This window comes from Gossypium raimondii, chromosome 10 (genome assembly GCF_025698545.1).
Source record: "Gossypium raimondii isolate GPD5lz chromosome 10, ASM2569854v1, whole genome shotgun sequence".
Lineage (NCBI taxonomy): Eukaryota > Viridiplantae > Streptophyta > Magnoliopsida > Malvales > Malvaceae > Gossypium > Gossypium raimondii.
The window spans coordinates 29,417,791-29,489,879 of NC_068574.1; the positions used below are offsets into that span (position 1 = coordinate 29,417,791).

General features: G+C 32.5%; 1 protein-coding gene across 1 annotated transcript; it reads right to left on the reverse strand.

Annotated features, from left to right (window-relative positions):
- Window positions 1–26,380: 26,380 nt before the first annotated feature.
- On the reverse strand, window positions 26,381–34,561 carry LOC105777495 (glutathione reductase, chloroplastic). Its single transcript, XM_012600804.2, has 17 exons — window positions 34,449–34,561; window positions 34,095–34,286; window positions 33,143–33,207; window positions 32,981–33,050; window positions 32,282–32,353; window positions 31,977–32,180; window positions 31,144–31,217; window positions 30,972–31,055; window positions 30,532–30,619; window positions 30,354–30,435; window positions 29,477–29,550; window positions 28,778–28,885; window positions 28,568–28,632; window positions 28,266–28,379; window positions 27,431–27,530; window positions 26,774–26,827; window positions 26,381–26,687 (listed from the first exon to the last, which is right to left on the reverse strand). The coding sequence occupies exons 2-17, from the start codon at window positions 34,233–34,235 to the stop codon at window positions 26,592–26,594; spliced, it is 1,491 nt and encodes a 496-aa protein (XP_012456258.1). The 5' UTR covers window positions 34,236–34,286; window positions 34,449–34,561; the 3' UTR covers window positions 26,381–26,591.
- Between the last annotated feature and the right edge of the window lie 37,528 nt (window positions 34,562–72,089).

Here is a 72,089-nt window from a genome sequence, read left to right on the forward strand (position 1 = left end):
GATCGGTAACGGTAACAGTAATTGGTTTAATTAGGAGTGAATATAATTTCATCCGTGGCTAAAATAAAAGTTAACCATCTAATTATTGCGGTTTTCTTATTTAGGTTAGGTTTAATTCAACAGTTGATTTTCAAACTATTTCTTTTGTTTTTGTTTAAGTTAGGTATTTAAATTAATTTTGACTGAATTAAGTATCTATATCTTATTTTTGTAACTAATATTCTCAGCCTTTTAATATACCACATGGTGGATCTAAATTAAAAATAAAATATATATAAATTAAAAATATAATCTTTTTCACACTAAGAATAAACCTAAACAAATAATTATCTAGATACATTTCAAATTAATTTTATTAGTAAGTTTATATATTTTTCTTTTATAAAATATCAAGTTATTTATATTATTATTGTGAAATTAATAATATATAAATTAATAATATTATTAAAAAATTTACATCAAGAATGAATCTAGATAGATGTCCGATTCATTATAGAAGTGTTCTTTAGTTCTTTTATATATTTATATTTTTTATAAACTTATAAACTTATAATATTTATTTATTTTATATATTTATTTTTTATAAATTTTAATATTTAAATTTATTTTTTAATAATTTATATAAGATAAATTATAATTATTTATATGTTATTCAAAATATTATAGGCTTTTTATTTATTTATAATTGTATATATTTTTATAAATTTGTAATTTATATATTTAAAATAATAATAACTTAAAATTGATGTTTTAAAAAATAAAAAATATATAAACTTACAAAAAAAATACGTCAAGAATGAAAATGAACAATTCAATTGTCCAGATTTATATATATTTAAATAATCATTTCTTCAGGTTCATTCTTGATGTAAAAAAAAAATTATATTTTTTATATATTTTTAAATATTTAAAAAATTTTAATTATGTTTGTCATATAACACACTAGGAGGTTGTCATGTGTCACTACTAGGTTGGCTATCAAGACTATGTTAGTCAGCATAAACTAACAGTGGTATGCAGAAATACAAACCTGGTGAAAGAATCTAAGTTCAAGTACTAACTAAATCCAAAAAAAAAATTTTAAATACCAACTAGATACTTTTTTCTTTTTTTTTTGAGCTTAAATACCAACTAGATACTTGTACATAAATTCAAGGGACAAACAACTTTTAACTAATCTAAATGAAATCCTTTCATAAATGAAATCCAAACAGCTTCAAAACAAATGGGATGCTTTCACCACTATTTTAACTAATCTATAAAGTATGGGTTTTAAAAAACTTTTTAGCGAACGAAAAATTGTTTACTAAATAGACATAGGAATAATGTTTTATTCTTACTATTAAATAATGAATATCAAAATTAAAACTAAAACTATGCTCTGTATCTTATAAAGAATGATACGACACACGTGCGGAATAGGATCGTAGTTTGTCTAAGTTGTGGATTTAACCTAGATCTCTAGATGAACGTAAATTGAAACGAAAAACAACGAAAACAGATTAGTTGTCACAAATGAGAGATACACGAAATTAAAACAAAAGAAAAATAAATCGGTTGGTAAAGAGTCCAATAAAGAACGAATTAGGGTTTCTTGGATGGAAAGAAACCGTCATTGGACCTCAAGAAAATGCACCAACTAGATCTGAAGAAACAAAACACAAAACAGATTTGTAAGAAGTGATTTTATGGACAAAAGCAAATTGTTTTGTGCAAGAATGTTTGAAACAACAAAAAAAGATTAAAACTCTTAATTTTGATGTGTTTCTTGATGAAACAATATAGGAGAACGTCTCTCTTGAAGCAATTTTAACCTAGAACGAAAATCAATAAAATTAGTAAGCCAAAATAGCAAGAATTAAATTAAATAAACAAGAAACAATAAATTAAGGCTAGAAAAGAGAAGATGACGTCCTAAGAAGCCTTAGAAACATTAAGAATCCACAACTCCTTTCAATCACTCTAATTCCCCTTCCAAGAAAGAGATCTTGGCAATAAAAAGCTTGAAAATGATACCCACAAACTAAAAGATTGTTAAAACAACTTCTAAAAGAAACTTAAGAGCAATTCTTGAAGAAATACTCAAAGAGAATTATTATTAACTTAAAAAACAAAAATCAATTGTCCATCTATAAGGGTAGGCGTCCATGCTACTTATAGGCCCCCAAAATAAGTTTTCCTAACCCTAATAGAATAACTAACATGACAACTCATCAAATAAAAAAAAATCTAATTGTCGACTTTTAGTGAGAATTCAACTAAATGAATTAAATGGACTCCTTGGGCTGAATTCTTATATGATGATCCACCTATTAAAATAAAATTGGACCTATAGTTTAAATATTTTACAATTTAGGCCACTTTGATAATTTGGCTTGATATTCAATTAAATTACTTTCCAAACTTCAGGATGGGCTTGTAAACATCTTAATGGGTCATTTTTTCAAGAATTTAGTCTTGTGATCCGTTTGCTCTCGAAATTGGCTTGTGCAAGCTCGTACATGAAATCTAATGGGTCTTGGCTACAATATTCGGTTTCTTGGACCAAGATTTCCAAGATTTGAAATCTTGATTTTCTTGATTCTTGAAATTGTCTGAAACAACAAAATTGGACTAAGATTCGGTTTCTTGATTTTCTTGAAAACAAGAAAGTGAATCTTGATTTTCTTCCAATCGTGTGCACATCTAGGGCCTTGGTAATGTAGTCTTGGATGATCCCATTCAATCTTGCTTGAATTTGCTTGGTCTTTGACCTCGTTATTGGGCCTTGAGGAAATTTGAGTCCATCATGTTCATGAGCCTGATTTTGGGCCTTGCAACTCGTATCAATATCCATGTTAAATTATACTCGCTATAACTTTTGCTTTTTCGAAAACACTCTTGCTGTTATTTAAATTATTTATTTAAATTACATTTTTATTGGTACTCAATAAGGCTTATTATCCAAATTGGTATCTAAGCTATATAAAATATATTTATTTTGATACTTAAACTTTTTTTTTGTCATAAGTTATATCTAAACTATTTTTATTTTCTCGAATTGGTACCTCTATTAGTCCAATTGTTAGTCAAACCGTTAAATTGATTTTAAAAAGGGCTTACCTCATGACTTAGTACCTAAACTTTTTCTTGTCATAAATTGTTCCTAAACTATTCTTTTGTTACTCATTTTACACCAAAATGTTATATTCATTAAAAACAAATCCAACCAATATTAAACGCCACAACATGTAACCTTAATATATATATATATATTTAATTCTTTTATTTTTTTTTCTTTTACATTATTTCTCTCTTTATTTTGTTTTCTTCATTTATAATGTCTGACAATACCAACAATGCTCAAAATTTGCCTTCTTGAAGTCAAGATGCCAACTACCTACCTTACAGGATTGAAAAAGTTATTTTGACTATCAAAATCGGTGTTTACAAAACTAAACTAGTCAATCAAACAGGCTTGACCAATAATTGATTGGGGTACTAGTTCGGAGGTAAAGGTTGAACTAATTGACCAGCTAACCAATATAGACTGGTTGAACCAAGCTAAAAAATTAGTACAAAGAAAATCAGTTCTCTATTGTTTAAATATTTGATTTTTATGAATTTTTATATAATTTATTTGATCGAACAAAACAAACTGATCAAACCAGGAACTAGTAGCTTGATTGGTTCGAACATCGGTCTAGTTTTGAAGAAATAAAAAAATATAAAAAATTTGATAATATTTTTGCCACATGTCATGTAGACACCCATTTTGTTTGAGCTCAATTGGAAGCCCATTTAAATTTTTGTTCTCTCTTGGGTTGTTCGAATCCTACCCGATTTTGGTCAATTTGAGACATTTATTATTATTATTATTATTATTATTATTTTCTTCTTCTTTCCTTTTTAGGCCTGCCAATGGCCTAAATTATTATTATCATTACTACTATTATTATTATTAAATACCATTATTATCATTTTTTTACAAATATACAAGATTAAAAAACAATATATATACATGAAATGAAATGAGAAAAAAAAGGAGGCTTTTCATATTTTTGTTCTTAAAAAAAAGGTAAAAAAAAAAAACAAGAAGCATTTTCTTTTTTTTTTCTTTTCGCCTATATTTTTTTTACCATAGACATGTCAAGAGGGACCGGGTTTTGGGCTCCGATGAAGGGGGCATCACCGGGCTGTCGGTCCTCTGGCCCTAGGAGCCCTCAAATATCCTTTTTTTTTTCTTTTCCCTTTCTAAAATAAAAGTTTCTTTAAAAAGAAAAATGCTTGATCTTGAGAAAAGTTTTTATTTTTTATTTTTTTTAAAAAGAGAAAGTTTAGATTTTAAAATAAAAATATGTTTTCTTTAGTCATTTTAAAGGAAAGTTTAAATTTTTAAAACAAAGTTTTAATTTTTTTCAACTATTTCAAAATAAAAACTTTGATCTTTAAGAAAAATAGTATTTTTTTAAAAGAGAGTTTAGATTTTTAAAATAAAATCTATTTTTAGTCATTTTAAAGAAAATGTGTAGATTTTTTAAAACAAAGTTTTGATCTTTTTCAACTATTTTGAAATAAAGTTTTGATTTTTAAGAAAAGTTGTGATTTTTTTAAAGAAAACTTTTATTTTGCAAAAAAAAAAAAATTCAGCCACTGTACTCGACGGCTCCACCACCGGAGGCCGGAGAGCCGTTGGGCTCTCGGCTCTCCGGTGGTGGAGCCATTGCCAACATAGAAAGAGGAAGAGAAAGAGGAAGAGGAAGAGATTCTTTTTTTTTTTAAATGAGGTTAAAATAAAAGAATGAATAGCTTTTTTTTTCATTTATAAGTGCCAAAAATGGGTAATTTATTCACCCCCTTACTTTTTAAATTTACAAAAAATACCCAATTTTTTGCAGCACCGCCCTCACTCTCTGGCTTATTTACACCTGTAACCCTTTTGTTTATTCAAACATTCAATTTAATCCAAAATTTCAAAATTAAAAGCAGATTAATTGCTACATCAATCCTCTATCTTCCACATTTTTTATCTTTTAGTCCCAAAATCAAGCTATGTCATTTTGTTTTCATCTTTAATAAATTATTTACACTTGTATCTTCCCTTTCATTTGCATTTATACCTTATATATTTAATGTCAATTATGCACTTTATTTTAATGTTTTATATTTATTCACACTTGTATAATTTTTATTTATTCTTATTTTGTCTTTATTTATTTTCATGTCCATTTATATTTATGTTTTTTTAAACATTCCCTTACATACATTTTAATATTATTTATTTATGTCACTTTGATTCTTTTATTGTATTATGAATAAGGTGTATTGTTGTTATTATTATCATCATCATGTCAATGTCTTATTTATTTCATTTATTTAAGTTTTCTTTTTTATTATTGTCATTTTGAAAGAGTTTTAACTTTTCATTCATTTTAGCCAATTTAATTAATTTTCCTATTTTATTACTATCCGTTTTAAAAGAGGGAACCTTAGGTCATTTTTCTATCCTATAATTGTTGACATGAAATTAGTTAAGTAGGTGTTATATTTTAACGAAACTATAAGGTTTTTACATTTTAATGAAACCATAAGGTTTTTACATTGATTTAGGTTAGTCTTTAAGATCTTATCTACCATTTACCCTAAAAATTTATAAATAATATGTAATATTTTTTTAGGTTTTAAACTAATTTTAAATATCGTATAGGATTAGAATATTAAATTAATATGTAAATATTCTTTAGGACTTTATTCAAGATTAAAACTAAAGATTTTTTAGGTGAATTATAAATCATGAGTAGGTCTTTCTAAGTATTTTATTTTAGAAACCTTTTAAGAATGCTAATAAATGTTATTTAAGATATATTATTTTAGGATTTTGACAATTTAAACCTTAGATCAAGAATTTTAAAGTAAGATAAATCACAAACTCGGCATAGGATACTTTCGTAAGATCTTGATAGGTTCAACGTTATTAATTAAATATTTAAAAATAATAATATATCGAATAAGTTGTAGATGAATTTTAATATTTCTCTTAATTCATTGGTAATTTCTAGGTTTTTTTTAGAATTCTAAGATAAAATTAATTTTAAGAATTGAAGGTAAATTATTTAGGTATCCTTTAGGGTTCCGTTAAAGTAAAAAACTCTAATTTAAGTTTCAAATTAGATAAGTTTGGCGAATACACATTAATCGAGTTACAAGTAAACCGAAGACATTTTCTTTAGAGTTTTTATTTAAGATCTCCATAAGATTTTAGCCTAGATTAAAACATTAATATGCTTAAATAAAAAAAAAAACCTAGCTCGTAAGACCTCGTAGGACTATCCCCGTAGAGGCATTGTGGGGGTGCTATAACCTTCCTCACACGTAACCGTACTCTTGAACTCGAAATTTGGTGATGAGATCGAGTCTAGGCTTTTAGGATTTTTCGTAGTATTAATTCTAAACTTTTAGACAATAGGTGGCTAACCAACCTAGTCCTAATTGGTTAATGACGACTCTACATTAATTTAGGCCCTCCATATCTAGCTTTGCTTACTTGGCCCTCGTACCCTTATGTAGGCAATGTTATGACATGTCATTTTTTATTTGGTTATCTTTTTAAAAAAAATAAATTTAACAATTTAGTACAAATTTGACAAAAATAGTAATTTGATACCACTTGCAACAAAAAAAATATTGAAGTCCCAAAATGGAAAAAGAAGAAGACATAGTTTAAGTGTCAATTTATGGATTAAACTTGTTTTAAAATAGATATAACAATTTGACTAACAAAGGTACTAATTTGAGAAAATAATAATTTAAGTATCAATTGTGACAAAAAAATTAATATCTAACTTGAGATAAGTTAAGTACCAATTTCTGGATTCATCCTTTCAATAATATAAAAGAATACCTACCATTATAAAATAAATAATTAACATTCAGTTATTTTCATTCAAATTGTAGTTAATTTTTTAAAAGAAAAGAAATTTCATCACTATTTCGTTTTGAATTTAGTTATGGTTTGATATTTTAATTATCAAAATAATTAATATATTTTTATTAGGGTAAACAACACATATATAAATAATTTTCATATTAAGCACTCAAAATAAAAAATTACAATTTAAAAACTCATGTCATATAATTTGATCATTTTAATCGCTCCCGTTAAATCAAAAACAATAAACCGACGTGACAATTAAAAAGTCAAGATAATAATAAATTTGGTTCTTAACTTTTACATATTATATCAATTTAGCAATAATTTTAAAAAATTAACTCTCAAAATTTATATATGATTTCAATTTGATTCTAATTTTAAAAAGTTCAAAAATTAAAAATACATAAATATTTTCAAAAATATAATAATTTTTTAAATATATAAAATAAAAAAAATATTGTTGACAAGAAATAATAATATATAAAATTTTAAAATATATAAAAATAAATATTTTTTCATAAAATATAATAACAAATTTAAATTTTATATTAATATTCATATTAATATAAAATAAAATAAAATAAAATAAAAACCTCTCCACCCGATCCCTCTCTCCCCCTCCCCTCCCCTCCCCTCCCCTCCCCTCACCCCGTCCCTCCCTCTCCCTCTGTGACCTTCACCGCCTTTCGTTTGCCTTTGAAAGTATGTGACCTTCGGGCAATTTACCAAAAAAATCCTATTTTTTTAAAATTACCGAAATGGTCCCGGTATTTTATTATTTACCGGAATGGCCTTTTCCGGTAAATCGCGTCCACGTCAGAGCGATGTCAGGGGACGTGCCAGGAAATCGCAGCCACGTCAGCAAAGCGTGCTGACGTGGCCGCGATTTCCCCTAATACCCACAAACTAATCCTCTCTCAAATTTCCTCTCAATTTCCTCTAAATTTCCTCTCAATTTTGGTGTTGAGAGGAAGCATTGCAAATAATTAAATAAGATATTTTGAAAGAAGGTGGAAAGGAAAACTAAAGGGTTTTTTACAAAATTATTATAAAAAAAACCAAAATATTATAACTTTTTTTTATTTACCAAAATATTATAATTTTTTTTATTTACCAAAATATACCAAAAAAAAATAAAAAACAGAAAAAAAAAACCTGACACAGCCTGATCAGGCCAATCACATTGGCGGCACCAAAGGTGCCAATGTGATTGGCGACACCAATGGTGCCAATGTGTTTCGCGGCACCAATGGTGCCAAAGGACTAAAATGTTAGTTAAGGGTAGTTTCAAGGACCTGACATGAAATTTACCATTTTGAATTTTGAAAGTTAATTGCTGCTGCTGTGCGCACTAAAATTAAAATATGGCTAATTGCCTTCTAAGCCCTCCTTATTTATTATTTTCTTTTTATTCCCCTTCAACTCACTTTTTTATTTAATAACTCTATTTTAATTTATTAAGTTTAATAGTTTATGTTTATAGATAAAATAGTTTATGTTTCCATTATTTTTTCTTTTGATTTAATATTAGTTAAGGAATATATTAAATTTATAAAATTAAAATAGTTTAATTTAATAACTCTATTTTAATGTAATAAACTATTCTCATTTAATAACTCTATTTTAATTTAAAAAATTAAATTAAACTATTTTAATTTTAATCCTCTGAATTTAATATATTCCCTTAACTAATATTAAATCAAAAGGAAAAAATAACGGAAACATAAACTATTTTATCTATTTATAAATTTAATATATTATTAATAGACTTATAACATAAACATGTTAGACTAAATAATGGAAATATAAACTATTTTATCTATTTATAAATTTAATATATTCTTAATAGACTTATAACATAAACATGTTAGACTATTTTAATTAAAATAGTCTCTTAAGATATTATGAAGCAACAAATTTTATATTTCAAGAATTTTATATTTTAAATGAAAATAGAGTTATTAAATGAGAATAGTTTATTAAATTAAAATAGAGTTATTAAATGAGAATAGTTTATTAAATTAAAATAGAGTTATTACTTAATTAGAATTCTAAGTATCTTAATTATCACTTAACTAATATTAGATTTAATTAAAAATTAATAGAAATACAGACATGCCTTATTGAAAAACCGAAGTAATAATAAAACTGATCACCCATAAATGTAACCCAAATAGAAAAATAAATTATAATTATATTATATACTCTTAATAACTCTATTTAGTAAATTTTTAAATAAGCTATTCTCATCAAATTATCAAAATAATACATAAAATGTGAATTAGTTTATACTTTTTTAAATAGCTTTATTTTAGGTAAAATATATTTACTTTAATAATAAAATAAAGGGCTTTTATGAGTAAAAATCATAGATTAAGAGCTTATTTAACTACAAAAATAAGTTGAGGGCTTGTTTATTAAATAAAAAAGTGAGTTGAAGGGGAATAAAAAGAAAATAATAAATAAGGAGGGCTTAGAAGGCAATTAGCCACATTTCAATTTTAGTGCGCCCCACACGCACAGCAGCATCAATTCACTTTCAAAATTTAAAATGGTAAATTTGCATGTCAGGTCCTTGAAACTACCCTTAACTAACATTTTAGTCCTTTGGCACCATTGGTGCCGCCAATCACATTGGCACCTTTGGTGCCGCCAATGTGATTGGCCTGATCAGGCTATGTTAGGTTTTTTTTTCTGTTTTTTGTTTTTTTGGTATATTTTGGTAAATAAAAAATTTTATAATATTTTGGTAAACAAAAAAAAGTTATAATATTTTGGTTATTTTTTATTTTTTTTATAATAATTTTGTAAAAAAACCCAAAACTAAAGCATATTAACGATAAATTTAAAAAATAAATTGAGAGAAATTTAAAAAAATTAGAGTCAAAATTTTAAAGGGTCAAAAAGTTCTTTCACAATTATTCATAGTGATTTAAAAATAAGAATTACAAAATTAGCAATTAATAAAAATAATGAAATAAATTTTAATTATAATGACATTAATGATTAAAAACGGAAGATAAAAATTTTCTATTGGTGATGGTTAATAGCAAAAATGAATTCTTTTTAAGGAAAAGAAAAAATAAAGAAAAAGAAAAGCATTCAAACAATAGGTAAAAAGATCAACAAGAAAGTACAAATTGAACGAACTTCCGATTCCTGATCATGGCTCGGGTTGTCTAGCTTGGGTCGAAGGTCCGCCCAAAAAATAGTAGGAATTGAATAAAAATATAAATTCGAAAAATGTGTTTGAATAAAAAATGAGGCCCGTTTTCTAAATAGATCGAGCCTCGGGTAAAGTTTTTGGCTAGGGCCCGACCCAAATAAATTAATTATTTTTTAATAAAAATTATCTTGTTGTTCCTAGTGTTTTGGTGCTGTTATTTTTTTGCTGTTTTTGTTGTTATTTTTGCTATTATTTTTGTAATTTGTACTGACCAATTTACCAACAAAAGTTTAATTTTTTATAAAATGCGGCCATACATCAGTAAGATTTTGTCGACGTGGCAACAAATCGCCCTAGTGGACACGATTTGTTGCCACGCCAAGAAAGTGCACCGATGTGGTCATGCTGATTTCGCACGCCCCGACATCGCTACCGACGTGGGACGTGATTTACCGAAAAATGACCCATTCCGATAAATAATAAAATACCGAGCCTATTTCGATAAATTTAAAAAAATAAACTTTTATTGATAAATTGGCCTGTGACCTTCACCACCATCCGTCGAGTAAACAATTTTATGTCTTTATTTTCTTCATCTTCGGATGCGAAGATCAACCTACAAGGAAATATGAGAACAGCTGGTCAAGTACCGTTGTCAAATAAGCAAGTACATGTAGACGCTCAAAGCCCTCAATGATGGTAATTATTTGTGTCAAAATTTCATCAGTTCTCATAGTCAATGACAACACCGAGAAATGTGCCTTTTACCCGTCTCTTTCAGTTGAATTGCTAGAAGACAAAACAGAATTTGGATGTGAAATATTCTTTGCTTCAGCACCTAAAGGGGAAAAAATTGGTAGTCAAATAACCTTACACCTCTAAAACGTCTATACAGAGTTACTTAACTCCTCGATCTAAGTACCTCTTGGCTCATCAGGTGCCAATAAATAAATTTCTTCACATCTTTGGGCGGTGAGTCTTGAATCATCTGCGGCTGAAACTCTTCCATCATCACTTCATCTCCTTCACATTTAATGAAAACTCGATCCACTGACCCGATACGGTGGTGGGATGAGGGGAGGGGAGAGTAGGCTCTGTGGAAGAGGGAGAGGAATAAGGGTGCGCATTCGGTTAAACGACTCGAAATAGCTATAACCGAATTAACCGACCTTTCAAAATTTTTAACCGTTAATCGAACCAAAATTTTTCAAAAAAAATTAATCGAACCGAAATTTTTTCAGTTAATTAGGTCGGTTAACCGAAAATTGTATGGTTTTTATTTTTGGTTAAAAATTAACCGAATTAACTGAATTAACCAAATTAACCGAATTACCCGAATTACTCGAATTGAATCACTACATAATTAAAAATATTATATAAGTCTTTGAATCACTACATAATTAAAAACATTACATAATTCTTGAAATTAACACATAGCTGAAATGTAAATCTTTAATATTCTCCATTTATATTAATTTCTTCTCTCCAAAAAACTCCATTAGCATTAAACCTAAAAAAAAAATGTGTAATTGGGTAGATACTTAAGAGTTAGACTTTAGTTTTATTTTTATTGGGTTAGTAATTGGGTAGACTTTAGTTTTAGTTTTATTGGGTTGGGTAATTGGGTTGGGATGGTAATTGGGTTGGGTTGGATAATTTTATTTATTAATTTTTTCGGTTAACCGAAAAAATTCGGTTAACCGACCGGTTTCAAACTGAATTAACCGTTAACCGAAAAATCACAAAAAATTAACCGACCATCGATCGAAAAAATTCAGTTAACCGACCGATTAACTGATTTCGGTCGATTAACCGAATTTTTTCGGTTTTACCCGAATTATGCACACCCCTAGAGAGGAACGGAAGTGGAGGAATTTTTATTTTATTTTATATTCATATAAGTATTAATATAAAATCCAAATTTATTATCATATTTTAAAAAATATATATTTATTTCTTTTTATATTTTTTTAAAAATTTTATGTACTATAATTTGACTATTTTACTAAGAAAGGCCCATTTCCTACTTTATTTATAGAAATGTGCCACTTTATTTATTATTTATCAAAATGGGACAAAAATATAAAAATACGTTCACGTAAGAGCGTTTTAAGAGAAAATTTCAGAAAAGCGCGTCCTTGAGGGGGCACTTTTTCCATGTCAGCAAAAAATGTGTTGACGTGGACGCGCTTTGCTAACATGGCAAAAGCGCTACCTTAAGGATACGTTTTTTAGCCCATGTTTTTGACCCCCAATGATCATTTAAAATTTTGACCGTTGGGGATCCAACGATCAAAAAAAAAACTATAAACCCCCCACTATTTTTTCACACAAACATTTCTTCCAAAATTCTTAAAAAAACTCTCAAATTTCTCCCTAAATTTCTCAAAGCTCTCTTTAATTAACTATTTCCTTTATTTTTTTTCTAAATTAGTACTTTTTTTTATAATTTTTAAGATATTTGATCGTGTTAGCAATGGCTAGGGAATTAATTTGTCTCGATCATAAATTTATTTCTGTCGAACAAATGAAAATTGTAAAGGTTAATTTCAATTTTTGAATATTATTTAATTTTTTTCATTTATGTAATTTTAATTAATTTTTATTGTATAATTTTTTATAACAGTCAGTAGATCGGGTGTTATAATGTTATATTCGTAATATGTTTAGTCCTCCATCACCGTTGATAGGAAATTACTTGAGGGAAGCGGGTTTTTGGCACGTGGCCAATATAGGCCGGGGTGCAAGTTGGACCCGAAACTTATTAGCGCGTTCATAGAAAGGTGGAGACCCAAGACGCACACATTCCATCTTCTATGCGGGGAGTGTACCATCGCTTTGGAAGACGTGCAATTACAATTGAGATTGTCGATCGATGGGTCTGTACTCACTGGGTCCGTTTAATCTGTTGATTGGGGAGTCATATGCTACGATCTTTTGGGTGCGATTCTGGATAATATCTACGGAGGTCGAATTGAGATGGGCTGGTTAAGAGACACATTCTCGGAGTTGAGGGATGATTCGACTGAAGTAGAAAGAATACGATATGCTCGAGCATACATCTTTGAGATCATTGGAGGTTATCTGATGTCAAACTTGTCATGAAACCTCGTACATCTTAGGTGGCTATTGAAACTCGTTGATTTTAGAGCAGCTGACGAACTTAGTTGGGGTCTGCCGTGTTAGCAACATTGTACCAGGAGATGTGTGGGGCGACGAAACCAAATAAAGCCAAAATCAGAGATTGTCTATCACTACTGAAATCATGGGCTCAGTTTCGCTTTCCATTTTTATGTTCTCGAGTGAACTACCTATATATATTCTCACTCATAACAAGGTAAAATTTATATTAGATTTTACAATTATTATATAGATTTAAAATATAATTTTATACTAAAAATTTATTTAATTAGGTGGAACAATTCGGCGAGTTATGTTGGAATACCTACCGCTTTTGAAGATATACAACTTCTAATAGACCAACGGTCAGAAGTGTTGGATCGCCAGCACCCCTATGGCGCAGTGAAAAAATAAAAATCCGACGATCCTAACCAAGGATCCATGTGTGAGGAATGAATCGGGGTGATAAAGGTTACGAAATTAACTGAATGTTTATTCTAAGTAGACAGCAACGTCTCAACAGCGTGTAGTCAGATCTACAGTCGAACCAAGCCGCAATCTATCGAGACCCCGACCTCTACGTAATCCACCCAGTTGATTACGAATGGAAGAAATCAGAAATCCCCAAAATAGTTTTGAGAGTGATTTTTCTTTGACGGCTACTAGACACAAAACAAAGAAAAATGAGATTCTTATATATCTTTTTATTTTAGGGTTTTTAGGAATTAAATAAATATAATAATATTTTAAACCGAAAGTTGTAATTACATTAATTATAATATAATTTCGGTAAACCATATATTTATTTGAATTCATATGCTAACCAAATTCATGTCCTCATTGTGCGTACAACAACCTTGTACATAATGTGTTGGAAATTTGATTACCGAATTAAATTAGTTCTATAATTAATTTAATTCAAGTGACCCCCAAAAACAATACCAACTATGGTTTATTCCGTTCATTTCAACTATAGGGTGTGACCCTGTAGGTTCCTGTAACATTAGCAGTAATACTAGAACGATTCCAATGTTACAAACAATGAGTGGCATCTAGCAATGCATCATTGCTACCTAAGTCACAAGAGATCATGATTCGACATAACCTTTTTATGATTAACCTTTTATGCAATAATCCTTAAGTCCTTTATCTCTGGATTGGACACAAGTCATGGAATAGTCACACTTGCATAGTCCATTCCATGTTCCTTGATATCTTAAGCAGACTACGGTATACAAATAAGTATGACATCTCATATCAACTTATTTGAGCATGTACATGCATTTCTACTCTCACTTAATCAAGTGGCCTAAGATATTACTCCCATTATGTAGGAGGGACTTATTCTATATCGACCAACCATATCCCTTTACATCGATTGTGGTATATCCAACATCAGCCTTTATAGAGTTACGGTGTACGTTTGACTGTATCAAAATATACTACTCACGATGTTGGGATTATGATGATCTCAAGTCTGAGGATCATATACATATTAATCACTATGAGTAATGTCGTGACAATTATATAATAATCCAAGAACCATACTCATAATGGGTCAGTCCAATATGTTGTTCTCTAACACACATATTCATGCATCGATTCTGACATTCCATATTAATGACAACTCTTTATCATCAATCAACTACATGTTAGTCTTAATGCATTATCATTGTCCTATCCAACAATAATACTTGACTAAGGATCTTTTAAGAATAATCATATTATTCTTAGGACATTATTATAAAACAGTTTATTTATACACACAGAAAAGAAACTGAAATAATAATTGTAACATTTTATATTAATAAACATGATAAATCAAGTATGTTATTATAACTATCTCATGATTGATCTTTGGGCATACTCTAACAATCTCCCACTAACACTAAGACTAATCACTTATATATCTAATACCAAGTGACTTAGTATAACGATCATGCTTCTGCTGTGTCAGAGGCTTGGTCAAGGGATCAGCAATGTTATCATCTGTAGGTACTCTGCATATCTCTACATCCCCTCGATCGATAATCTCTCGAATAAGATGGTAGTGCCTAAGTATATGTTTGGATCGCTGGTGAGATCCAGGTTCTTTAGCTTGTGCAATGGCTCCATTGTTATCACATCAGAGTTCTATAGCATCTGATATGCTAGGCACAACCCCTATTTCAGTAATGAAATTTTTGATCCAAACCGCTTTTTTTTGTTGTCTCACCGGTCAGTAATATACTCGGCCCTGTTGTAGAATCACTCATCGTACTTTGCTTTGAACTCTTCCACTCACAGCACCACCATTAAGGCAAAACACAAAACCTGATTGTGATCGAGAATCGTCCTTATCAGTTTGGAAGCTGGCATCAGTGTAACCTTTTACACTTAACTCTTCCTCACCTCCATATATTAGGAAAGTATCCTTAGTTCTTCTTAAGTACTTAAGAATATTCTTGACTGTGGTCCAGTGACCTTCACCAGGATCTACTAGGTATCTGCTCGTCATGCTTAAGGCATATGAGACATTTGGACGGGTACATAACATGGCATACATGATAGATCCAATAGCGGAAGGAATTTTACTCATGCGTTCTCTTTCTTGTGGAGTTGAAGGACACATTTCCTTCGAGAGTGAAATACCATGTCTCATAGGTAGGAATCATCTCTTAGATTCTTCCATACTGAACCTTTTCAGTATTTTGTCTATGTATGTACTTTGGCTTAGAACTAGTAGTCGTCTTGATCTATCTCTATAGATCTTTACTCCTAAGATGTAAGTGGCTTAGCCCAAGTCCTTCATAGAAAAATAACTTCCTAACCAAGTCTTAATAGACTGCAAGGTAGGTATGTTATTTCCTATGATAAGTATGTCACCCACATACAGTACCAAGAATGTTATCGTGCTCTCACTAACTTTCTTGTAAACACATGGCTCATCTTCATTTTTGATAAAACCAAACTCTTTGATTGCATAATTAAAACGAAGATTCCAACTTCGAGAAGCTTGCTTTAATCCATAAATGGATCTTTGTAGATTATATACCTTTCCAGCATCCTTTAGATTGACAAAACCCTCAGGTTGTGTCATGTACACATCCTCTTCAAGTTTCCCATTAAGGAAAGCTATTTTGACATCCATCTGCCAGATTTCATAGTCATGAAATGCAGCTATAGTGAGCAAGATCTTGATGGATTTAAACATAGCTACAGGAGAAAAGGTTTCATCATAGTCAACACCATGAACCTGGCAAAAACCTTTAGCGACTAATCACCCCTTGTATGTTTGTACATTACCATCCATGTCGGTTTTCTTTTTGAAAACCCACTTGCACCCTATGGGCTTAACCCCTTCGGATGGGTCAAACAAAGTCCATACTTGGTTTTCATACATGGAATCCATATCAGATCTCATGGCTTCAAGCCATTTCTCAGAGTCTGGGCTCATCACCGCTTCTTGATAAGTCCTAGGCTCATCTTGATCTATCAGTATTACGTCACCATGCGTTATAACGAGAAATCCATATCTCTCATATGCTTGGCATTCTCTTAAAGATCTACGCGGTGGTTGTGTTTCTACAGCAATTACTTGTTCCTCAATCCCTTGTGGAACTTGCTGTTGTTCTATCTCTGGTTCAGTGGTATTTTACGATTCTCGAACTTCATCAAGTTCAATCTTTTTCCCACTTCCTTTTCTAGAAACAAATTCTCTCTCTAGGAAGACACCAGTCCGAGCAACAAGTATTTTGTTCTCAGTGGGATTAAAGAAATAATATCCTTTGGTTTCTTTTGGATACCCCACAAAAACACATTTTTCAAATTTGGGTTCAAGCTTAGTAGACGTCTGACGTTTAACATAAGCTTCGCAACCCTAAATTTTCATAAAATACATACTAAGACGTTTCCCAGTCCACATCTCATACGGTGTCTTTTGAACTGATTTAGATGGAACACGATTTAGTGTGAAAGCAACTATCTCAAGTGCATGTCCCCAAAAGGAAGTCGGCAGATCAGCATGACTCATCATGGATCGAACCATGTCTAACAACGTTCGATTTCTTCTTTCAGAAACTTCATTCCATTGAGGAGTACTAGGAGGAGTAAGTTGTGAGACAATCTCACATTGCTTCAAAAGATCATCAAACTCTAAGCTCATATACTCCTCACCTCGATCAGATCGCAGTGTCTTGATAGTTTTTCCTAGTTGATTTTGTACTTCATTTTTGAATTCCTTGAACTTTTCAAGGGATTCAGACTTATGGCGCATGAGATAGACATACCCATATCTACTGAAATCATCAGTGAAAGTGATGAAGTAGTGAAATCCACCTCTAGCCTGTATATTTATTGGCTCACATACATCAGAATGTATTAGGCCCAATAAATCACTAGCTCGTTCACTTTTACCAGTAAAATGAGACTTAGTCACTTTTCCCAATAAGCAAGATTCACATACTTCAAATTGTTCAAAAACAAATGAATCCAAGAGACCATCTTTATGGAGCTTGGATACGCGTTCCTCACTTATGTGGCCCAAACGATAATGCCATAGAAAAGTTTGATTTGAGTCATTTATTTTTGATCTTTTAGTATTTATGTTGTAGATGAGATTCATTTGATCTAAAATATAGAGGCCATTAATCAATTGTGCCAAACCATAGAAAACATTATTGAGATAAAAAGGAATAACAATTATTCTTAATAATTATCTCAAAACCAATTTTGTCTAAACAAGAAATTGAAATAATGTTTTTAGTCAAACTGGGCACATAATAACAATCCTATAAACATAAACCAAGTCCACTAGGCAAAGATAAATTATATGTTCCCACAGCTAATGCATCAACTTTTGCTCCATTTCCAACTCGTAGGTCCACATCTCCTCTAGCCAAAGTCCTACTCCTTTGCAGTCCTTGTACAGAAGTACAAATGTGAGAACCACAACCAGTATCTAATACCCATGAAGTAGTAGTTGATAAATTAATATCAATAACATAAATACCTGAAGCAGACGTTCCGCTTATTTTGGCCTTCTTGACTTCCTCAAGATAGATAGGGAAATTCCGCTTCCAATGTCCAGTCACACCACAATGAAAACAGTTTCCTTCCTTAGCCACCCCTCCTTTAGGTTTCAATGCAGCCTTTACTTTTCCAGGCTTGGGCCTACCTTTGCCCTTGGGCTTTGTCTGAACTTTGGCCTTTCCCTTGCCCTTATTATTACGGACCATCAGTATAGGCTTGGGTCCAACCTTTTTCATGTTGCCTTCAGCAGTTCGTAACATACTGAGCAACTGTGGTAGAGTCTTATCAATTTCATTCATATTGAAATTGAGGACAAACTAGCTGTAGTTATCCGGCAACGATTGCAGAATAATATCAGTGGCCAACTCTTGGCTCAATGGAAACCCAAGCTTAGACAGGCTTTCAATATAGCCAATCATCTTAAGGACATGAGGTCCTACTGGGCTTCATTCAGCCAGCTTACATTGGAATAGGGCTTTAGAGATATCGAATCTCTCTTACCGTGCTTGCCCTTGATAAAGTTCTTTCAAATGCTCAATCATTTCATAAGCAACCATGTCCTCATGTTGCTTCTGAAGCTCAGGATTCATAGTGTCAAGCATAAGACATCCAACATCTACCATGTCATCGAGATGCTTCTTGTAAGCATCTCTATCAACCCTCGAGGTATTAACGAGTGGTTCGTTAGGAACTGGTTGTTCAATGACATATAATTTCCGTTCTTGTTTGAGGATAATCCTCAAATTACGGAACCAGTCAAGAAAATTTAAACCATTCAACTTGTCCTTCTCAAGGACCGATCGCAATGGGAGTGTATTAGTGTTTGCAGCCATAATATATCTACAACAATAAAATTATGCGTGTGAAAATTTATCAAATTTATATCAATCATTAAAAGGACTTAATCAAAATGATGTTCCCACTATTTTATTACAAAACTAATACCCTCATAGATTAGTTTCGGAAAGACTTTCTCGAAAAGTGTTTCAAGTGGGTTAAGGATCCATATTTCACCTCCTCTTAAGTCAGCTTTGGCTTTACTCTCAAGATTATGGTTATCTAGGTAAGCAACACTTGCTAATTACATCATATGTAACTCCTAAAGTTTGGTGAACAAATCTAACTCTTGTTCTAATCATCTTATGATTTATCCAAATAACTTGCCTTTAGGTTTCTAATCCTATTAGAATAACCTAGTTATGTCATTAACCAATTTTAACCAGCAAATATCATTTGTTTATTCTTCGCGTTTAACCAAGATAAATACTAGTACTTCACTTTAGCAGAACCTACACAGTATTGATCGAGGCCTTAACGAGGGCAAAATTGAAAGGCTATATTGACTTAATATTTTAATAGAGGGATTTTATTAAGATCATTCCATCTCACCAATTATGGTTTACTGTAGTCCATTTAGCCATTTAATTGATCTCATCAATTAATGTGGTTCATCATTATCAAATTTTAACATGTTTAAAATTTGGCATGCTTTAGACATCCATAGCATCTCATACATGAATTAAGCAATAAACAAATGCAATAGTTATAGCCCATAAACTAAGGTGGTGCAACCCAAGCCAATGGGAGAACCAAAAGGAAACCTAAAAGTGTAAGCCGTTTCTCAAGCTATCAGTCCACACTGGTTGGCCCATTTTACTTCTCAGCTAGCCCACAGCAACTACATGTTAGTCTTAATGCATTATCGTTGTCCTATCCAACAATAATACTTGACTAAGGATCTTTTAAGAATAATCATATTATTCTTAGGACATTATTATAAAACAGTTTATTTATACACACAGAAAAGAAACTGAAATAATAATCGTAACGCCTTATATTAATAAACATGATAAATCAAGTATGTTATTACAACCATCTCATGATTGATCTTTGGGCATACTCTAATAGGAAGCGCATGTAAGTATTAAATGAAATATATATACATAACATAGTCGTTTCGTATGTAGTATTTAGTATTATGTATATAACTAATATTTTTATCACGTTTATATAGTTTCAATGGACACCATACAAGAATCCGGTAATTCGGGTAGTAATTCCGGATGAATTCTTTCAAAATCTGAACATCTAGCATGTTAAGGCACCATTGATCAACTACGCTACTGTCGAGAAGCACTAGATGGATAAAGTGTTGCGACAATTTAGATTCCAACAACCAATTCCCGTGACACTTGAGGTGCTTGATGAAGAGCACAAAATTGACTTACAGCGACTGGATATGCATTGACCGCTATTCTTCTCGAAATATATCAAAATGTGGGAAAATTGGTATGATCATATACCTACTCGCGAATCGATCATCGCTCCAGAATTAGGTGCGCGCTAGATTACATGCTATGGTTTAGGATCCATGGCAAATCATATTTACTCTCGAAGAGTAGAGACGTCGGCAAATCCGTGTCGAAAAGGAACGATGAGACCCTTTAAATTCAAGAAGAATGGATGATAGGGTGGGCCCATCAATAGCGCCCACACAATCACCGGGCCCAATGCCTCAAACGACGATACCCACGCTACAGCCCCTTCAGATTATGCCAAGTGTATATCCTAGCCTTTATATGTATCCTAACCCTTATATATTTTCTTTTCCCAATCCTATGCCATGTTAAAATGCATGGCCGGTGCATCTCCTTTCCCGATGACTCCGACTCAACTGATAATATATATGCTATTATCGCAGGAGGGATAACACAAGGCACCGTCGGGGAACTCATCTCATTTCTAATCCCCATCGCCTTATGGGATTCAAACACCTCCGTCGTGGGTGATGCAAACACCTCCGCATTCTTTGTTATATCAAGGTGGGTTATCCTCCCAACACCCACAACCAGAACAACCATAACCCCCGCCGGAACAACCACAACCACTACTTAGAGGTGTGCATTTGATTAACCGACCCGAAATAGCTATAACCGAAGTAACCAACCTTTTAAAATTTTTAACTATTAACCGAACCGAAACTTTTTAAAAAAAATTAACCGAACCGAAATTTTTTCGGTTAATTAGGTTGGTTAATCGAATTAACCGAAAATTGTATGGTTTTTATTTTTGGTTAAAAATTAACCGAATTACTCGAATTACCCGAATTACCCGAATTGAATCACTACATAATTAAAAATATTACATAAGTCTTTGAATCACTACATAATTAAAAACATTACATAATTCTTGAAATTAACACATAGCTGAAATGTAAGTCTTTAATATTCTCCATTTATATCCATTTCTTCTCTCCAAAAAATCTCCATTTGCATTAAACCTAAAAAAAGTGTAATTGGGTTGATACTTAAGAGTTAGACTTTAGTTTTATTTTTATTAGGTTGGTAATTGGGTAGACTTTAGTTGGGTAATTGGGTAGACTTTAGTTTTAGTTTTATTGGGTTGGGTAATTGGGTAATTGGGTTGGGTAATTTGGTTGGATTGGATAATTTTATTTATTAATTTTTTCTGTTAACCGAAAAAATTCAGTTAACCGACCGGTTTCGAACCGAATTAACTGTTAACCGAAAAATCATAAAAAAAATTAACCGACCTTCGATCGAAAAATTTGGTTAACCGACTGATTAACCGAATTCGGTCGGTTAATTAAATTTTTTCGGTTTTACCTGAGTTATGCACACCCCTACCCCTGCTGGAAGCTGAACCAAGAAGGAATTCAACACGTAACCGTCGACCACCCCCATATGGCACTGATTCCGACTGGCACATGAATTAATTTTTTTAATATATTTGTACAAACTGTTTTTATATTGTTTCATTTAATAAAATAAAAGTTATTTTGAATATTTTAATATTAAATTATTTTTATATTTTGTCCAATTTAATAAAATAGAAGTTCTTTTGAATAAGACAATAGAAATAATGCAACATAGTTTCATTTAAGCAATTATGAACTATTTCGATTTGGACATGTTCGAATTGTATGACCTGGGTTTCTACACCATCTGCACAACTTCTATTGGTTTTTTTCTTTCCCGGATATCCATATTATTATGTATTCTACTCGATCGAGGTCGACCTTTTGGTTTGCAACACAATTCTCTATCTGGTAACAACTTCAATGGAGTAAGTGATACAGACGACCATTTACATTCATTTGGGACCGGTGGGAATATGTGTCTCCACACGTTGTACATGTATTCTATTTTGTACACTTCGTCGACATAGCTATGGGATCTAAACGAAGATTCTGACAAGCTGCAATTACATGAGCGCATGGATAACGAAGTGCGTCAAACCTCCTACAGTCGCAAGTCCTATTTCTCAAGTGCACACGATATTTCCCGCCGGTAATACCTTGATTCGGTCTGTCAAACTCCGTCACACAAAACCATAGGTTGTCACAATCGTGACACACTGTGTGCATAGTGTTGGCTCGCGTATTCGCCTTGTTACTTTCTTGCAATACCTTCCGGCACCATACATGACCTCCCTACATTTGGCCTTTATAACTCGTTGCTTGCTTATGAAATAGTGCCGCCAAACGAAAATATGTCTCATGCACAAAAAAGGTTATCAGTAAATGACGTGTTTATTTTAGAATAGAATTTATGCATTCAGCCAAGTTTGAAGTTATATGACCATATCGTAAGCCACCGTCGTATGCTTGTATCCACTGCTCGAAAGGTATGTTACAGAGGTAGTCTACGCCTTGATCGTTAAGTGGCCACAAAATTATCAACTTCTCATGAAAACGGTCCTTATTGATCTCGTACCCTGTCAATATAAGTTGATAGCGATAATTACATACCACACTTCCATTCAAAATAAATTGAATATACAAACGAAATTATATTAGTGGAGATTAAATACCCATGTTGGTCATTTGGCGTCGTTCAGTGGTAGACCAATATTTCTCGTAGTAGTTGGACGCAACGTGTCTTAGACAATACCAATGGTCTGTGCGATCTCATAGGCTTTCCTTTCGCTCAATTGTAGCTAGTATTCTAGTGCCCTGATCTGATATAACACAGATATCAGGTTGGGAGCAAACATGCCTCCTCAACCTAGAAAGAAAGAAATCCTAGTCATCACTTGACTCCCCCGGTGTTATTGTAAACGCAAATGGAAGGATTCTCCCACCACCATCCTAAGCCACAGCTAGCAATAGCCGATGGGTATATTTACCAAATATAAAAGTACCGTCAATTTGTACCAATGACTTATAGTACACAAATGCGTCTCGGCATTGCTTAAAGCTCTAGAACAGACGCTTGAACACTTGGCATCCATAGAGCAAGCAGTCGTTGTAGTACGCAGGGCCTGTTTCAAGGTTCTTTATGCAACCTAGGATGTACCTTTCCAGCACCTTACACCAGTGTCACACCTCATTATATGAAGCATCTCACCCACTATACATATTTTTCAACGCCTTCTGCTTAGCTATCCAGGCCTTGTAGTAAGAAGGCGTGTACCTGAATTGGCTACGAATATTGACAATTAAGACCGACACAGAAGTAGTGGGATCCGCCTTCACCGTCGGTAATATTAAGCTAACTATCATATCTGAATCCATCTTGGGATGATTCTGTGAAACAACTGTCAACGAAGTACGTTAAATAATGCAATATTAAGTAATAATAGTATTATTCAAAAACCCTAAACACCTAGTGATACTATACCGACAACACACGTATGTGGACCTTTGTACTTTTTGATCTTTCACAACCCTGTTTTTTTCCTAACCGAAGCCATGATTTTTCATGAACATGTACCGTCTTACACTACACATTTGGCCATGAACTTCTTAGATTTGGATTTAACCACGTGGTAGTTAATCTCGTTCATGATGCTATATTGTTTCAATGCACGGAAAAAACTATCCTTACTGAAAAACTCCTTACCAACTTCCAATTCACCTCATCCAACTACGAACTTGTATGGTCATGCCTTCTATGTGGTAGATCTGGAAACTCCAACGCATCGTTTGCCAATAGATCGACATCATACATGTGGGCAGGAGACGAATACGCTGTGAATCGCGGATCTTCTTATTCTTCATCTGGACCCTCTTCACCGTCTTCAAGTTTGGTTGGAACAGGCGTCAATTCAAAAAATAATGCAACTTCTGCACCATCGGGGCCAGGCTCTCGAGGTGGATCCATATTGGACTCATCATCCAACCTACCATCATCTACAATGTATGAGGTCCTCTCGTCGGTGGACATCGTAGGGAGTACATCATCCCTTCTTGTGGACGTTTCGTAACGTCCCCAATCAAATGTGAATTTTTAACCTTTAGAAGTTGATGTCATTCCCCAATACATATTTCCAGCATCGAACATCGACCCACTGAGGTGTATGTCCCATCCACTAATCGAGTATCGTGCAGGGATTGTATATTCCATACTGCCACCAAACATGGACGCTTCCTTGTTCTGCCTCCCACTGACGGAGCGTCGGACAGGGATTGTGTATTCTTTTCGAATAGCAGTAGATGTTGAAGTCGTAAATGCTTCATTTGGCAATGAAAATTGTACATATAACTCAAGATAGGGTGATCCACTAGCGAGATGAGCCTGCACCATCGCCTCCAAGCTACGACCACATTTGATATAAAATGTCATATGTCACGGGATCAACCGAATCACAAGATCGATACTTAATAGATGAAACTCTCATTGACATTGTTTCGAAGATTTTGCGCCTAATTCTTTTACGAAATTCTGTCAAATCTATGTTCTGGTTAAAAACCAGTAGTGCTGTGTTCCCCGATAAAAAAAACGTCTTTCTCGGTGTCACAGACCTCACCATTATAGTAAATAACAACACTAATACGTTAACTCATTTTCAATTTCTATTCTTCTAAACTTCTCTAATTTTTCTTGCTGTAACTTATGCAACATGAGAATGAAATTTAGCTCATTTATAACTTAAGGGTAAGTAAGAACTATTGTAGAAAAAGAGCGTCCACGTAGGAACTTTTTTCAGTAATTTTGCTAATGGTGCATCCTGCTTGAAGCGTTTTTTATATTATTTTTTCGAAACCATCTTCTCATAATTATTTTTCCAAGAACTACTGTAGAAAAAGAGCGTCCACGTAGGAGCTTTTTTCAGTAATTTTGCTGACAGTGCATCCTGCTTGAAGCGTTTTTGACATTATTTTTTCAAAACTGTCTTCTCAAAATTAATTTTTCCAGAAACTATTATAGAAAAAGAGCATTCACATGAGAGCTTTTTTTCAATACTTTTGCTAAGAATGCATCCTGCTTGAAGCATTTTTGTCACTATTTTTTCAAAACCATCTCATTATTATTTTTTCAAACTACTGTAGAAAAAAAAACAAAACCCATCTTGTAAATATAATTTTTTCAAGACTCAACCTTAAACCCTTTTACAAAAACCTTAAAACCTAAACACAAAATTATTTTTAAAAAACCCTAAACCCTAATTTAATTAATTTTCTTAAAAACCTTAAACCTAATTTAATTAATTTTTCTAAAATCCTAAACCTTGATTTATTGTTTAAAATCTCTAAATCCTGATTTATTTTAAAATCTCTAAACCCTAAACAAATAAATTCCTAAATTATTTTAACAAAAATCTAACCTTAAACCACTAAAACCTTAAATTCATAAACCCTAGGCACTAAACATGCAAAAAGCCCTAATCCTAGAAAAACACAAACTAAAACGTGCCCTTGATGGAGCGCTTTTGCCATGTCAACAAAGCGCATCCACATCAGCGCATTTTTTTGCTGACATGACAAAAACACTCCCTCAAAAATGCGTTTTTTAAAATTTCCCCTTAAAACGCTCTTACGTGGACATGTTTTTATATTTTTAACCCATTCCAATAAATAATAAATAAAATTGCCCATTTTCGTAAATAAAATAGGAGATAGGCCTTTTCTAGTAAAACGGTCTTATTATTTACTATCAACAACTTTTTTATTTTCATATATATATTTTAAATTTACTTACATTTTTAAAATTATTTTTCTATTTTATATATTTCTTTAAATTTTTAAAATTAGGATCAAATTGAGACTATTTGTAAATTTTGAAATGATGTAATATGAGAATTTAAATCGCAAATTTTTATTTTGAATGTTTAAAATGAATTTTTTTATAGTTGGTGACAATTTGTGGAGTTTACCCTTTTAATTATATTAATAACATCATTCTATATCAATTACATAAATAAAATTACTATTTAATAAAATACAAAATAAATATATAAAATCATGTAAAAGGCAAGTCACATTATGACATTATATGACAAAATACGGTAGAAGGTCCTTTATGGTTGATGTTGCATTCAACGATCATCTAATACCATTTCCTGTGAAATATATATACGACCATGTGAATGTTGCATTCGACTGCAGTTTACCAGCACCAAAGTTACCTTGCTGTACATCCACTACAGATTTGTCTTCGCTTTTCCCCGGGCAGTCACCCTCCGTGAAACAGAGCGCATTGTTACAAACTCCTCAGCAGCGGAAGGATGTATGCCGACCTGTAGGGCAGAGTTGAAAGAGAGTTGATCCGTAAGACGAGATACTGGCAAATTAGAGTAATCATCTAGTGATAACTTCAACTTACGGTGCTGTCAAATTGTGCCTTAGTCGCTCCACACTTTAGAGCAACAGCAATGCCCTAAAATGGAAAGCCAAAATTAGCAACATCAGAGACATTATTATCAAGATATATACAACATGCAGTTTAGTTCACCTTATTCCTTAATGCATCTTATTGCCAGACATAAAGGCCTACAACATGGACCACAATTCATCTAATTCGTAGATGCAGCTTATGCAAAGGAAAACTATGGATAAGGACATTGGCCACATCCACGCATTACCATTTTTTATAATATTTTGACACAACTGAATCGAGCATTAACTGTTACCCTAGGACATTGCATCTAAATTCTAATACAAGGTGCAAGGTCCCTAAGAAGCCTGCAGTGAACAAGAAATCCGTTGTCATCAGGACTTTCAATACTCTTTAGTGATTCAATTATCCATCAAGAAAAAGAAGCAAAATCACTCATGGATAAGAAAATTTTCTTCTTAAAGGAAATTGCAGTAGCTCAAATCCGATGAAATTTCTTGAGAATTTGCACTATACACTTGCAAAACCAGACCACATTACCAACTACATTCATATTGTTTATAATAATCTGTATTTAAATTACCAACCCAAGGATATTTAACCAAACACAAGCATGCACATCAAAATAACTAACAAATAAAGTACCTGCATAATTTCAGGTGCATCTGGCCCACACATAGATGCCCCAAGTACTTTATCAGTTTCCGCGTCAACAACTAACTTCATTATTGTCTTTTCTTGCCGTCTAGAAGCAAAAACAAGAAATTATAATTTGCAAAGAAAGCAAAATATTACTCAGAGGTACAAGAATTATGTATGAGGTTGCTGATCAAATGAACAAGGAAATGGAAATTCTGACATCTAGAATTTTGAATCATATTAGATGCTTAGTTGACATTATATTAGAGATAATAGACAATTTTGAAAATTATATTAGCTGATCAGGAAGCCACTTACCGAAGAAGCCAGAATGGGATAACCCGAAGCACATCCCAAATCAATAATAAAATAATAACATCTAGAATATCAGACCATATTAGATGTTTAACTGACATTATATTAAATATTAACGCTTCCCATCATCTTCTTCATGCCAAAAACGCTAGCAGGCTAATCACAACCATTACACTTTATATAGTCCACAACCACATTCCATAGTATCTTCAATTTACCCTAAACCATCCATATTGGACACCTTAAATTTTTGCAGGCAGATGCCTTAATCCTTGAATAATTATATATATAAGAAACTGCTAAAAGACATGATGCCACTAAGTCTAAAACCAAATCTCAAGTCTGCATAACCTAGGTCCAAAAGTGAAAGATGCAAATGAAGACATGTGATATAACTAAGTGACGGATGAACTCTTTCAGAAAAAAGGAAGGGGCAGCCGGGCAGGAGTGACAGGAGTGACAGGAACAAAAACAGCTGCACAAGTTTATTTTAATTTTCTATGAGCATCTCAAATCAGTATGATACCCGGATACAGTATTCTTCATTGGGTTGAAGGTTGATGTGAAAACCAGAACATCACCATTTACTTGCTCAATTGCCTCCTCTTCACTGAGACCAACAATTGAAAGTGGTGGTATGCTGCAAAAAAGTGAATGGAAAAGCAATTATTTTGCTGAAACAAAAAGGAACATATAACAATGAACTAGAATTGAGCGTATATGTACATCCAAAGATAAAATATATGCATTTGTCTAAAATAAAGGATGCACTCAACAACAATAATTGTACAGTCCTCAAAGCATGTCGTAAGAGGGAAATCATATTACCTAAACACAGCACAAGGTATATTTCTGTAGTCTGGTTTGCTAGATTCGCCACCAAAAACAGTTGTCTGCAAGCATTCCCCCAACCCCAGAAAAGGAAAGGAAAGAAAAAGAATTAAGCTTAACATGTAACCATATGTGTTAAGTGAAGCAAAAAGCAAAGAAACCATGTTTGCTACAGGAAAAATAAAAGGCTTCAGATAGAAAATGTACGGCAAAACAAGTTCCCTCCATTAAGGCCACTGGAGTCAAGTTCATTCGATTTGTAACATCACCAACAGCCCATATACTGGGAATATTAGTGCGCGAGTACTCATCCACCTGCAAGATGAAGATGGTAGACCTCAGAGCTGTAACATAAATTCAAGTAGGTTATGCATAAAATGGATTTCATATAATGTGGGAGAAAATACAGAAAGCTGTTAACATAATTAAATCAACTAAATATCCAACAAACGCTTCAAGATAAATGTTCGGGAATAGAAAGGCATCTTCATTTACATCAAAGACATGCCATACGGACAAAACTAATGAAGTGCACAAACAAAAAGAAATGCACCATAGGCTATGCCACTCAAAGAAGGCCATTTTAGCTTTACACGATGTAAGCCAGACCATAGTTCTTTCCACAGGCAGGTCTACTACTCAAACATTTATAGGAAATAAGATTGAAAATCCTATCTGGCAATAGTCAATCATTTATCCAAAGAATCAGGAAATAAAAAATTAACAAAACATCAGAACACATGTTTATTCAGATCAATCATAATGAAATCACAGCCATGCAAGTTGACATTTCAGTAGACAGTCCAGTGAGCAGATGCCAACTTATTTCATAAAATAAAAAATAAAAATAGTAATGTTTGATGATAAGAAACAAGGATAAAAGATGATAGGAAAAATAAAAATAACCTTCACAGCTCCTGTTTTATCAATTTCAACACCTACAGCTTCCAAATTCAACCTTTTTGTATTTGGTAACCTGCCTGTAATAATTTAAAAAGAGAGAGAGAGAGAAGGAAAACATCACCACACAATCAAACTTATGAAAAAAATTATAGCTCTAAAGAAAAAGAGTATCTTTTCAATGACATAGCAGGCTGTAAGATCAAGCTGTAAAAGTAAATCAAAGTTCAGAACTTCAAATGCAGACCATATGCAGATATCAAAAAACATTCAATAATGTTAACCAAGACCTCCAAATAAGAGTGTAACAGTAAGTCATTCAAAACTTGGCTAACCATTATAAAATAAATAGAGCAGCATAGTAAGGTTCAAGGTGGTAATGGTTACTTTTCTAATCCTACAAGGAGTAATAATTATAACAAACACGACAAGATCTATATTTTGTAGCCTCTAACAGAATTTTTTTAAAAAATCGTTATTGTATGCAGGTTTTCTCATCCAGATTAAAGAACTGTTAAATGACCACAAAACATTATCATGGAGAATATAAACACGACAGAGAACTAAATGGCAATTTTGTAACAAATTGCATAAATAAAGCAAGTAAGCTGACATTCTTCTTTAAATGATGGTAAGTATTGATAGAATTAGAACTGATGGTAACCCACAAATGGTTAGAAACAACCAAAAGGCACCATGGATATCAAAGCACTAAGCGGTGTAATGGCTATTGCCATTCAGCCACGAAATATAAAATGCAAGCCTAAAGTCAATAGTGAGATCCATAAAATATGGTGAGAGAAACAATACAGAACAAACAGAATGACAAGAACATGGAAATGAGAGACCATTTGCTTGGAATCTAGAAAGGAATTGTAATCACCTGTGGCAAATAGTACAACATCTGCTATTAACTCACCACCATGATCTGTAATAACTTTTATGCCATTATCTGTTTTAACCAACTGAATTCACATATGTTAGAACCTACATTATTAGAAAGAAAAGATATTGATGGATTAAAAGAAATGCAAATTGAATAAAAAATGGCAATTGAGTACCTCCATCAAATTTGTCTGTGGGTGCAACTTTATTCCCCTTCCTTCTAGATTTCTTGCAACCACTGCCCTCATTTCATCATCAAATCCTCTGTAGCATAGACACATAAATTTAGTCAGCCCTAGACTCCTAGTTTAGGTCACAGACCTCTTTGATAACAGCCTATTTGATAGCAACCACTAAAGTCTATGTCATCCTATTTGATAACAGCCTGATAATCTTCTCATGAGTATCTTTAAATACTTGAAAAATAACCAAATACCAATAATAGATTGGGATAAGGTAAATTTCCAAATTAAACACCAGAACAAACATCAGAGATACATACAAAGTATGAAGCAGAAAATTTCAGATATCATAAATTAACTTAGATCATATAGGAATTCTTATGCAATACCAGAAAAATCCAGCAATAATGTATAAAACCAGACTAAATAATAACCTCAAAGGAAGTTCCTTTCGGTAAAAGAGATCCACAGTAGCACCCAAGCCTCGCCATATTGATGCAAACTCAACAGCAATGTACCTGGGCACAAGAGTACATATCATCTATAGGCATTAGCAAACTAAGAAGATAAAAAGTACAAACAAGTGAATCACAAGATATGCTATACCCTCCTCCAAATACAACTGCACGCTTAGGTAAGTCATCCAAACTCAACGCTTCATCAGAAGTTATGGCCAACTCCTAAAACATCAAAAAGAGGGATAATAAGAAACAAAAAGGAGAATGTTAACAGTGATATCTCACTCAAAAACATACAAAATCTAGTAGCCACTGTATTTTTCTATAAAATAAATTTGGTCATATTTCTTGCACTAGTAACAAGACTAAACAATTAAGGGCAGGAAGCATCCACTAGAAACTAAGAGGTTAACCCATAGTTTGGTGGAAAACTATGTACAACTGAGTAACTATAGAAAGATTGTGAAAAACAAGAAACTAAGCTCATAAATAATGACATGAAAACAATCTTCATTCTTGCTCACAAGGAGCATGTCACGGCTTGTATACTGAACCAAATCTGCAGGCTTGTGAATCCAGCCCAGCAGCATATGCAAATAAAATTGGTGGTTTTGATTAAATAAAAGGAAAAAAAAGTCCTTCACACTCCACATGCCAGTATTCTAAATCAACAAAATCTGTTAAGCTACCATTTTACACCCATAAGTTCAAATGTTGCTTCTGTAGCATATATTATGACCAGCGCACACCAATTAACTGCGGTCCAGCTAAAGATATAGCTAAAAAGTTAGATCAATTAAATAAATTTTCAATCATGTATCACATGTAGGGCAGTTATAAAAGGTTTGCTTGTACAAATACTCGATGCAAAAAATAAAATGCTAATTTCATCATAATATATCATCATAGTTATATGGAGTACTCAATTCATTGTGTTGAATCAACTTTTTGGTCGTTCTAAAAGATAATCAGTGTATGTACCTGCCCAGGAATGGGAGGACGATGTGCCCTGCTGCCAGTTGCAATCAGTATATGCTTCGCTGAATAGGACAATTTAGTGCCATCTGGTTGCGTCACCTCAACTTTATTCGGGCCTACAATCTTTCCCTCCCCTTCCAACAATTTAACGCTAGCATTAGACAATAACCGTTTGTAAATTCCATTTAGCCTGTTTATTTCATCAGTCTACAAATTCAAAGGGTAAACAAAAATATTAAATTAAATTTAAAGAAAAAAAAGAATACAAAAATAAAGAAAATTTGGAACAGAAAGAGACTACAAAGCACCTTTTTCTGTAGAAGCTTTTTCCAATTGAAATCAAGTTTCTCATTCACCTCCCATCCATAATTTCGAGCATCCTAAATTAAAGAGAGAGAGAGAGAGAGAGAGAGAGAGAATGCATTTACCAAGCCCTGAAACCAATTGGCTTACTAGCAACCTTAGATTGCTTCATGTCAAAATAAAACATAAAAAGCATCTTTAAAAAAATGTAACATCAAAAGGGGGAAAACAGGCCTACCAAACATCTAAATCAGAAATATTAACAACAATGTAACAAGGTTTTCATGATGAATACAAACACTTCATCACGAGAACTGATTGATATACTGTCACTCACATCTTTTTTCTAAAAAAATAAAAATAAATGTAGAGCAATACCAAGATGAAGAATGGAATTTTCACAATGGCTGGTGCAACAGTGTTATATTATTCCTAATTGGAGAGGTCATAGCCTGAAAGAATTCTAGCCTAAGGGTCAACTTATATGCTTCAAAATAGAGCTGAATCCAAAAATCTTTATATGTTCCAACCAGTATATAAGAAGTTACTGAACAGATTATTGTATTACATTCTTGAATCTTGTATAATTAACAGGCAAATCTCTTGATGTACCTAGATAGTCTCAAAGAGATCTTTCATATAACAAAATCATTCAATCATAGATTTGCCATAGAATGTGATTCTGATAAGGATTACTGTCTCACCTCAATTTCACCTCCAAACGTGGCTCCATAGACCAAAATCTTTTTGGGAACACAGCCACGAATAACACACCTGTGAATCAGAAAGTGAGACAGCATTATAAGCGAACATAGTGGCATAAAGAAATGCATTAAAACTATTTTTAAGTTATAAAAGTAACTTACGTTCCACCAACCCCTCCAATGACTTCTGAGCTGATTGGATGAAATGGGAGCTCACAAATCCCAACCTTCAAACATGAAAATTGATTTAAATAATAGATAGATAAATAAAAATGGAATTTTTAAACTGCAAAAATGAATATTTGAGAAGAAAAATATAGAAAGTAGTAATAAAAAAGTCAAAATAAATTTCAAGACAACAAAGGTGCTGAAGAGCGAAAAGCTGAAATGACTAACAACTCCATCACAGCAGAAACAGGAAATGTGCAAAAAGTTTAGCGATCAAAATTAAATGAAGGAAGAAAAAGAACAGAACAATAATCAACGAGTTAACCAGAAGAGTATCTTAATATAGCAGTATATAGCACTGAATTTTCCTAAAAAAAAAAATCTATTTCTCATTTTCTATAACAGAAAAACCATTTAGATTAAACAACCTATGTCGCTAGCAAAAACAATTATATAAATATATATAAGAGAGAGAGAGAGAGAGAGAGAGAGAGAGAAAATTCAAACATCTGATTAAGCCACCAGCCCACTACCCCACCATAAAAATAAATAACATATACGAATGAGACCCTAATTGTTTTTGTCCCCCAATTTCAATTGTTAGGCAAGAAGCAATTAAACACAGGTTGAGGTCGCTGTTTTTTTGCAGTTCATTTACATGTTTCCCTTCAAATGCTAGCATCCAGTAAGAACACTAATCCGAAATAAAATCTCACTTAAAAAAAATAGTCTCTTCACCGTTGCTAAATTAAGGAATATAATCTCATTAAAAAGTGATACTCTTCACCTTCATTAACCGAACACAATCAAACCATCCCATTCAAAATCGATGATCACACTTAAAATATAAAGAAAATCTATGTTTCTCCAACCAAACATTAACAAAGTGCTATTTCGTTTAATTTATTAGCTTAAATGAAGAGATCATGGAAATCGGAACACACACCTTTGCTCCATAGTTAGCGGAGAACCTGGCAGCGCGAACACCACCGCTTCCAGCACCTATGACAAACAAGTCGAAATCATATTCAGCTCCCTCGTTATTCGTTTGGTTTAAGTCTCCATCAACCAACATCTTCCTTGCCATGATTGCTTGCTTCAACTAACTATGTTAAAAACAGAAACACTGAATCCACGACTGGAACAACAACAACAAAAATCAATAAGCGCCAGCCTCAGTTTGGCTTCCAAGAAAATCACAAGATATAATAAGATTGAAGCGTTCAGTTTGGCTTCCAAGAAAATCACAAGATATAATAAGATTGAAGCGTTGAGTTTCGAAATAAAAAAGGTAATTTACCTGAACTGAGTCGATAAATGGAAAGCAACGAATTTGGGATTTGATTTGGGCGTTTGCGGGGCTCTATAGTGAAGAATAGCAGCCTTTTTAAAAAAAATAAAATTCTTTTTGATAGTCAAGAGTCAAGACAGGCCTTTATTAATACGTAAGCACTAATGTTTCCAATGACAGATAGTTGACACGTAGCACAGTCGGCTATTGCATTTGGTGCAAAATATTTAGCTCACTAACGTAAACGGGCGGTATGTTTACTTCCGGTGAGGTTAAAAATAGTGATGGTGGTGAGATTAGTTACTGTAATGGTGAGATTGGATTTTGTAGCGGTGAGATTAGAAACAATAGTGGAGTGTGTGTTTAGATTCAAATATAACTGTAGCGGTGAGGTGAGAAAAAAATGACTATTAAGAACATCGATTAGAATTAATATATAATAGAAGTTTTTTAAATTATTTTAATTTTTTAAAATTATTAAAATATGAAAATTTATAAATTAATTTAATAAATTTATAAATTAATTTAATAAAATATTAAAATGTATCTTCTAATATTTTAATGAATTATATAATTAATTTAAATTATTTATTAGATAAAATGATAATTATTTTAATTTTTATAGTTAAATATTTTTATAACAATGATAAATATATTTCACAAATAGTAACATTATACTTGGATCAAATTTTGAAGTATCTAAAAGGATGATTTTATTAAAAAATATAGTAACATAATACATAACAAGTTTTATTATTACTAGAAATTAGGTTATGATACAAAATGTTTTTACAAATATGGATTCATTAAACTAGTTGCAATGGTTTCTCTTAACATCGTGATTTCAAAGTCACTTTCTCTGTTAGAAGAACTCGATTCACCTCTGTTAAACTAGCTTAAAGAGACTGGCATGTCGGGTATATTCTCAAATTCTCGAAAATCCTCATCATTTGACCAAGCATATCTTCGAATGTAATTATGCAAAACTATTGTTGTAATAACTATTAAAACTTGCTTGTTGAATGAATAACTTGGAATATCTCTTAATATTGACCATTTTGTTTTCCACACTCTAAATGTTCGTTCAATCATAGAGCGTAACGAATAATGGGCATGATTAAAAATTTCTTTTTTTCCAGATACTTGATGATTACCTCAACGAAAATCAGGTAAATGATATCGTTCCCCCCTATATGGACCTAGAAAACCTGCCATTTGTGGATATCCTGAATTCACAAGATAATATTTTCCTACAAAAAAGTAAAACACAATATCAAGTTTAAAAATAAATTAAAAATTTTAATATTTTTTATGTAAAAATTAATTAAAAAAATTAAAGTTCAACCTGGTGGAGGGTGTGGAAACTTTAACTCTTGTTTTCTAAGTGCTTGCAAAAAAATTCTACTATCATGTGTTGTTCCTTCCCAACCAGGAAATGCAAAAAATAAAGCACATGTTGAAGTCACAAACTGCCATAATATTTTGAGTTGGTTCACCTTTCCGTCCGATATAAGGTATTTGACAAGAAGGCGAAATGCATGCTTTTATGTGTGTTCCATCTGTGGCACTAATACAATCCTTTAAAATAAATAATGAGATAAAAGTTAGAAATAATTTATATTTTAAAAATATAAAAATTGTGTAAATTTTACCTTAAAGTGATGCCAATATCTTGTATCATGTCGAATATGGTTCGGTACTTCCTCGAATTGACCTTCAGTGGGTTTAATCGTGTCTATTCCCATTCGAGCAAATATATGCAACATATCAGTAAAAATTCAACTAACAGTTTCCCCAGATCGTTGAAATCGCTCTGTTGCATTTGAATTTGATTCTCTATTTCCAAGAATATACAATGATAATTTATGTGTGCTCCATCTATGGCTCCAATACAATCCTTTAAAATAAATAATGAGATAAAAGTTATAAATAATTTATATTTTAAAAATATAAAAATTGTGTAAATTTTACCTTAAAGTGATGCCAATATCTTGTATCATGTCGAATATAGTTCGGTATTTCCTCGAATTGACCTTTAGTGGGTTTAATCGTGTCTATTCCCATTCGAGCAAATATATGCAACATATCAGTAAAAATTCGACTAACAGTTTCCCCAGATCGTTGAAATCGCTCTGTTGCATTTGAATTTGATTCTCTATTTCCAAGAATGTACAATGATAATGCTAACTTCTCCATCGCCGATACTTTCCCATGCTTTAAGCCATAATTTGTTTGCAAATCATGCAACAAGCTGTGAAATATATTTTTTTAGCATCCTAAAACTATTCATGCAACGATCATCATGCCCATTTAATACTTCGTCCACCCACATTTGACCTGTATAATTTGAATCTATATGCGGTTGCATAGTGAAATAAGTTTCATGGTGTACCAATACACTGCTTAACACATATTCTTCCTCTTTATGATTATTGTTGTGCTCAACTTGGGTAACAATTGTGGCTATTCTTCGTTAAGCTTCTTCACTTAATTCAGGGATATCATAATTCATATCAAAACTATTATACATATTATTAAATTCATCCATAACCTGAAAAGGTAATCAAATGAAAATAAATTAATATTTCATGACATTCTATACAACACAGAAACTTGATTAAAAGCGTAGCATAAAAATACCAAACATAAAAAATATCATACATTAGTTTTACATATAAAAAAGTAGTATAGTTATATTACAATAATAGTTCTAAGGAGCTTATGGTGGAGGTGGTTGATGGTATGGTTGGAAGGGAAATGAGGATGTTACTACCAAGTATGAAAATGATGCAATTGAATTTTGTTCAGCATACTCACGTCGAAGCCACCAAACCCTATCATCTGGATCTAAGTTCAAAAACACTTCTCGTTTCACCGGTATTTGGAACATTTTGATGGCAAAATAGTACAATTCATCTTTTTTTTGGAATTTCATCTCCCAAAGCATACAAAGCATCCATTGCATTTGAAATAGTATATTGAGAGTGAGGAAAAATAATTTCATTCACTGACTTCCTTGGACTAGCCATACTCTCACACAATTTCTCAATATGAGTAGTTAATGTATTTATTGATGATTTTCTACTTGAACTTGATTTTTTTCCTTTACCGTGTATAACCCTGAGTGTTTGCTTTCTTCGATTAGGAGTTTTATGAGAAGGGTTTGATGGTACCTCATTAAGAGGAATACATTCATTCTCATTACTATGTTCATCTAAATCACCAAATCCCTCATTAGGTGTATCATCTCCTATAGGAACCCCACTTGGAAGAACACCAGATAAAGGTGCCCATACATTCTCTCCAGTCGCTACAATGCCACCAAACATTTGCCACATTAACTCATTCAATTGTGGTTCAATTCCTTTCTTCTTAAATCCTTCAAAATCAGGATTTTCCTACATAACATGTTAAATGTTAAATGTTATACTAAGATTTTTATAATTGTAAATTATTAATTTTAATAAACTTTATGCATTAAAATAGTGATAAAGTTAATACTAACCTGTATTTTTTCAGCCCACCATTCTCCGGTAGCATCGACTGTCTTTTTAGATGGACACCATCCAATACCCGTAGATTCCTTAAGCAACTCCCTCCATAACCTCCATTCCTTTTTTAATGTATCCCACTTATTTTTCAATTGAGGTTTTCCATAATTTTTTTTTTGTGTTTTTGCTTGAAAAAGAGCAATGATATTTTCCTATCCTTTTGAGTTTAGATGAGTTGTCGGTCTATTACCAGTATTGACTTCATTCACGCTAAGTTCACAAAATATCAACGTCAGCTCATCATCCCAAACAACTTTTGTTGCTAAGGTACTATCTCCCTCTACAAAATTTTGTGTCTTTACCATCTATTATTATTATTATTATTTTGATTTTAAATGTCAACTGACATAAAACCATAAATATATAATTAGATATAATAATATAGTTTCATAAAAAATAAGAATAATACATCATGAATGGATGAAAGCCATAAGATGAACACTAAATGAATAAAGGCATTTTTAGAGACATTAAACTACCTCTTGCTTTTGGATGGATTTAGATAGTTGCTCTTGTCGCTGCAGACATAAAAAAAAAGGGGAAACATTAGGATAAATAAAGAAGAGACAAGAATCACTAGCAGATTCAAGGAACAACCATCGTTGTGCTGCTTGAAACGAAATCAAAAAGGGGGAAACATTAGGATAAATAAGCAATAAGCTGCTTAGCTCTAGTTTTAAATTGGAGAGTACATGCAAAGATTGAAGAGTACTATATCGATAACCAGCGGAAAACTCATCCAAATCAGGAAAATAACACTTGGCAACAAACAGAAAGCATCGACACAAATAAAAAGTTAACAGTAAAGAAACAATGACACATAAGAATACAATTTTTAGTGTGTATAGTCCCATTTTTCTTTAAATATTTTCTCCTTAATAAATTGAAGATATATATAAAAATTGTTTATTTAAGATGAAAGCTGAGGAGTTCACTTGAGAATCTGTTGATGCTACATTATGTCCAAGATATACACCTTTCTCAGAAATGGACCCAATTAATACATGTCATCTCTCCAATTCTACTCACATCTCTGTAATTCCAGCTTCTTAACCTAAATTTTGGAAATTTTGCCGAATTCATGTCAACAACAAATTCCATTGCTTTTAGGAAATGCAACCCTAACAATATACAAGTTTGATAGTTTTGTTAAATTCAATGGAGCCAATTCCCATTTTCATCATTTTGACAAGAAAGACCATGAATCTTTTATTTTACATGTAAGCTTCACGGGTGAAATTATAATACATGGTTTCTAGTTGTGGAAACAAGTTTAGTAAATGACACCATGTTTTTACATGAATTAGACAAAACATCAGTTTCTGTTTAGAGTTATTGAGAGCTTCGCAAGTATCAAACCTATTTTGTTTCACACTATTTTCTTCCAAAATTCCTAAACTCCTGCTCAATTTCAGTAGCAAAATTCCTAAATTCCTAAGCAAACCAATTTTGTTGCTTTTATTTAAAATAAATAACTAAATAGTTAAAAAAAAGCGATTAACACCTACACCAAAATCCTAACTTTCAAGCTTAAACAATGTATTCAAGTAGCGAGCAGCCAATTGCTTCATAGTCAAGACCACCCATAGCTATTCATTCACGAAAAGCAAAGCAACCCAATATTGTTTCATATCTAAAAACCAAGCTCAATGCTCAAATTCAAGTCTTTATTCACCCAAAGATCCTAGCTTTCAAGCTAAAAACGATGAAATAAAATCAAGTAGAACACAGCAAATCACAAGAACCCAATCAATACAATAGATAACTGAACAACTCCAGCTCTTCAGTTGGGATAAAAAAAACTTTTAAATTAGATCTAGGCATGATAATCATTAAACAGAAAACAATAATTCAAACAACTGGTGGAAGCATTGAGTTAAAATCAATGAACGATAGAAGCAAAGATAGAAAAAGTTTGAATCTTGGGAGAATATTTAGATGGTTTACCTTAGATTCAAAGGATTTATCTTTGTTCTTGGTGAGGAAGTCAGGAGAAGTAAATTTCTAGCATAGAAATGAGGGAACCTAACCTCAATGAAAAACAAAACGTCTGTGAAGTTCCCAAATCTGAAAACAAATAAGGTTGTGAAAGAAATTACTTTAACTTTCAAGGATAAAATGGTAAAATAATAAATAAAAATATAGGCATTTTTGTCTGCTAAAAAAGTTGACTGCCCACTGTGTATAGACTGAAGCTTTTAGCTTCGGTCCAAAATGAGGCTGGCAGTGAGGTTGAAATTTTCAACTGCACCTCACCATTGTTTATCCAAACATCAAATGTTTACAATGAAAAAGAATATTCCCTCAACATTCTATCTCACCATAGTTGATTTTGCATCCAAAGGGAGTCTAAGTCTACAAATTTTGGTAGCTAGAAGCTTTTTTTTATTATTTATTTATCAGAAGACCTAAACAGGTCGAAATCTCAATTAATCGCTTCAGAAATATCGTACTTATGAATTTCCTTAGGATAATTCTCATCAAAATCCCGAGAACATTTGTTATCAAGAACAAAATTACAAATACAATCAACTGTTTTGCAGCACCTAGGGGCCCACTTAGCTTCAACCGAAGTAAGCTTCCCAACATCATTCTAACTTTGTCCGCGCACTGCCCAAAGATGGTGATGTCCCGTCCGTTTCTATTACCATGCTGGCGCAATCTGACTCAAAGACGATCTTTAATATTTGCTGATCAGGAGTAGGGATGGTTTTATAAAATATATAGGTTTAAAGTAGGTTTAGCTTTTGATAATGTATTTCTAAATTCGAGATAATTTTAATTATTAAAATAAAAAAAATAAAATTAGTTAAATACTTAATATGCATTACATGATACAATTATTTAAGCTATTTTACTTAATTAATATTTATTTTTATATTTAGATATTTTAATTATTAAATTTTATATTTCTCAAATTAATATTTAGATACTAATTTGTTTTCATTTATCAAATTAAACTAAAAATATTATTAAATTTATTATAAAATTTATAAAAGGAATCAAATTTAAAAAAACTTTAAAAACTTTTGGGGCTAAATACAAATTTGTCATTTTTCTTAAATATTAATTATAATATCAAAATAAAAAATTTAAAATCTAAAGAGACTTAAAAGAAATTTTCCAATTAAATTTGCCTTTGATTGGTATAGCGTTAAAAATTTAGGTAGTGTTTATAAAATTACCTAATAATTGGATTTGAGTGTAATTATTTGTAATTACACAAAAGTGACATGTTTGGGTTACCATTATAATTGGTAGGTTCACTAAATTTGGTGTAATTAGAACATTCATTTACACTTTCCAATTCTTAGGGAAGAGGGTGAGAATTAGAGTAATTATGTGATTAATTACAACTAAATTCAATTAACCATGATTTTTAAACATTCATACATGATTTTAGCTTTAAAAATTATTTTTATACAAGTTTAAGTGATAAAATTATATTATAAGTATTAACTTGTATGAGTGTTTTGGGATGGTTATGACAAAAATTAAAATTATACTATAAATCATAAAAGATCATATTATAAAAATAGTTTATGTGTATTTTATAAAGTTATAACAAATACTTATATTATTTAAATCTTAGAAAATTTCTAAATTTATGACCAAAAAGAATATTATAAAAATAATCTATGTATTATAAAAATGTTATGATATATTTATTTACAAAAAAAATTATGGTAAAAATATAACTTATTTACGTGTTCATGCTATATATTATAAAATATATGTACTTACTTATATAAAAAATTATGTTATTATTTTTGCTATAACTTATTTATAAAAATAAGTTTCTAAAGTGATGACTAAAATTTATAAGAAATGTTGTAAATATCATTGGACACTTTATAAAACATTTTTTATAAAGTTTATATATTATTTTAAAACATTTTTATAAAGTTTATATATTATTTTTAAGTTAACTTACGTACTATAAAGAAAGTTATAACTTAGCATAAGTATTTCTCTAAATTAAGTTTATATAAGTTTTTACAATCGGAGCTACATATTTTGGTTTGATATAAGTTAGTTATAACTTAGCATAAGTGTTTTTCTAAATTAAGTTTATATAAGTTTTAGAATCAAACTTTATATAAGTTCTTTATATGTACATATAAAGAAAGTATTTCTCATAACAACATCATTTGAGTATAGTATAAAAAAACAAAGTTGGATTGTACTAGTAGGTTGCATATTTCATAACTTCAGTCCTAGTTGGAATTAGGATGATCCATACTTTGAAAACACATGGAAGAAGGAGATCTTGATAATCTTAATGATACATATTTAGATTTAGATGATGAACTTAGTAAAGAACCATCAACAGAGGCGATTCTAGGGAGGCTGGCATGGGCCCTGACCCCCTAAAATGAAAAATTGTCATTTAGGCCCTCTAATTTTTAAAAAAAATTTAAATTAGTAAAGGTAAAATTGTACTTTGGCCCCCCTAAAATTATAAAAATTCGATTTAATTCTTTAAAAATTATAAAGATATAGACTATAAAAAATTAAAATTTCATTCGCCCCCTAAAAAATTGTTTTGGCTTCGCCCCTGACCATCAAATGATGATAATGAATATATATAAAAAAGTTATAGAGGAATAACCCAACAAATATGGAGCGTTAGAGCAATTAGATAAAATTGCATAGGATGTTTATTTTCTTATTATTTTATCAGTATCATAGTATTGACTACATTCTTAGACTAACATATTACATGTGATGATTTTATTTGAATTTTTGTTACTCATTTAAAAAATTATCAATATGATAATTTTTATAGTAATCAATATTTTTAAATATAAAATATGTCATTGTATAATTACAATTTATACCGCCAAACATGATATATGAAATTACAATGTTATTACACTTTATTAACAAAACACGTTTAGGAAATTATAATTCTTCGTAATTACAAGATAGTTTATTTATTACCCTAATAATTACACTTTCATCTAATTACTCTGTGTTGTCCAAACAAACTCTTAAGTATAATTTAGAAATTTTGGTATGCCCTTATTTTTCTAGTGCACAACATAATTTCCACATATGTGATGACATTTGATTTTCCATTCTTTAAACTAATATCATATATATATATATATATTATAGGGCAAATATTAAAATTATACATTAATCTTGATCTAATGTGTAATGTTATATATGAACTTTGATTTGTGTGATTTTATACATGAAATTTTGGTTTGGTTCAATTTTACAAATCACTAACAACACTATCGAATCAACATCATTTTATGTTAATATATTGCATACACCAACAATTATATTAATCCAATATAAAAATAAATGTATTTATTTATTAAAATATGTGCAATTAAATTAAAATAAAATTTTATATATACATATAAACCACAATTCAAATTATATATAATTACATTAAATTAAATTTTATATATCAAATTCTACATTAAATTAAAATTTATGTATATAGTTAATATTTATCTTTATATTATATTACAAACTACCTAAACAATTAAGGGAACTTTTATAGTTGGACAATCTAAACGTTAACTCTTGGATTACCAATTAACTTACACGTGTTATATTTGTTTCCTAAATAAAGTTTAAGCAAGTAAACTCTTGACAAATATTCTAATCCCAAGTTTTGGGAAAGAAGTAAAGGCTACACACTATAGCCAAGGTTTGAGAGCAAAATTGGTAAATAATTTATGTGCCATGGTTTAGAAGTTACCATTTGATTCTATGAAATTACCATTCATATTGGTTGGAATTTCGCAAAAATTTAGATGCATTAATTGATTAAATATAAGTTAAAATTATTCAAATTCATAATACTATTAGGCTTAATGGTATTATAAGTTCTTAATTTTTTTCAAAAAAAATCAATTAAGTCGTCAATTGAGTCTTAGCTCGACTGACTTAGGCATTGTTATCAATATAGGAGGATGTGGATTCGAGTGTACTGAAGTGTTATAGGTTGTGTATGGGAGCCCACAACCATGACACACTTGAGTGATTCATCGTGTTCAAAGGAGGTCATTTGGCCCAACCGAATTGACCAATTGCTTGGAGAGATTGAAGGCTCATCTACAAAGCATGGCAAATATGGAATGTAATCTTCGAAGATATGTAATCTTGGATGATATGTAATCTTAGAAGATATGATTCTGTAAATCTTAGAGATTTGATTTTGTAGATTGTTTTTAATCTTAGTCGTTGATGTACTTTAATATGTACTTTAACCTGTACCGTTGAATTTGGGGAGGCTCAACTATAAATAGAGGCCTCTTCCCCTCATTGTAAATCACTTCATTCTTGATTAATAAAATTCTTGAGAGCATTCATTCAAACTCTTGTGCTTTCTCTTTTTTGTGGCTTTTCTATTCTTTCGAGTTCTTTCGAGTTACTTCCGTTTGCTTTGGTGCTTTAGAGAGTTCTATAGAATTCTCAATTTTGAGAGTAGGCTAACTTAGGCGCATTTGAAATGAAAAAATCGCTTAAGACTGCACAGATTGCAAGGCGAAAAATCTAAGTTCATGATAGTTGGTATCAAAGCTAGAATTGTGAAGGCACCATTCAAGATGTCGAAGGAAGTTGTTAATCAAAATGATCCAATAAAGACTCATGGGAGGGTTAGGAAGGTTAGTCAATCGAGGGAAATACTATCGAGCTTGGAAAATTGGGTGGTTAATCTCAAAGAGAAGTTTAAAGTGGTTAGGTCTGCAAGAGAAGTGGACAACTTCCTCTAGGAATTGGAGCAATACTTTTGAGTGATGGACATCAAGGATGATGCCACCAAGGTAAACACTGCTTCGATTTATTTTACTGTTGTTGCTCTCTTATGGTGGCTTCGTAGGTTCACGGATAAGAAATGTGGTGGAACGACTATTAGAACGTGAGAGGAGTTCCAAAAGAGAGTTGAAGAAGTAATTTTACCCACAGTATGTTGAGAAAAAGGCTCAGGCCAAGTTACGCCGGTTTACGCAATAAGGCACTGTTTGAGAATATGTTTGGGAGTTCAGTGAGTTGATGCTTCAGATTTCATACTTGAATAAAAAGACGAGTTCTATTGGTTTGAAGATGGATTGAAAATATGGGCAAAACTAGAGTTGCGACGCCAATGTATCACTGAACTTATTGTAGCCATGGTTGAGGCAGAAATATTCTATGAGTTTAGGGGAAGAAAGTCTGATAATCATGAGTCTTCCAATCTCAAATCCAAACCAAAGAGCAATGGTGGGGGAGACAAAGACAAAGCAAAACACAATGGTGAGGGTCCAAAAGCTAAGCATGATAAGACATAAGGGATTGTCTAAAAAAGTGATGTGAGTCTCATGGCCCAAAATCAAGCTCATGAACGTAATAAGCTCAAATTTTCTCAAGGCCCAATAATGAGGTTAAAGGCCAAGAAAATTCGAGCAACATTGAACGGGACCATCCAAGACTTCGTTACCAAGGCCCTAGATGCACACACGACCGAAAAAGAAAATCAAGATTTCAAATCTTGGAAATCTTGGTCCAAAAAATCAAATCTTGCAGCCAAGGCGTATTGTATTTCATGTACGAGCTTGAACGAGCCAATTTCGAGAGCAAACGGATCACAAGACCAAGTTCTTGAAAAAAATGGCCCATTAAGATGTCTACAAGCCCATCCTGAAGTTTGAAAAGTAATTTAATTGAATATCAGACCAAATTATCAAAGTGGCCCAAATTGTAAAATATTTAAACTATAGGTCCAATTTTATTTTAATAGGTGGATCATCATGTAAGAATCCCAAGGAGCCCATGTAAGTCATTTGGCTAAATTCCCATTAAAAGTCCACAATTAAATTTTTTTTGATGAGTTGTCATGTTAGTTATTTCATTAGGGTTAGGAAAACTTATTTTGGGGCTTATAAGTAGCATGGATGTTCACCATTATAGATATACAGTTGATTTATGTTTTTTTAAGTTAATAATAATTCTTTTTGAGTTTTTCTTCAAGAATTGGTCTTGAGTTTATTTTAGAAGTTGTTTTAACAATCTTTTAGGTTGTGGGAATCATCTTCAAGCTTTTCCTTTGCCAAGATCTCTTTCTAGAAGGGGGAATTAGAACCATTGAAAGGAGTTGTGGATTCTTAATATTTCCAAGGATTCTTAGGATGTCATCTTCTCTTTTCTATCCTTAATTTATCGTTTATTGTTGATTTAAGTTAGTTCTTGCTGTTTTGGCTTGCTGATTTTATTGATTTTCGTTCTAGGTTAAAGTTGATTCAAGAAAGACGTTCTCGTATCTTGTTTAATCAAGAAACACATCAAAAATTAGGAGTTTTAATCTTTTCTTGTTGTTTCAAACATTCTTGCACAAAATAGTTTGCTTTTGTCTTTAAAATCACTTCTAACAAATATATTTGTGTTTTGTTTTTCCAGATCTAGTTGGGGCTGTAACATCCCTAACCCGTATCCGTCGCCGAAATAGGGTTACAGAGCATTACCAGAAAATTTACTTCAAACGAATACAATTTATAAACATTTCAAATAATATTGATAATCATATTAAAACCAATCCAAATCATACATGTTGTCCCTTATACGAGCCCTTGAGGCCATAAAAACATATTAGAAACAAATAGAGACTAAATCGTAAACTCATAGAATTTTTCAAAAAATAGTGAAAATTTCCAAAACTGCAGGGGTCACACGGTCGTGTGACTCACACGGCCAAGAGACATGCCTGTGTCTTAGGCCGTGTGGGCATTTGAAATAGAGACACACGGCCATGTCCAAACTTGTAATACCCCTAACTTGTATCCGTTTCCGGAATAGGGTTACGGAGCATTACTGGAGTTTTCAAAACAAACGGACATAAATTTCAAACTTTCCAAATCATATCAATAAACACATTAAAACCAATTCAAATAATATATATTGTCCCTTAAACGAGCCCTCAAGGCCCTAATAACATATTAGAAACAAATCGGTACTAAATCGGATACTCAGAAAATTTTTCAAAAAAAGATGCAAATTTTTAAACTGTAGGGGTCACACGGCCAAGAGACACGCCCGTGTCTCAGGTAGTATGGGCATTCGAAGTAGGGACACATGGCCGTGTCCCAGCCTATGTCCGTGCCTGTGTAATTCACTGACTTAGGTCACACGGCCAAGCTACACACCCGTCTGCCAGGTCGTGTACCCTTCGAAATAACCTCACACGCCTGTGTGCCAGGCCGTGTACTAGGCCGTGTAACAGCTTGACTTGCAGCCCTTTCAAAGCTACAGGGAACACATGGCCGTGTCATCTGGCCATGTGTCACACATGGTTGAGGCACACGCCCATGTCTCAACCTGTGTGGATGAAAATAGGCTATTTTACAAGCCATTTTTCTCACCCAAATTAGCATGTACATATAACCAAAATGCACATATGCACATGTCTTATTAATGCCCCAAAATCAAGCATAAACAAGTCATATACATATGGTATAACATCATACAACCAATATGCCCTGAGGCACCTCAAATGTCAATATATAGACATGATTAACCATATATTCAAATTGGCCAAAATGACTAACTAACTTTCAATTAAACTTGCATCAATTCAAAAAATTAAAATAACTTACCAAAGCCTATCAATTGGTACAAAATATGCCATTCATTTACTATCATTATTAGACATTTATATACCTTTCATAACAAGATACCCAACCACAACAAGTTATAAGGCTTATACAATTTGCATATTTATCTATCACAATTCAAACATATTAAGCCAAACATCAACTAACATATGTTTAATATTTATATGCCATAAACTAAGCTCATATCAACATCAAAATGCTAAGTCACAAGCCAAACCAAATGGCTATTCCAACAACCAAAACACATGGCCACATTAGCCAAAATACCTATAGATGTCATTATAACCAAAATTAAACATCCAAAAGTATTGAAAGAGCTGATAGATAGTGTGATAGATCTCCGACAACTTTCCAACCCAAATGAGCTTCCGACAACTACAAAACAGAGAATAATAACACAAAGTAAGCATGTCATGCTTAGTAAGTTCGTAACACATATAGTCTAACTTTGCCAATACAATATACAACCACAAAGCATGAAACCTATTCCAAAATGAGAATAACTAATTCAAAAACTTATATATGTACATTCATACTCTTAACTTTCACAAGGCACACATTACTTACCTTTCATCAAACTAATGTAATTTACATTGAAAGCTCTTACTGAAGCTCACACGAGGTTCTAATACGATGGTTGACCCATCCCTTTTCATAATTCAATAACTGAAGTTATCCCTTTTTATAGTTTGACAGCCGAAGCTATCCCTTTTCATAATTTGATGGTAGTCACCATCCCTTTTCATTGCTCGATGGTCGTCACCATCCCTTTTCATAATTTGATAGCTGAAGCTATCCCTTTTCATAAATCGACAGCCGAATCCATCCCTTTTCATATTTCGATGGTCGTCACCATCCCTTTTCATTGTTGATGGTCGTCAACATCCCTTTTCATAATCGATAACTGAAGCTATCCTTTTTCATTCGCTGATGATTGACGTCACGTCGTTGGATTTTTACGTCAACACAAAATTTAATATTATACAATAATAGCATTCAATTCATAAAATAAAAACGAAACTTAAACATACGAACTAATCCGAAGTTTTTTCTTTGCCTCGATCTAAAGATGTACGTGGTTTATCTTGATCTAAATGAATAAATTCAGCTCAATTCAGTAATCATTCTATTCAATTTAACTCAAATTCATATTTTAGCAAAATTATAATTTTGCCCCTATACTTAGGCTCGTAAAATGAAATTCATGCAATTTCATCCCTACCCAAGCCTAGCCGAGTATCAAAAAAGCTTATAGTAGCCCACACATTTCATTAATTTACAAATTAAACCATGAATATTTCACATTTTTCAATTTAACCCCTAATTGACAAATTTATCAAAATTCACTTAACAAAAGTTATTTATCTAACAATAAGGATTCATTTTCTTCCATTAAACATCACAAAAAACTAAAATGGATTCATTGTAAAACCTTAGACATTCAAAAATTTTACAAATTAGTCCTTAGCCTAGCTAGATTAAGCTACAACGATTCCGAAAACATAGAAATCATTAAAAACGAGACAAATTCGCTTACATGCAAGGATACTATGGCCGAACCTTCAAGAGCACAACAATGGAGTTTGTCCTTCTTTATTTTCGGTAGAAGATGAGTTAGAAAGATGATACATTGTCCTTCATTTTAGTTTAATTTCATTTATTTACTAATTTACATATTTAACCTTAAGTAATAACTTTTAAAACCATGATATAAGTGTCCATATTTGTCCACTAATAATGTTAATGGTCTAATTACCATTTAAAGCCACCCACATTCAAAATTGATAGCAATTTGACACTTTTTACTTATAGAACTCAAATTTTACACCTTATGTAATTTAGTCCTTTTTATCAAATTAAGCATGCAAACGATAAAATTTCTTAACGAAATTTTTATATGACACTACTAACATGCTATAGACCTTAAAATATTAAAAAATAATTATTTCTATGTTAGATTTCTGGTCCCGAAACTGCTATTTCGATTTCACTGAAGTCGGGTTGTTACAAAGCTTGTGTCCGTGCTTGTGTAACTCACTAACTTAGGTCACACGACCAAGCCACACACCCGTGTGCCAGGTCGTGTGCTAGGCCATGTAATAGCCTGACTTGCAACCCTTTGAAAGCTATAGGGGACACACAGCCGTGTCGCTTGGTCGTGTGTCACACAAGACTGGGAAACACGCCCGTGTGGACGAAAATAGGCTATTTTACAAGCCATTTTTCTCACCCATTTGGCATGTTCCTACACCCAAAATTTCACATATATACAAGCCATAAAAAGGCACCAAAATCATGCATAATCTAGCTATATACATATGGTATATTAACATACAACCAATATGCCCAAAGACACCTCAAATGACAACACTAAAAACATGTATATCCATGTACTCAATTTGGCCAAAATAATCCATTAACTTCTAACCAAGTTTACATTAATTCAAACCATTGAATTCACTTATCAAACATACTAAATTGTACTAAATATACCTTTCAATCACTAGTATCAATAACCATATAAGCCATTCAAAGCAAGTGCCAATTCACAACATTTCCAACAAGTTACAAGCCATATATATAAGCATATTCAAACTATAGCTTCATCTTCCATAATGCAAACATATCAAACCAAACATCAACCATATTAAGGCTGATATTTACATGCCAAAACTAAATTCATGTGAACACCAAAATACCATAACACAAGCCAAACCAAATGGCTATTTCAACAATCCAACATATAGGCCAACATTAGCCAAAATACAAATACATGCCATTATAACCTAAATCAAAACAACTAAAAGTACCAAATGAGCCGATGGACAGTGTGTTATAGCTCCGACAAGTTTCCAACAAGAACGAGCTTTCGATACACTAAAAGACACGGAAAATGACAAATAGTAATCAAATAATCTTAGTAAGTTCGTATAACATAAAACATAACTTACCATTTCAATACATAATAGGTAAGATAACATGGCATAATCCAACTACACTTAGCCAAAGCCTAAACATGTACACCAAACATGTTAGCCATTTGATCATATAACATAGGCTATGTAATCAAGAATGAATACAACATATAATTATATCTTATATACATGTATCATCCATTTCAATTCTCAATATGCCATGTAGTACTAATTCAATGTAATTCACATATGTCCCTATATTAATTCGTATCGAATTCTCACATATAGTAGTGCCCGTTGAATAATTTAGAATACCGTGGGATACCCGGGATAACTCATATATAGTGGCTAACTCATATAACTATAATCCATCAAATTTTGTACATGTATGCTCACATGAGCTGTAAATTAGAATGCTCACACGAGCTGTGATAATGGGCTTGCTCACACGAGCTGTGGGTCGAAACGTAGCTACACGATGCTGCTCATATGAGCTGTAGAGTATCTGCAACACATGTCAGACCTCAACCATCAGTAGGATGTTCAGGACTAGCACCCAAATTATGTAAACCCTAATGACATAACATTTGTGTCCTACGCATTCCTAAGGTTCAAACGGGGCTTGGTAATTGTCGTACATCATTGGATATGAAATCGATATATATGTATGACATTTTACAACACATGTATAATTCAATTAAAAATATATAAACACGATTTAGTTACACGAACTTACCTCGACAAATATACGTAAATACGGAAGCGATTAATCTAAGACTTTCTCTTTGCCCCGATCTAAAGCCGTATAAGGTCTGTCTTGATCTATAAGAATAAATTTAACTCAATTCAATATTTAATTTATTCAATTTAACCCAAAATCATATTTTAAAAAGTTACTATTTTGTCCCTATACTTTTAATTTATTTACAATTTAGTCCGTAGCTTATAAAAATGGAAATTCATACCATTCCATCATAACCAACTATAGCTGATTATCAATTAGGTCCCTAGAAAGCCCTATATTTCATTTATTTCACAATTTCACCATGTAAAATTTCTATTTTTCAATTTAATCCCTATTTGACAATTTCATCAAAAATCACTTAATAAAAGTTGTTTATCTAACAACAACTATCCATTTTATTCCATAACCCATCAAAAATTATGCATATTCATTAATGAAAAAACCCTAATAGTTTAATAGTTTCACAAATTAGTCCCCGGGCTAGCTAGATTAAGCTACAACGATCACGAAAACATAGAAATCATCAAAAAGGGGACAAAAATCACTTACAATGCAAAGTAATTAGTTTTTTTCGAAACTTCAAGCTTCCATGCTCTCTTAATTTCAGTTGCTAATAGGTTAAAGATGATAGCTTTATCTTTTTTATTATTTAACTTTAACTTTATTTACTAATTACCAAAATAACCTTAAAAATTAATCAAAATTTCAATAATGTCAAACCATGTTCATCCACTATCAACATTTATGGTCTAATTACCATATAAGGACTTAAAATTTAAAGTTCAATAGCTATTTAATACCTTTAGCTACTAGAACTCAACTTTTGCACTTTACACGATTTATTTCTTTTTATCAAATTTAGCATGTAAATGGTAAAATTTCTTAATAAAATTTTTATAAGGTACTACTATCATGCTATAGGAAATAATACAATAATAAAATATATTTTTTGACTTCAAATTTGTGGTCTCGAAACCACTGTTCAGATTTCACTTAAAAGGGCTATTACAGGGGCATTTTCCTGAGGTCAAAGGATGGTTTCTTTCCATCCAAGAAACCCTAATTCGTTCTCTTTTGGACTCTTTACCAGTCGGTTCATCTTGCTTTTGTTTCAATTTTGTTTGATTGTCCTTTGTGACAATTAATCTGTTTTCGTTGTTTTTTATTTCAGTTTATGTTCGTCTTGAGATCTAGGATAAATCTGCGACTTCGACAAACTTTACGATCCGCTTCCACATTTACCCACATCATCCTTTATCATTTGATATAAAATTTGGGGGTTTTGGTTGTTCATGGTTGATTTCTAACTGATTTCCATCGCAAAACAGCCTATAAGCAATTTTTACCCAAAAATTTTTTTTGAAAAAAATATATTTGAGTGGGTAAAAAATTTTCAATTGATCTAAAAGTTTATATACAGATTCTTGGCACTGTATTACAATATAAAAAATATTTCCCACGAAAAAGAGGGATAAAAAAGTACAAAAAAAGAAAATATGAAAAGAAAAGAAAAATAAAAATATTCTGTGGGTTGAATTTTTTTCTAAAACTTTCCAGATTAGATCTATATTATTGGAGGAGGCTCTAGTTTAAATTTTGTGATTTTTGGAAATTGAGAACACCTCGAACAATGTTTGTCAAGTTGCTTTGTAATTTTTCGAGTTTTCGGGTTTCAACAATTTTTATTGGCTCTTAGCCTTAAGTTTTCATTTTTTTATTTTTTTATTCCTATGCACATTCTAACACTTTATTGTTTCTTGTGTTAGTAGGTTAAAGCACGTTGCATGTTCTTTCCTCTGTGCAACACAAACTGTTGGTGTCTAGCCACTTTTGGACTCCTAGTGCCGTTCGGATATTTGGTAGCTAGATTCTTTAACATTCTAATTGATTGTCATAAATACTCCTAATGGACTCACAAGATTAATTCTTACCTCATTGAGAATTTGATTTTTATTTCTGAACCCATAACAGTGAGGTTTGTTTAATTTTTCTTTTCTTGAGTGTTGTGTTCTTTTCAGGCTTTCATAATGATTCGTGATACTATGATTGGAAGTTGCAAAGGCAAATATAAGAACTATTAGACAAGGGGAGATGGTCAAACGAAAATAGGAGTATGATTGATCTCTCAGCTATTGTGAAATGTTATTGGTGTAGTTCCAAAGATCATGAGGGTTTTTGATGTCCAATTAAATATCCAAATAGAGAGAATAAGATTGAGCTATCACCTTTAGTGCAAAGTTATTTGTGTAGTTCAAAAGATCATAAGGGTTTCCAATGTCCAATTAAATATCGAACAAGAAAAGAAAGTAAATATGACTTTGTACCTTTTGTTGATTCTTACTTTAGTGGAAAAGAGATATGTGATGACAAACTTTGTGAGCCGGAAAAAAGATGATAGTGAGAAATTTTTCCTCGAATATATGGTGTTAGATGAGATAGAAACGTCATGTTCTCCTACTCAGATGTATTGTACTGAATTAAATATTCATAATACTTGTGAGGGGGATATGAGAAGTGAGGAAAAATCATGTGAAAAGACAGAGAGAAAAGAGACCTTGAGTGATAAAAGTCTACTTGATGGTCCAAATTTGGTGAATGAAAATCCATATGAGGTAAAATGAGAGAGTTATCATGAGGAAAAAAGAATACGAAAAGAAAGAAAATACCCATACAAAAGTGTGGGATGATTATGTTTTAACTTACCCTAACTCAAATTTATTTAGTGGTTTTTCTTTATTGTAGGACTTCAAAGATCCATTGATAGATTCTCAATTATATTACTCTACCAATGATAGGCAATTTCACTTGTGGGAGAGAGGTAAGTTGAACATTAATAATTCTTCACAAGTGCTACAAGGTAAGAAAGGTAAGGAAACAATAGAAATTAATTTAAGAAGGCATACCTTGAATGTTTTTGATAAGTATGCTATTAATTTTGTTTGTAAAATATTTCCTTACAACATGCTTTCTAGTTGGTCAAATTTCATTAAACCTTGGTTTGACAGTTTAACTGATTTTATGAGTTTATCTTAATTTGTAAAGGTTAAAAATAGTAATTTTGTTGCATTAAATAAGTTTTTGAAAGAATTTTACATATTTTCTCTTGCAAAAAAATTTTCTATTTGGACCTTTAACAATGAATTTGTAACACCCCAAACCTGGCCTAGACATTATGGCTGAATCTAGCGATGTCACGTGATAGGGTGTTTGAAAACTGTGTCGACGCGTTAAAACCATTTCCATTGAATTCCTTATATTAATATCTTATTAGTTCCAAAATTGTGTTGCTCATTTAATCGATAGTTTCACAATGTTATTCGTTTGCGGAAGCTTTTAAAACAGATTAAACAATCGTACGTTTAGGAAAATCATTTGTTTCTTTTGAAAACTGAGGTTTCCTACTACTAATAGTTGTAATCCATAAGGTAAAGATAATTAAAATCCAAAACCAAAGTCCGAAAGTCCAATTACAACCCAAAAACTTAGTCAGTAAAAATAAAATAGAAATAAAACCAATTATCATAAATATGGGTTAAAAACCATGAAAGTCCAAAATCGTGGTCACCGCTGAGTCCTCTGCCGCTCCGATCCGTCTAGATCTGGGGATTACCTGTGCACATTTAAACAAAAAGGGGTGAGTTTATGAAAACTCAGTGTGTAATCCCACAGAAAACAAACATTAGCAAATCACAATGCATAGTTAAAGCAGTCCTGGGCCTAAGCCCTTTTTCAGTATCAGTAATAGTTTGGACCTTAGCCCATCTCAGTTCAATATCAAATATGCAGTAGGGCCTTAGCCCATCACAATATCAGTAGCAGCCATGCAGTATTCAGTAACAAAGTCCTACCCAACCAGCCTCTACACACCATCTCCGTCCAACGCTACACTCCATGTGGGGATAAAATTAACCCACCCATTCCTACACTTTAGGTAGTATCGAATGCGGCAAAAAATAGTAATTTGAAGCTAAGCTGCCACTAGGTTAGGTTTAAGAGCCTTTCAATACATTTCTTCCAAATATAATTAACCCAACCCCATGCAATGCAACATACAAGTCATGCCATGCTATCTCAGGACATCATATATATAACCAGTTCAGTAAGCATACTATCATCATGCTCAACACATATATAAATCAAACAGTTAGATCGTACAATTAGGGGTCTAAATGGTGCTTACTGACCCTACAGTAGGTTCACAGTTGACTTGGGCGACCCGTGCAACCTTAGCAATCAATTCAGTGAAAATGGGCTCACACGCCTATGTGGGCTCAAACACCCATGTGGGCCCACATGCCCGTGTGGCCCACTTGACCCAAATTGGCTTTGGCCGCGTGGTCCATTTTTAATGTAACCCGTGCTAGCTAAATATTCATATATGTTTTCACTATTTACTTATATGTTCCTTCAAAGTTGTCTACTTGAGTCACTATTACTAAATTATTTATATCTTGAGCTATAGAATTCCAAATTAATGTTCGCTTGATGTCTTTGAAACTAGACTAAAATATTTTACTATAAAATTTTCAGAATTTTTGGTTCAACCAATAATTACAGTAAAATCTTCAATCTTACCTATGTTCTGCTGTTTAACAGCTTCGACCTTTCTTTGCTAAAAATAAATTATATCTTAGTAAAAAAATTGGATGATTTTACCATTTGTTTCTATTGAAAATAGACTCATTAATAATTTAAACATGTAAATTTTAACCCTAATTATTTTTCTCCAATTGTTGATGATTTTCCAAAGTCAGAATAGAGGAACCCGAATTCATTCTGACCTTGTCCCACAAAACTTATTATATCTGAAGATTTACAATTCCATTACTTACACTGTTTCTTCTATGAGAAAATATACTTAATACGATTTAATTCCATATTTTTTTTCATCCACTAATTCGATTTCCACAATTTATGGTGATTTTTCAAAGTTAGCCTACTGCTGCTGTCCAAACAGCAAGCAATTTTAGCTTTTCGCTGAATCTCATTTTCTGCGTTTTGGGTGCACACCTGGTTTTGTTTGATGCTAAAACAGTCCTCGAGCACTCCAAAGCCTACAATTGAACAAATAACACTAAATTAATCTCACATAACATGATCCCAAATCGAACTCGTATCGAGGTTTTAACCCATAAGCGACTAAACCTTACCTGCAACCGATGAACAATAATTCCCACACAAACTAAGACTCCGATTGGTGATTACAAGCCATTGAATCCTTCCCTAATTGGCATAGACAAAACACTTCGGAAGAAAGTTAACAAACAGAGACAAATCACTTATCTAAAACTTACTGAACGATCGAAGACAAACGTGGAGTGACATGAGGAAGAGTGGGAAAAGAAAAATAAGAAGATGAAGGTTGAAAGAAAGCAAAAATTCTGCAGCAATGAAGAGAAAAACGACAAGAGGGTGGAGCAATTTTTGGGAAAGTAAAAAAAGGAAAAAAAAGATGAATAGAATATTTGATAACCACCCCAATCCCTTATTTCTCTCCATCAAACTCTCCATTAAATCCACTACTCCGATTTTTAGTCCATTTCAAACTCTCCTGGACGCACGAGCAAAAATAATGCCCATGCCAAGATTCGAACACAATACCTCTTTCACACCAACACTCCACTTATCCATCAGACCAGCAGGCCAATTCTGTTAATTATTTGCCAACTTTTACTTAAAAGCCTACTGACCAAAGATAGAGTTTATTTATAAAAATACCAAAATTTGCCCAAGTCCTGGCTTGAACTTGGGACCTCTCAAACACACCCAGAACACATAACGACTAAAGCAGATAGATATTTTGTGTCACACATTCACAATACCCAAAATTAAAATTTTGGGGCGTTACAGAATTTTTACATAATAATATTAAAATTTCTTGATTTTTATAATTATGTGAAATTCTTGACTCATCGTTGGAAATTCTTATAGATGACCATGCATATTAAAAGAAAGTTATAGGTTATTTTTACTTAAAGACTCATGTACCTAACACTTCTTTGTTTAGTGTTGATACCTTGTTTTTAAAAGAGACATACTTGATCGAAGTTGATTTGAATGATCAAAGTAATGTCTTTGATCCTGGAGATAGTTTTTGTGCACAAGAAAGCTTAGGTAAGTATTTTTTTCATTTTATTGTTATTTATTCTAATCCTTTTTCTTTTTGTGCAGCTAAAGATTCGGGGACGAATCTTCGTGAGGAAGGGGGAATGATACGAGTAGCTCGGTCTAATTCAAAGGCCATAATAGAGATGGGTCTTTCCAAGTACTCAAGCGGATCAATGACAACGCCTATCAAATAGATCTGCCCGGTGAGTACAATGTAAGTTCTAATTTTAATATTACTGATTTATCTCCCTTTGAAGTTTCAGATTCGAGGACGAATATTTTTTAAGAAGAGGGAAATTATGCGAGTCTCAAGGCCAAAATCAAGCTCATGAACGTGATGAGCTCAAATTTTCTCAAGGCCCAGTAATGAGGTGAAATGCCAAGCAAATTCGAGCAAGATTGAACGAAACCATCCAAGACTTCGTTACCACGGCCTAAATGCGCACACGACCTAAAAAGAAACTTAGGATTCACTTTTTTTGTGAATAAATTCACTTGTGATGTTCATGGTGTGATTTACCTAAATCTTGAGTTAAGCACTGACCATGTGTATGCAACTCATGTGCATTGATATAAGTGGAGGCTTAAGCTCTAAAGATGGTCGAGCCTGTAGCTGGTATGTTGGGTACATGACTTGTGTATGACATGGCTTTACTAACAATAGTGGAATTTATAGTTCAATTAAAGAGTTATTAATATCCTCTCATTGGCATTTTGTGGATTGATAAATATGGAACGTGGCCACGGGTAGCTTATTCTCAAATGAGCAATTTATCATAGTCATTTGTTGACAGTGATCACATTAATCATTAAGAAGACACCATGGTGACAATGAGATAAAATAGGATTGTATTTAGTGAAAGGATTTGAGTGAAACGATTTAGCTCAAAGGAATCAAAGATACCATATGATGGTAACACACACATGACGAGGTCATTGGACAAAGCAGTTGGATGAATTACTTTCGTAAAGAATATAGAATAAGGAGTTTTCAATCATGGTACTTCTTGTGGACAGACTCCATACCATGATTAAGTAATTGCAAAATATCGGAACGATGCTTCTGGACATACTTGCAATTACTAGAGCCTAATTGGATATGTCCGATTGGTCCTTCCGCTAGCTCAACAAAAGTTCGATTGGACTGCATTTGAATATGAAGAAAATTCTACAGCTTTGGAAATAATTTAATTGGTGGATTTATTCGATGTGGAATAAGATTAGGTGGTCGTGAGAATTGGTCAACTAGAGAATTTGTTTAAAGAATTTTCTTAGAAAAATATTTCGAAAAATCTAAGTGATTTTTGAAAAAATTAATTTTGATCAAGTAAAATTAAATTAATCAAACTAATATGATATTTTTAGAAATTAATTTTCAAGTCAGACAATTGGTCCAATGGGTAATTGAACTTGAAAATTAGATCTAAGATCGAAAATTGGGCTCAAGAGCCCAAAATTAAGACCCAAACCCAAAAACTGGTCGAATTGGGTCGGTATGTGAAACCGAGCCGACAGTTCAACCGGTGGCTAGACCGGAGAGGCAGTAGTCGAATTGGCTCGGGGCGTCATAAGAGTGTCATAATTGCATAACCGGACACGGTGATGTCGGCGGTTTAGACGACGGTGTGCCGGTGGCTGGCGATGGTTGGTCTTCTGTGGTTAAGTAGTGGAAGAGTTTCACTCCTACTGGGACTCTACCAGAGAATTTGATTTTAGATTAACTATTCCAAAAAAATATCATTTTAATAGTTTAATATTAAATTAAATTTAATAGTTATCTTAATAGTGTTTTATTAATTTAATTTTAAAGTGGTTATCTTATTATTAAATTTAATTTAATATTTATCTTGTAGACAAGTATTCTATTATTTTAATAAGATTTAATATTAAAGTGATTAAGTTTAATCATAGTTGAACTCTCTAAACTGTCCCTATATGAATAGAGCTTTGGGTTATTATTTTAAACACATGTTTGAATTCAAGAGAAAGTTGTAGAGAGAAAATTCTCTAACAGATTATTTCAGAAAATTTCTAGAGATATTTTTTCGATTTACAACTTGACCCAAATGTTTAGAGAAATTGTGAAATTACCCCTTTGGTAATTTTTATGATTTTTTTATTTAAAGCGAGCCCACACTCGACAGATGTGAGCTTGAGTATAGCGGAGAAGGCTACTCTATTGAAGCGCTCATCCTAGATGAATCGAAAAGGTACAATTTTGATTAATTGTTTATTACTTTAGATATCACAACCAAGATCTTATTTTGGGGGAAGAAATAAAAACTCTAGTTTCCCTAAATTTATTTTTCACTACTTTTCCAAACCCAATTTTCCAACACTATGCGATTGGGGGAGTACTAATGCAAGACGGGTACTTGATTGCTTTTGAGAGTCGAAAGCTTAAAAGAGGGAGTGGAGATATATGGTCCAAGAAAAAGAGATGACCATTTTGGTGCATTTTTTTGCGCATATAGAGGCACTATTTGCTTGGTTCTAGGTTCGTGGTATTCATTGATAATGTTGCAAATAATTGTTCCCTAACCCCGAAAAAGTTGTCTACCAAGTAAGCTCATTGGTAGGTTTTCCAAACAGAGTTTGATTTTAGCATAAAATAGAAGCTGGGGAGTGCCAACACTGTGGCTAATGCGCTTAGCCAAAAGATAGAGTTTGCAGCAATCAGCTAGCTTGATAGCTCTCTATTAGAGCGCATTCGAGAGGGATTGTCCCATGATCTTACAGCCAAAATTTGATCGAGCTTGTCAAGGATGTAAAAACAAGGCGATTTTGGCTTGAGGGAGAATTTTTATACACTCGAGAGCATCGTCTTTATGTGCCTCAATATCAGAACTTGCACAATGAAGTCATGAAGGAATGTCATGATTCAAGATGGGTTGGCTATCCAACTACGCATCATAGTTTGGCTCTCATGGAGGATCATTTTTATTGGCCTCACATGGGTGATGATGCGAAGACTTATGTGAAAACTTGTTTGGTGTGCCAACAAGATAAAGTATAGTTGAAGACTCTTACTAGTTTGTTACAACCCTTGCCCATTCCAGAATACCCATGGGAAAGTGTATCCATGAAATTTATTGTGGGTTTGCCTACATTTGATGAGGTTGTGAGTATTTTTGTTGTAGTGGATAGGTTTTCCAAGTATGAAACTTTTATTCCACCAACCAAGGAGTGCCCTGTTAAGGAGGCAACTCGTTTGTTCCTTAGAAATATGGTGAAATATTGGGGAGTGTCATTGTCTATCATTAGTGATCGAGATGGCCGATTCACAGGTTGGTTCTAGACGGAGTTGTTCAGACTAATAGGCTCAGACTTGAATTTTTCCACTAGCATGTATCTACAAACCAATGGGCAATTTGAACGAGTGAATAGATTGTTTGAGATATACCTTTGGCACTATGTGAAAGTTACTCAAAAGGATTGGCCAAAATTGTTGGACGTGGTCTAATTTTCTTACAATTTGTTGTGAAGTGGGGCCACGAATCAAAGTTCGTTTGAGATACTGACAGGTCAACATCCACTCACACCCAACACTGTTGCGACCCGTTATGTAGGACCAAATCCAATAGCTTATCCTTTTCCAAAGGAGTGACAATAGCAAATTGATTTATCAAGAGCTTGCCTACGCAAGGCAAGTAAGTGTAACAAGAAGTGGGTAGATCAGAATCGAATGGATGTGGAATTTTAGGTTGGTGAGTTAGTCCTTGCTAAACTGCACTTGATTTTGTGGCTCAATGGCTTGCACAAGGGGATTGTTGATGATATAAGGGACCTTTTCAAGTTTTGAAGAAAGTAGGAATGTGGCCTTCAAGCTTGAGCAGCCGAAAAAAGCTCAAGGTCGACCTAGTGTTTCATGTGAACATGCTTAAGCCATTCCATAAAGATCAGTAGATACAAATCAAGGAATTTCGAAAGAGCACTAATGGGGTTAAAGGTCTCTTATGATCGTGAAGTTGAAAGCATTATGGTAGACCGTGTGATCTGATGGAAGCACTATCGAACGAAGCATGAGTACGTAGTACGATGGAGGGGACTTCCTGATAGTGAAATAAGTTGGGAACCTACCGAGGCCTTATGGCAGTTCCAAGACAGAATAGACCAGTTTAATTCGGAGGGCACACGAGGGTGTCACTAGAACATGTGGGGGAGAATGTCACGGATTGCGCATAGGAGCTTGCAACCATGACACACTTGTGTGATCCATCATTTTCAAAGGATGTCATTTGGCCCAACTTGACTGCCCCGTTGCTTGGAGAGATTGAAGGCCTATCTACAAAGCATGTCAAATATGGAACGTAATCTTTAAAGACATGTAATCTTAGATGATATACAATCTTAGAAGTTATGATTTTGTAAATATTAGAGATTTGATTTTGTAGATTGCTTTTAATCTTAGCTATTGATGTACTTTAATTTGTATCATTGAATTTGGGAAGGCTTAACTATAAATAGAGGCCTCTCCCCCTCATTTTAAATCACTTCCTTCTTGAGTAATAGAAATCTTGAGAGCATTCATTCAAACTGTTGTGCTTTCTCTTTTTTTTGGTTTTTCTATTCTTTCGAGTTCTTTTGAGTTTCTTCCATTTGCCTTGGTGCCTTAGAGAGTTCTATAGAATTCTCAATTTTGAGAGTAGGCTGACTTAGGCGCATTTGAAAGGAAAGAATCGCTTAAGGCCGCACACATTTCAAGGTGAAAAATCTATGTCTGTGACTGAAGCACATTATCCTCCTATTTATGGGTTGGGGAGGGGCTATGAGTAGTTCTAGGCATTGTGTCGAAAAGAGCAAATATGATAAAAACCTATAATAAGATTGTTAAAAAAATCACTTAAGCCCCTTCGAAAATTTTGTATCGAATTAAGCCTTTAGACTAACAAAACTGACCAAATAGGCCCTTTGACTAACGTTAACTGTTAATATTTAACGACAATGCTGATGTGGCCATTAACAGATGCCATGTTAGCATTGTTTGTTGACGTGATAGTGCCATGTCATTGTGATTGATGACGTGGTAGTGTTTTGTCATTGTTGAATTCTTATGCAGTAGTGCCACGTCTTCGTCAGTTGTTGGCGTGGCATTGCCACATCAGCAAAAAGAATCATCTTAAAATTATTTTTTAAATAAGTACGCAATGAATTTGGATAAATTGTTGTTCATGTTTATTTGAATCTAGATAGTCGTTTGTCTAGATTTATCCTAGAATTATAAAAATATAAAAAAATCATTAAAATTGATTAAAAATTATAATAATTATTGGAAATTAATTAAAAAACATAAAATTTTATAAAAAATAATTGATTAAAAACCCCAAAATTTTAAAAAAACAATTGTTAGAACAAAGATGAACACATCAATATGTTTACATAATTTGGTTTCCTTATGTCTGTGGGACCTTGCTTAGATAGATAATTGATCTTTCACGATTTATCATGCTTAGTCCAACCTTATTTGTATCATTTCGTAGTGGTATTCATCGATGATATCCTAATATATTCGAGATCAGAAGTCGAGCACGAGAGGCATCTCAACACTGTATTGCAAGTATTGTGAGGGAAGCAACTTTACTGGAAGCTCAGTAAGTGCGTGTTCTGGTTACCTAAGGTAGTATTTCTAGGACATGTTGTTTCGGCCGAAGGAATTCAATTGGACCAAAAAATTATTGAAGCTATCCTTCAGTGGAAAGCACCGAAACATGTGTCAGAGTTCCAAAGTTTCCTAGGTTTGGTTGGTTACTACAAAAAATTCTTGAATGAATTTTGTAAGATAGTATGCCTATGACGAAGTTACTACAAAAGAACACGTTGTTTATTTAGAATGAGAAATGTTAGGAAATTTTTCAGAAGCTGAAAATGATGTTGATTGAAGCACCGATTTTGACTTTGTTTGAATCCGGGAAAGATTTTATGGTTTAGAGTGATGCCTCGTTGAGCGGTTTGGGTTTTGTTTTGATGCAGGATGACAAGGTGATTGTGTATGCGTCCCGACAACTAAAAATGTATGCACACAACTATGTAATGCATAATTTAGAGCTTGCTGTAGTGGTTTTTGCTCTAAAGATCTAGAGGCACTAATTTTATGGTGAAAAGTGTCATATGTATATTGATCATAAGAGTCTTAAATACCTCTTATCTCAAAGGGAGCTAAGTTTTTTTATAGAGTTGTTAGATTGAGCTATTGAAATACTACGACTGTGTCATTGATTATCACCCAAGAAAAGCTAATGTTGTAGCTAACGTGTTGAGCCACAAGGCAGTGGTGGAATTGAGGGAAATGTTTGCCCAGCTCAGCATTAGCAATGATGATAGCTTATTATCTGACTTGAGAATCAAACCGATGTTGTTTGATCCGATGAAAGAGGCACAACTTATCGATACTAAGTTGTTTGAGAAAAAGAATCTAGTTCAACAAGGTATTGTTGAGAATTTTAATATTGATGATAACGATTTCCTTATATTTCGTAATCGAATTTGTGTCCCTAGTATGGCTAATTTGAAAGAGTTGATACTTCGCGAACGTCACAATAGTCCCTTTTCTATGCATTCTAGTGGTGTAAAATGTATCATGATTTGTGGGAAATGTATTAGTGGTCCAGTATGAAAAGGAAGATTGTAAAATATGTTGCCAAATGCCTAACCTGTTAGTTGGTAAAAACAGAGCATCAGGTTCCAACTAGATTGCTTCAGCCTATCTCGATTCCTGAATGGAAATAGGAGCAAATTATGATGGATTTTGTGATTGGCCTACTGCTATCTCTAAACAAAAGAAATGTCATTTGGGTGATAGTTGATCAATTGACGAAGTCTCCCCATTTTTAGTAGTTAGAACTCATTAGTCATTTTCGAAGTTAGCTGAAGTTTACATTCGTGAGATAGTTAGATTGCACGATGTGCCTATGTTGATTATGTTTGATTGAGATGCTTGTTTTACTTCAAGATTTTCGAAGTAGTTGCATTAATCTTTAGGTACAAGATTGAATTTCAGCATGACTTTTCATCCTCAGTTTGATGGTTAATTAGAACGGGTTATTCAAATTTTAGAAGATATGTTGATAGCTTGTGTTATCAATTTTGAATTAGGCTGAGAATGTTACCATTAGCCAAATTTGTGTATGATAATAGTTTCTGGTCAAGTATTCAAATGGCTCTGTATGAGGCATTATATGGCCATTGGTGTAGAACACCTATCTGTTGGTTAGAATTGAGTGAAAGAAAATTGTCGGGTCAAAATTAATTCAGGAAACTAAAAATATGGTTAAACTAATCAAGGATAGACTGAAAGCAACATTTGATAGGTAGAAATCATATGTTGATGTGAAACAGAGAGATATCAAGTACTTGGTGAGTGATAAGGTATTCCTGAAGGTTTCTCCATAGAAGAAAGTACTATGGTTTGGTCGTAAAGGGAAGTTGAGCCCTAGATTCATCGAACCTTTCGAAACAACGAAAAGGATTAGACCAGTGGCATATCAGCTAGCATTATCACAGAATTACAGAAGATACATAACGTATTACATGTATCGGTTCTTAGGAGATACCGTTCGAATCCATCTCATATTTTCCCGATGGATGAAATCAAAATTCAGCTTGACATATCTTTGAGAAGGAACTAGTTGAAATTTTGGCTTAAGAAGTAAAAGACCTAAGGAATAAACGGATTCCACTTTTGAAAGTTTTGTGGCGTAGTTATAGTGTGGAAGAAGCGACTTGGGTACTTGAGGAAACAATAATATCCCAATATCCCACCTCTTTCTAGGTAAATTTCGAGGATGAAATTTCTTAAGGGGGAAATTGTATTGACTCAAATTTAGTGGTATAAAAAAATGAGGTTTCAGGAACCTGTTTTTGTAAATCGATCCTATAAATATTTTTAATAAATATCTACGGAGTTATTATATAGGTGAATTGAATTATGGATAAGTATTTTTTTCGAATTAGTGATTAATTAGAGCCCAATGACTAAATTGAAAAAGGTTATCACTATAGTTTTAATTGGTAAAAGGATCAAGGACCTAAATTTCATTAACCTAATGTTCAAAAGGAAAATATACTATAAATAAAGATTAGTAGTGGACGATTATTAATTAGATTAAATTAAGCTTAATTAGATTAATTAAAGGTAATTATATTTAATTAAAGTTTAATTAAAAGGTTAATATATGTATATAAACTAAAATCAGTTGGAAGAGAGAGAAGATATCATCTTCCTTACCAAAATTGAAAGGGTTTGAAGAGGAAAAAGACCATAGCCAAAATAGTCAAGCTTTTATTCAACAATTTGGTTAGTGTAATTTAGTCTTTTTCTTGTATTTTTTTTTAGTTTTTGTGATCATGGGAGCTTGATTTAGCTAGCCCATGTATCAATTTGTAAAACAATTAAAGTTTTGAAAGTTACTATAGTTGACAATTTAAAGTTTTAGGTGTTGAATTGATAGATTTTAATTTTAGAGGTGAAAAGGACAAAATTGAGAAGTTAATTGATGATTTTGTACATTAGAGACTAAAATGAATAAAATGTAAAACTGGTTGTATAAATAAGAAACAAGAGGTCCCTAATGGACCATAGTGAAATTGGATTTCAATATGGAGCTATAAATTGAAAATTATGTTAGTCCCAATTTTAAGGACTACATTGAATAAGATGCAAAATTTTTATAAATGACAATTGATTGTGAATTTGGTTTTATACTGATGATGTGGTATGTTTATGTTAACTCGTAGCTAACATCGACCCAAATTCCTTGAGACGGAAATGAAAAGCTAAAGTCGTCGAAGAATAGCTTGGTGTTTCTGGTTTGTGTTTCTATAATTCGAACCACTTCAATTGTTGCATATAAATTTTGTTTTGCATGGTAAGATTTTGAGGTGAGCTGAAATTGATAAATTGAGTTGAATTGCTACAATTTGATTATTTATTTGAGATGGACAAAATTGAATAGATTTAAAAATATCGTATCTTGATGTGAAAGTAAAATTGACTTCGTATTAGGATGAAGTATGTTGTGTTACATATAAATTGAGCTATATTTGGAATTTGAGTAATCGTACCCTATTAATTGTTCGGGCAGAGCCAAATATAGTTGGATGCCATAGGATAGATCGAGTACGGGTTAGTTCGACTATGAGTCGATAAGTGCTAGGCATATTTTTGCTTTGGTTACACTGATGAGTGCTGGGTGCAATTTATTTACTTCGAAATGGTCCGATAAGGCACTAGGTGCCAAATTGATGTGATTGGTTAGATTCATGTATCTGTTTGAGTCTGAGCCAATTTAGTAGGAGTATAATTGATAAATCTGATAATTGGTATATAATTTAAATTGATATTGTGAATTGGTACTATAAAAATGAGTTACAATATAGAAATATCGATAGCATGTGAAAGATCATGTGATTTGGCTTACGATCTTGAGGGCCTATATGAAAAAATTGTTATTGAATTGATTCCACTTGGAAATGAAGTGTATTATGTTCATATGTTGCAAAATTGATTAGATTTGTGAATATCATTGGCACTAAAATGTGGGTATGAAATAATCATTTAGTTTGATTAATTGATAAAATTTATATATAATTTATATAATGAAATTGGCATATATCTTAAGATATGTATATGTATATAATGATAAATTGGATGAGAGTTGATTTAGATGTGCATACATTAATTGGTATTTGAAATCAAAATAGATTGTATGTAATTGGTTTCATTCCATGTTTTATTGATTTAATTATAGAAATACCATTGAGTATATTAATCATCGTACGGTTTTGCTTCCTATGCGCAGGTTAGGTGCTTTTTAGATTATTGAACGTTAGTTTCAGCATCCATTCAGAATCCCGAACTCAACATTCTTGGTGAACTTCTTTTTTTAGTTATATGGAATGTACATAGGGAAGTCTTTTAGTATTTTTTTCATGCTTGAAAATGTTGATTTGGAAGTTCTAACATCCCAAGATAGGGCCTAGGAGTTTGAAGACTGGTGAGCAGGAGTTTGCCAAAGTGTCAGGTGAGCGAGAGTTTGCCAAAGAGATAGGCAAGCATGTATTCACCAATAGGTTTGACGAACAGGTATCCGTCAGAAGATTTTGTAATAGACCATTTTTTAGTGGCATCGAAAACTGTGGTTTTCGGACCACAATCCAATTAGTGAGTCTGTAAATATTACATAGTAATATTTACGAGTCAATTATAATATTATATGAAATTCTAGTGTAATAATTTTTGTTATTTGAATGAATAGTTAAGTTCAAGTGGTTTGTCTCTAAAGTCAAGTGGTTTTGGAAAATGAGGTATGAAGACCTCGTTTTTGTAAATCGAGCTTGTAAATATTTTTATTAAATATTTACGAAGCGATTATATAGGTGTACTGAAATTTGGTTCAGAAATTTTAAAGTTTAATTAGTTAAGTAAAGAAAAAGGACTAAATCATAAAAGACTTAAAAGTTGATCTTTATTGATTTCTATTAACTAAAATAAATAAAGAAATTATGTCAAGAGATTTAAATGGTAATTATACCATTCTTAATGGTAATGGATGGTGGTGGAATGTTTATTAGTTAAAATATGATTTATTTTATTTTATAAATAATATATGACACGTTTAATGTTTAATAAAACATGGAAAAAAGAAAGAAAATGTGAATTCTGTCATCTTTTTCATTATAACCGAAAACCAAAGGGGTAAAGGGTTCTAGCTCATGACAATCTTAACCTTGCTAATTGGTAAGTTGTTTTTAGTCTGTTTCTTGTAATTTTTATGTTTTTGGAATCTTAGGAGCTAGATCTATCTAACCCAGGGTGTAACTCCCCAAAATTCTTATTTTTGTTATTTTGAAAACGTGACACAATTGTGTATTGGCATTTGTGGTTAAATGCTCTGGGTGAGTCTAGGAGGTCTTGAGTTGAAGCCCCGACTTTGGCAAATTCTAGTATTTTTCTGAATTAACCCCTATTTCTGGCTAGTAGGCTTTTAATTAAAAGTCTGTAAGTGCTTACTAGAATGGGCCTGCTGGTCTGGTGGTTAAGGGGAGTGTTGGTTGGCAGAGGGTCAGGAGTTTGAATCCTTGCATGAGTGTAAGGAAAAATATATTTTTATTTGCTCGTCAATTGGAGAGTTTGAGTTGTATTGGAAATCTGAGTAGTGCGAGTTTGGTAGAGAGAATTTAGGGGAGTGGATTTTGGGGTTATCAGATTTTCTGAACATTATCGTTTCCTTTTTGTAAAATTTTGATTTTCCCAAAACTTCCCACCTCTTTGATGCCATCTCTTCTCCCTTTCTTCTTCATCTTTTGTTTTTTCTGTTGTTAAACCCGAATTTTTTCTTCCCCTTATTCTTTTTGTTTCCGTCTCTTTTGTTGGCTACCACACCTTTGTTCTGTTGAGTCAATTTTTGTACCACGTTCTGGTAAGTAGAGTTTTTACTCTCTTTAACTTAAGATTTTTTTCCAACTTTGATTCAGGGGTTTGTGACGTTTGGTAGCAACATCTTGCGTGGATTAAGGGTCTCATCATGCTATTGCGTAACCAACTGTTTCGAGGTGCTGGGGGTAAGCTTTTTTTCGCTTAAGGGATGCGTTTCTCGTTTCAGATTTAGTTTTAGTTCGATCGATTAAGTGATAAATTGAGTGGAATTGGTCAATTATAGGTTCTGGAGTGCTCAAGGATCGTTGTAGCATCAATCGATACCAGGTGTGTACCCGAAACACAAAAATAAGGGATTCGGCAAAAAGCTGATATTGCTTCCTGTTTGGATAGCAGTAGTAGGATAATTTTATAAAAATCACCATAAATTGTGGGAATCAAGTTAGAGGGTGAAAAAAAATGTGATTAAAGATATTTGAGTCTAGTTTCTTATAGAAGAAACGAAGTAAGCAAAAGGATTTCATATTATGAGATAATGGAATTTTAGTGAGATAGGTTCAGAATGATTTTGGAATCCCCTATCCTGACTTTCGACAATTATTAAAAATTTTATAAAAATAATTATGGGTTATAATTTATATTTTTAAGATTCTGAATGAGTCTATTTTCAATATATGCAAACAAGAAGAACATCCAAAATCTGTACGAGAAGATAATTAATTTTTAGTGCAAAAAGGTCAAAACTACTAGATAGTAGAGTAGGGGAAACTTTAAAGAACAAACTGTACTTACTGACTAAACCAAAAATTCTAAAAACTTTATGGTAAGAATATATGTGAGTCTAGTTTTAGGGAAAATTTACGGATCTTAATTGGGAATTCTGTAGCTTATGATACAAGTAATTTAGTAACAATGACTGAAGTAGACAGCTGTGAAGGATTATATAAGTAAAAAGTGGAAAAACATATGAATAGTTATCTAGCATGAGTTATACTAAAATGGATCACGAGGCCAAGACCAATTTGGGCCATGTGGGCCACACGAGCGTGTGGACCCACACGGGCGAACTTCATGGGCTCGTAGGCCCATTTTCACTGTTGACTGATAAGGTTGCACGGGTCACCCAAGTCAATTGTGAACCTACTGTAGGGACGGTAAGTTTACCTAGACCCCTAATTGACTGGAATGACGGTATAACTAATATGATTAAGCCTGATGATGTCCCAATGATTTGATACTGTATGCTCTGTTTACATGCATGATATTATGTTACAGCATGTTATATCTATATATTGCATTACATTGGGTTGGCGAATTATAATGTTCGGAGGAAGTGTACTAAAAGACCTTGAGCCTAAGGTACTGGCAGCTCTGCTGCGAACTACTGTTTAGTGCCGCATTCGGAACTTTTTGGAGTGTAGGGATGGGTGGGTTGATTATATCCCCACATGGAGTGTAGGGTTTGACGGAGTTGGAGTGTAGAGGTTGGCTTGGTAGGATTTGATATTGTATATCTGCTATTGTACTGAATATTGATACTGTAATGGGCCAAGGCCCAAGTGCATGATTGCTTTTGTATTGTAATGGGCTAAGGTCCTAATTGAAACTGAAACTGTACTGAAATGGGCTTAGGCCCAGATTGCGATTTCGTTCTGACTGTTTGCTTTATATGGGATTACACATTGAGTTTTCGTAAACTCACCCTTCTGATTTGACTGTACCGGTAATCCCCAGACATAGGCGAACGACGGAGGACTCAGTGGTGGCCACACGACCTATTTAGTTCGACTTAGTATTTAATTATAATTTTGATTTTATTTTGGGGTATTTTACTAGAATAATGGCCTCTTTGGATTTTTATTTTTAATTTTGGGTTTTTATTGTTTTGATTTACAACTGCTAGTAGTTGGTATAATCAAGTTTTCAAAATGGATCAAACATTTTAACAAAATTCGCACAAACATACAAACTGTTTTGAAAAGCTTCCTCAATAAGTGACGTTTTGAAAATTAATAACGCTTTGAAAGAGAATAACTTTTGAATACGAATAACGTTGAAATTAATCGACATGTCTTGGAATTAAGCATAAGAGAGTGTAAAGAGGTGGTAAAGATAAGAGGTTTTTGACGACAACTCATTTTTTCGAAAAACACTACAATGTGACACTGCCAGATTCGGCCATAACGTCCTGGCTAGGTTGAGGGTGTTACACAGGAGCTACTTTGTAAAAATATTAAATATTTTTGATTATGCCATTGATGAGTTTAAAGTATTTTCAAAGTGTAATGGTAGATTATTAAGCTTAGATTTTAAATAGGACTGTTTTGTAAAGTGAGTTTTAGTAATGTTATTGCTAAAGGATTAAATTGTTAAAATAGTAAAACTTCTTGGAATTATTGTGAAATTGTGATAAATGTGGGATGAATAAGGACTATATAGAATTTGGCTAACATGAGTTTTGATTAAATGTGGTTAATTTGTAAATTTTGAGTTTAGGGACTAAATTGAAAAAAATTGTAAATTTTAGGGGTAATTTTGTAAATTTACATTAAAAGGGATTATAAGCTTAAGTTTAATTATTTGAGATGTTTTAATGGATTGAATGAAAACTATTATTTAGATCAAGATATGTAACAATTGGGCTTGAATCGTGGAAAAGCTAAATTAACGGATTAGTCGTCGGCCTTGTTTTTGCAACCATTTTTCTCTAGGTAAGTTTGTTCTTCTTTTTTTAGTTACAAATATTTATTAACTGTGGTTAATTATATATATTGTTAAAATGAAAATTAGACTACTTGGTATTAAATTGAATTTTGTGATAATTCCGATGGATTAAGTAAAAGTCTCACACATGAGATTTCTGAATGATTCTTGTTTTGGACCGAGCTCCAGCATTTGTTGCTGAGTCGGATATACATGTGACGAAGATTTAGCTTGGACTGGTAATCTGTTGTCATTTTAAAGGTTTAGCCTGAGTTGGTAACCTTGCGTGTATATATATAGCCTTGGCCAGGCTATTTCTTTGTGTTGTCATTGGTTTAACCCAGACGGGTAGCCTGGCACATACATTTTTTAATACGATTAGCTCAAATGAGCATCATTTGTTTCCCAGAATTTTGTATCGACTTCTTTTACAAAGTTCCATAAGAGAAACAAAGATTGTGATGTATTAAATTGTTTCATTAAAATGGACAAAAATACAAATTCTGAATATTCGTATATAGTTGTTTATTGAATATGAATTATTGAATCATGTTGTGTTAAGGTTAACACTTTGAAATGGCTATTTGAAATGGTTTTGTGGAATGATTATAAGAATTGGTTATATACAAATTGATAAACGAAA

What these genes read in the sequence shown, in the direction of transcription:
- LOC105777495 (XM_012600804.2), bottom strand. Translation starts at nt 34,235, where the DNA reads ATGGCAAGGAAGATGTTGGTTGATGGAGACTTAAACCAAACGAATAAC. An exon ending in ATACCTTGTGCTGTGTTTAG is followed by an intron (nt 28,380 to 28,567) that starts GTAATATGATTT and finishes ACTTTTTTGCAG; the next exon opens with CATACCACCACTTTCAATTG. An exon ending in ATGCACCTGAAATTATGCAG is followed by an intron (nt 26,828 to 27,430) that starts GTACTTTATTTG and finishes TTTCCATTTTAG; the next exon opens with GGCATTGCTGTTGCTCTAAA.